This window comes from Mauremys mutica, chromosome 1, assembly GCF_020497125.1.
Source record: "Mauremys mutica isolate MM-2020 ecotype Southern chromosome 1, ASM2049712v1, whole genome shotgun sequence".
In the NCBI taxonomy this organism is placed as follows: Eukaryota; Metazoa; Chordata; order Testudines; family Geoemydidae; genus Mauremys; species Mauremys mutica.
Window position 1 is genome coordinate 41,796,682 of NC_059072.1, and position 65,515 is coordinate 41,862,196.

A 65,515-nucleotide genomic window follows, 5' to 3' on the forward strand; every position below is an offset into this window, starting at 1 on the left:
TTCTCTACTCCCTGAGATTTTTTTACACTTTCCTTCATTTTTGTGCTTTTTGCATGATTTCCTCTAGACCAATCAGCAAGCAGCACCACAGGATGAAATTCGAACTAAATTCAGACTCTCGGGAAATTGTGCATGCTGCATGAAAGCCAAGAAAGGGTTTGACACACCAGGGGACCAGCAGAAGGGTCTGAAATCTAGTAAAAAACAGAGGTGAGTGGCAACTCTGAATTCCAGCTAGCCTGTATCCCCAACCTGTCCCTCTGTGCTGTCCCTCAGAGAAGCTTATTTTGCCCTTGGTTACAGTGCTATTATAGGATCTATTCTTGGGTTAAGATATCCCAGAGTTGCATAGAGCTTATATCTCCTCATTATCAAATCAATAAAGGTGGGATGAAATATTCCCTATATTGAATGGAGTGGAGAAGATTTCATTTTCAGAAACTCACCAATGGTCAAAGCAATCAGTTTAAGCAAGTACCAATCTGAGTGTTATTGGTCAAAAAATATTCTATCAAGGCCTCTCTTTTTTTGAATCAATGGACAGGAATAATTGACGAAATGTGCCTTACCCCTAATAGCTGGCTCCTTGCTTGCCTGCCCTGTCTCCCTTTAAAGGTTGCTACTTGTTCATGTGACTACAGCTTTTCTTAGACAATGCAAACTACGGTATGTCTTTTCCATGGTGCTTTCATACCCTCTGTACAGTATGCAATTAGTTGGATTCTTCCTCCTCTCTTTAACTTTTTTTTTAATTTTATTGAATTTGTTGAATTTTTATGAGGAACTGATAGCACCAGCTAAAGTTAAGAATAATGAGACCGGCACTGTGCCAACCTCCTCATACAGCTCAGCCAGCTCTTGTCAGTCCTGACCTAGTTGACAGTTTAAATGATAAAACTCCACAATAGAAATACTTATTGTACTGGCCAGGGAGTTTTGAATTGACCCTATATAGGTCAGTTCACTCGTTGCATGCTCCCAGAATAGACCCAAACCCTTAGAAAAACATGTTCCTACCCTAGCCAAAGAGTTTTTATGATAGTAGCATTTTTAAGGAAAAATTGGAAGTATAGGGGAGCACATAACAGAAGAATTTATTCATGTTAGTGTACAAAAAGAACATAGAATGAGAATATAAAAGTAAAGAAGAAATTAAGGAGACTTCTCAATGTCTTTCCAAACTGCTGGGCATCTGGATCTTAGGCTGCTTATCTTTACAGCTTCTGTTTTTGTGAGTGTCTTGCACAGACACATTAAGACATATAAGTAAGTCTAAGAGCTTTCTCCTGGTTGCATTGGCAGAGTTATACAACTGATGACAGTCAGGCTCTAATGTCAAAATCTCTTTATTTGAGACTATGAGACTACAGAAGGCAACGTGTGTTGCCCAGGGTCTGTGTAAGGGTATGTGTGAACTTGCCTTTGCCAGCATTACATGCATGATTTCATTGACCTGTTTCTTGTGGGTGAACTAAAAGTGAGGTTTTTTTAAGCTAGGGCAGAGTCTCTTGCGGAAAGTTGAAGTCTTGTCTCTTGAATAATTAAAAGCAAGACCAGAAAAAGCACTTGAGAATATGCTGTATGGAATAAATCTGCTTTGATAGGAGATATATTTATTGGTACTTACTTGATCCTCATCACCACAGTATCACAATCTAATGAGTTTCATCTTGACAACCCCCCTGTGCAGAAGGGACACATGATCTCTGTTTCACGGATGGGGAGCTGAGGCACAAAGGAAATGAACTGACATACTCAAAATCGTACACCAAATCCGTAGCCGAGCCAGGAGCTGAATCCAGGTCTTTCAGTGCCCAGACTAGAGTTCTATCTGCCAGCTCACCCTCTCACCCAAAATAGCCTTCTACTATTTCTATGGGAAATTGTTGGGTGAAATCCCGGTACCATTGAAGTCAATGTGAGTTTTGCCATTAACTTCAAAGGAGCCAAGATTTAATTTATAAATCCTCATTGGACAGATTGTGGCCAATCATAGAATCATAGAATCTCAGGGTTGGAAGGGACCTCAGGAGGTCATCTAGTCCAACCCCCTGATCAAAGCAGGACCAAACCCAACTAAATCATCCCAGCCAGGGCTTTGTCAAGCCTGACCTTAAAAACCTCTAAGGAAGGAGATTCCACTACCTCCCTAGGTAACGCATTCCAGTTCTTCACCACCCTACTAGTGAAAAAGTTTTTCCTAATATCCAGCCTAAATCTCCCCCTCTGCAACTTGAGACCATTACTCCTTGTTCTGTCATCTTCTACCACTGAGAACAGTCTAGATCCATCCTCTTTGGAACCCCCTTTCAGGTAGTTGAAAGCAGCTATCAAATCCCCCCTCATTCTTCTCTTCTGCAGACTAAACAATCCCAGTTCCCTCAGCCTCTCCTCATAAGTCATGTGCTCCAGCCCCCTAATCATTTTTGTTGCCCTCCGCTGGACTCTCTCCAATTTATCCACATCCTTCTTGTAGTGTGGGGCCCAAAACTGGACACAGTACTCCAAATGAGGCCTCACCAGTGCTGAGTAGAGGGGAATGATCACATCCCTCGATCTGCTGGAAATGCCCCTACTTATACAACCCAAAATGCCATTAGCCTTCTTGGCAACAAGGGCACACTGTTGACTCATATTCAGCTTTTCGTCCACCGTAACCCCTAGGTCCTTTTCTGCAGAACTGCTGCCCAGCCATTCGGTCCCTAGTCTGTAGCAGTGCATGGGATTCTTCCATCCTAAGTGCAGGACTCTGCACTTGTCCTTGTTGAACCTCATCATATTTCTTTTGGCCCAATCCTCTAATTTGTCTAGGTCCCTCTGTATCCTATCCCTACCCTCCAGTGTATCAACCACTCCTCCCAGTTTAGTGTCATCTGCAAACTTGCTAAGGGTGCAGTCCACACCATCCTCCAGATCGTTAATGAAGATATTGAATAAAACCGGCCCCAGCACCGACCCTTGGGGCACTCCACTTGATACCGGCTGCCAACTAGACATGGAACCATTGATCACTACCCGTTGAGCCTGACCATCTAGCCAGTTTTCTATCCACCTTACCGTCCATTCATCCAGCCCAGACTTCTTTAACTTGCTGGCAAGAATACTGTGGGAGACTGTATCAAAAGCTTTGCTAAAGTCCAGAAATAGTACATCCACTGCTTTCCCCTCATCCACAGAGCCGGTTATCTCATCATAGAAGGCAATTAGGTTAGTCAGGCATGACTTGCCCTTGGTGAATCCATGCTGACTGTTCCTGATCACTTTCCCCTCCTTTAAGTGGTTCAGGATTGATTCCTTGAGGACCTGTTCCATGATTTTTCCAAGGACTGAGGTGAGACTGACTGGCCTGTAGCCCTTCCCTGGATCTTCCTTCTTCCCTTTTTTAAAGATGGGCACTACATTAGCTTTTTTCCAGTCATCCGGGACCTCTCCCGATCGCCATGATTTTTCAAAGATAATGGCCAATGGCTCTGCAATCTCATCAGCCAACTCCTTTAGCACCCTTGGATGCAGGGCATCCGGCCCCATGGACTTGTGCTCGTCCAGCTTTCCTAAATAGCCCCGAACTACTTCTTTCTCCACAGAGAGCTGGTCATCTCCTCCCCATACCGTGCTGCAGAGTGCAGCTGTCTGGGAGCAGGGAGCCAGCCACAACTATAGTTCTTGGGCTCTGATAGCACAAAGCACCCCCATACCTATTATCTATAACCAAAAGGTCAGAGAGGCATCTGAGTCATGAGTGACACCTGATCTGCATAGCAGATGCCAGAGCTAACTGGTTGAATGTATATACTTCATACTCTTTGGTGGTGTCACCGTAGACGTACTCCCCCTGAGCTCCCACTAGGTTGGTGGGACTTTCCGTGCTTACAGCACAGGGCAGACACTGATAGGCAGGACTGAGCCCTGTGTCCCTAATATAAACTGTTAGACCACATCTATTCTACACATCACAGATTGAGGCATGTAGTGTACCTGTAGCTGCACACCACAGTGAAAAGCAGGCTGCATCCACACTGTGGTCTGCAGCTACACCTGTCAGTAAAAGGCTCTGGCAGAGGGGAGGCAGCTGGGAAAGGCTTCAGCAGCTCCCCACTGCCAGAGATTTTCACTGCTGCATGGAAAGGCTCTGGGAGGAGGGAGGCAGCTGGCAGAGGCAGCCTTTCCTAGCTGCCTCTCCCCTGCCAGGACCTTTCCCCATGGAAGGGAAGTGCTCCAGAAGCAGGTAGCTGGCAGACCCATTCCCTGCTATCTCCCCCCGCAGGACCCTATCCCTGCAGTGGGGAAGGGATCCAGTGACCGGGAGCTGGCAGCCTTTCCCCCACTGCCTCCCCCCATCAGAGCCTTTCCCCACTGGGGGAGTCTCCTTCTGCTGAGGGGAAAGGGTCCTGCAGCAGGACACTACCCTCCAAAAAATAACAATGTAGATGAGGAAGCCGGGGCTGGGCGTGTGGAGAGCACACAGGATATGTACTCGGATACATACCCACACTCTTCAGGAGTGTCTCTGCTCTTCTTGCCTAAGCTGTGCACACTGCTATTTATAGCCATGCTGGGGGAGCTATGTGGGTATGTACTCCATATGCTGTTGAAAGAAGCATGCAGTGTAGACTTTCCCTTAGAGTGAAAGCAGTTCTATTCAGCGTGTAGGAACAGATTTAAAATAATCTTTTAAAAATTCAGCACCTCATTCTATCTTCTTTATTCCCCCACGTACGGCCCTTGCAGAAATTTGGAGATGCCCTAAAAAGTCAGTGTACTGTAAAATGTGTGGCTTATAAAAAGGGTGTATTATTTACATTTGAGGTATTTTTACCTGGAAACACTTTCATTAATACAGTAACCGTCAAATGACTAAAAACCTGTGTTTCCTCCCTAAGTAAAATTACACAAAGGGATGCACATATGTTCAAAAGCCCCAAATCTGCCTATGTTGAGCTGTATTCCCACCCACAAGGGCAATGGCTGTGCAGTAGATGCAGAGAACCAGGGTTCCACTGAATATCCTAGCCCCTAGTCCCTGGCTACATGGTCAGACATTCACTGAGTCTCCCCTTCCCCATGCCACTTGGCCACACACTCTGTGAATGTGCACATACAGATTCAGCAGTGGCAGCAGTGGTCCCTCCAAGCTGTTTTTTTTTAATGTAGACATTAGTCCACATAAAAGAATATTCACACAGAACAGCTGCTTCTCATCTCCTTCTCTTGCTCTTTGGCTACTCCGCTGTTTAGTTTGCAGCTAATGAGCCATGATGAGTTTCTGCACAAAGGACATTTGTGCTAAGTGTTGTGGGGAACATATCACAAAGCTCCAGTTTTCCTATGTATAGCCTCTTGCATTATCAAAGAATCATAGAATATCAGGGTTGGAAGGGTTCTCAGGGGGTCATCCAGTCCAACCACCTGCTCAAAGCAGGACCAATTCCCAACTAAATCACCTCAGCCAGGGCTTTGTCAAACCTGACCTTAAAAACCTCTAAGGAAGGAGATTCCACCACCTCCCTAGGTAACCCATTCCAGTGCTTCACCACCCTCCTAGTAAAAGAGTTTTTCCTAATATCCAACCTAAACTCCTCCACTGCAACTTGAGACCATTACTCCTTGTCCCGTCATCTGCTACCACTGAGAACAGTCTAGATCCATCCTCTTTGCAACCCCTTTTCAGGTAGCTGAAAGCAGCTATCAAATCCCCCCTCATTCTTCTCTTCTGCAGGCTAAACAATCCCAGTTTCCTCAGCCTCTCCTCATCTTAGCCTCTTTTCCATGAGATCTGGGTTGTTTTTCACTCTTCTGGACTAAGCAGTGGAGAAGAGCATATAGAACTAAGTGATCAGCATTAATATTTTTGAATTAGGGCCAGATTAGGGAGTTAGGCACCCAAATATCTTGTAAACTCTGGCCTGACGATGATCATATCCTCATTATGTTTGGGTGAAATTAGACATATTAACCTTGAATTAACTGCAAACCCTGAAGTTTAGGAAGGTTAGGAAAGAAGACCAAAAGAAATTCCATTTACTGGAAAAAGAGTCAAAACCAGCTACCTGCTTTAATGTTGAGGAAGGTTTGGGTGACAAGTTTTCTAGATGACCCAGTGCTAGGGAGCAATATGAGAGGAAGGGCATTCAGTTTGCCAGCTGGAAATGTTCTTCCACCCCATGTAATAGACCACAACTGAGGGCTTTCAGGTCCTTTCTCAGAAATCCTATTGACACTAGCTGCCCTTCAAAGGAAGAACTCCAGAGAGACACCCCACAGCTTCACATTCACCACAGTTTATTATTGCAAAAGTGATATAATAGGAAAAGAGAGTATGAGAGAAATGGAAGAGAAGCAAGTGTATCAAAATTGAAAAGGAGAAGAAAAAACCATCTCACAAAAAAGAAAAGGGATTATAAAACAGATTCTGGATTAACCAATGTACTAAGCAAATATTTCTCTATCCACAAAGTTCATGTTTTCCCTGACCTCAGATGTCTGGTATAAATGGAATAAGTTCACAATTATATTCCAGCCATAAGCAACCTACAAATCCAATCATCAAGTCCTGGGGTGTTGCCCTTGACAGAAATAGATGTGTATTGTGTATTTTAAAAATTGGGCCAAATGAATCCTTGCTGCAGCCTCTTTCTCCCCCACACACCAAAAATAAATAAATAATTATGATTCTGGCCAATTAGCCTCCTACAGGTACTACACAATTCCTGAAAGAAAAAGGCTCTGGGAAAATATCTGAGGAGATGACTTAGTGAACAGGGACTGAATTTCCTTCCCCCATAAAACCTATTTCCTTATAACTTTCTACTTTAAAAGAAAAAAAACCTCTTCTTCTTTCATTGTACTTTTGTCCCCCGTAGTCCAGTTTTCCCAAGCAGAGGAGGGGGAGGCCTGGGATTGTTATTTTGCAGTAAGTCGGCACAACTCATTGGACAGACAGTAAGGTAGTTTTATTATAGTTTATAGACTAAAGGTAGTTAGCTTGCTTACCGTTATCTCCAAACTATTTCCCAGTTCTGCCCACCCAGGTATTAAAAACCAAATTTATTCCTGTTTCCCATAAGGAACGGCATCCTCCACTACCAACGCAGCTGGGACTATTCTTTTACAGATCTATTAGTCAAGCCTCTTTTATATTAGACCCTATAAAGCATGCTCAGAGTAATTGCTTTAATCTTTCATTTTAGGTCATGAAATAAGTGCTCAGAATAAGGGATACGTTTTTGAATTACATTCATGCATTTAGTTTTTTAACCTTTTCCAGGCAACAATGCAGTTTATAGCAGCCAAAGCACCAAATAAAGGTAAAAATGCATTCAAGACATGTTGGAGGTGGAGCAGGTAGGTAGGTTTTCTCTGTCTGTATATGGCACTACTCCTGCTGATGGGGACAGAGGTGGGAAAGAGATGCATTTTGGCTTGGCTTTCAAAACTAGCTTTTGGAGATAAGTGCACTTTGAAGATAAGTGTTGCTATAAAAACACATTAGCTGTAAAGTTAAAATGAATTTGAAATTCACACAATGATTCAACGCCAGAGTGAGCTTTATGGTTGCTGTGAAGAAAGAGTGAAAAATGTAGGACCAAATTCAGCCTTTGTTGAAGCCAGTGTAACTCTACTGAAGTCAAAGGAGCTACACCAGGGATGAAATTAGCCCAGCTTTGAAACTATTTTGACCATAAATCTGCATATTTTAAACTTTTCTCTTTGATCTACGTGATGAATCTCTTGATGTCTGTTTGGCTGCCCCTGTGTTCATATGTGCATCTGCATTTGTGTACAGTCAGTGGGAGTTTGGTGCATATAGGGAGTGTTACTTAGACATCTAAAGATCTACTATACAGTTTGTAGGAGAACTTAGTCCTCTATATGATACATTCAAGCCCATAGCTCTATCTCACTGGGATTCTGTGCACTGGAGTCTCTTCTGCCTTCAGTGAACACAAGTATAAGCAGGGTCTGAATGGGCTCTCCCCTGCCCTCTACTGATGAACTGGGGGAAAAGACGACATGATCCAACTGTATTTCCATAGACATACCTACTTTGCCTAGATGATCAGCAGAGAGACCTTCTTTGCCAAAGTGATCAATTTTGTCTGTGCTGGGTTAAAATTCACCTTAGTCTTGGACTCAGGGGTAATTAAATGTTATTATCCTTACTGTACGACTAAAGAGAGGCAGAACTGTAATTAATAGTCCCTGAGGGTGTCACCATAACTGTAATCTCATTCACTGCACAGGGGGTAATAATGTAAAATCCAAGTGAAAGTTAGAGAGGGTGGAGACAGGTGTTCCTACCCAGTGGTCTGGAATTGTTTGAAGAATCATAGATACCATTTGAACCTCCCCCTCTTTCAATATAGAGCTGATCAGACTAACAGAACATCAGGAACTGTTAGGAAAAGGATAGATAATAAGACAGAAACTATCTTAATACCACTATATAGATCCATGGTAGAGCCACACCTAGAATACTGATTACAGTTTTGGTGACCCCATCTCAGAAAATAAAAAAGAAATTTGAATTGGAAAAAGCACAGAGAAGGGCAACAAAACTGATCAGTGGCATGGAACAGCTTCCATTGGAGGAGAGATTTAAAAGACTGGGAGTGTTCAGCCTGGAAAAGAGATGATTAAGAGGGGATATGATAGAGGTCTATAAAATCATGAATGGTATGAAGAAAGTAAATAAGGAAGGGTTATTTAGCCCTTCACATAACACATGAATCAGGGATCACCAAATGAAATTAAGAGGCAGCAGGTTTGAAACAAACATAAGGAAGTATTTCTTCACAAAACACACAATCAACCTGTGGAACTTGATGCCAGGGGATGTTGTGGAAGACAAATGTATAAACTGGGTTCACAAGAATTGAATACGTTCATGGATAATAGCTTCATCAATGGCAATTAGTCAAGATGGTCAGGGACGTAACCCTATATTGTGGGTGACCCTAAACCTGACTGCCAGAAGCTGTGACTGGACAAGAGGGGATGGATCACTCAGTAAATTGGATGGTCTCTTTTCACTCCCTCTGAAAATCTGGTGTGGGCCAGTCTCAGAAGACAGGATACTGGGCTAGATGGACCATTGGTCTGACCCAGTATGGCCATTCTTGTGTTCTTATGACTCAATTGAGAGTCTTTGTTTCTGCTCAGTGATCACTAGAGCTGAAATCACTAATGAGCAACTCTAGGGGGCTGAAGCTTTGACCTGGTGTGGGGACAGTGTTGTGAAAGACAACACAGAGGATATAGTAGCAGTGAGGTTGCCCATTACCTGTTGATATCACTGCGAGCTGAAATCACTAAGAACTGCACTGAGTGGTGCAATCTCAGAACAAAGCATCACCCCAGAGGCAGCGGTGTGTGAGCAGCAGCACAGGTGGCCATGACAGAGGCAAGCAGAGGCGAGGGATTGCTCAACTCCACTTCAGGGGTGGGAGGTGAACACATATGAATTCCAGGACTTTGCAGACTTTGGACAACCAACTGTGAGTGGGGTGCAGTGGAGGGGACGGGGAGTGGAGTTATCTCTCCCTTTTAATATAGGTTTGCTTTCATTATACACAGACTCAACGCTCATGAGTGGGGAAGTATTTAGGTAATAATAGGAGATATACCAATCTCCTAGAACTGGAAGGGACCTTGAAAGGTCATTTAGTCCAGCCCCCTGCCTTCACTAGCAGGACCAATTTTTTGCCCCAGCTCCCTAAGTGGCCTCCTCAAGGATTGAACTCACAACCCTGGGTTTAGCAGGCCAATGCTCAAACCACTGAGCTATCCCTCCCCAGCCCTCTCTGGGTGTCTATGCTGCATTTTAAAACCTGCAGCAGCAAGTCTGGGAGCCCAGGTCTACCAAGTCAGGATTGTGCAGCTCACACTACAGTGCTAAAAACAGCCATGTAGATGTTCAGGCTCGGGCTCTGAAGCCCACCTAATTACCCCAGCTTCAGAGCCTGAGCACCAGCCCTAGGCTGAACATCACTGCAGCTGTTTATGCACCGTCCTGCAAGCCTGAGTCTGTAGACCTAGGCTCTAAGGGTACGTCTACACTACGGGATTATTCCGAATTTACATAAACCGGTTTAACAAAACAGATTTTATAAAATCGAGTGTGCGCGGCCACACTAAACACATTAAATCGGTGGTGTGTGTCCACGGTCCGAGGCTAGCGTCGATTTCTGGAGCATTGCACTGTGGGTAGCTATTCCGTAGCTATCCCATAGTTCCCGCAGCCTCCCCCGCCCCTTTGAATTTCCGGGTTGAGATCCCAGTGCCTGATGCGGCAAAAATCATTGTCGCGGGTGGTTCTGGGTAAATGTCGTCAGTCACTCCTTCCGCTGGGAAAGCAACGGCAGACAAGCATTTCATGCCTTTTTTCCCTGGATTGCCCTGGAAGATGCCATAGCATGGCAATCATGGAGCCTGTTTCGCCTTTTGTGACTGTCACCGTATGTGTACTAGATGCCGCTCACAGAGGCGATTCAGCAGCGCTACACAGCAGCATGCTTTTGCTTTTGCATGATAGCAGAGATGGTTATCAGCCATATTGTACCATCTACCATACCATAAATTGGTAATAAGATGGTAATAAGATGGGCATGGTTACCTGTCCTTTTGCACTGCACCATTTGGTGCTGTCATAAGTGCCCCTGGCCGAGCAGCCAGGGGCGCAAAAGCAAAAATTGGGAATGACTCCCTGAGTCAATCCCTCCTTTTTGGTATCTAAAGATAGAATCAGTCCTGCCTAGAATATGGGCAAGTGTACTAGAGAACCACTGTATCAGAGAACCAGAGAGCACAGCTGCTCTGTGTCAGATCCTGCAGAAATTATGAGCTGTATTCTATTCACAGGGGGTGCTCCTGCAACAACCCCACCTGTTGATTCCATTCTTCCCTCAGCCTTCCTGGGCTACCGTAGCATTGTCCCCCCACTTGTGTGATGAAGTAATAAAGAATGCAGGAATAAGACACAGTGACTTCTTAGTGAGATATGAGTGGAAGGCAGCCTCCAGCTGCTATGATAGTCCAGACAGGACAGTAAGGAGTGTGTAGGAGAGGAGCCCAGCATCCCTCTGCTAGTTCAGGGGCAATTGAATCTTTTCTTTACACATGAAGGGTGGGGGCTGATGGAGCTCAGCCCCCTGTTGCTATGATGACGATGGTTATCAGCCATACTGTACCATCTACCAGGAAAAATTAGGACCAGGCGCCCTTGATCGACCTAACAGATGCTAGTCAGCATGGTTACCAGTCCTTTTGCACTGCCCCATGTGCCAATAGGCTGATGATGAGGACGGATACCAGTCATTTTGTACCATCAGCCATCCATAGCGTGGGGGAGCAAGGATGTTGGTGTTGAGTGCTGCACCATCGCGTCTATCTGCAGCATTCAGTAAAGATAGGGTGACATGTAAAAGAGTCAAGAGAGGATTGTTTTCCCTTTCACTTCTGGGGGGTGGGTGGGGGGGTGCGTAAATTGCCTAGCTATGCCCTGACCCACCGCGGACACTGTTTTTGACCCTAGAAGCATTTGGAGCTCAGCCAAGAATGCAAATGCTTTTCAGAGACTGCAGGAACTGTGGGATAGCTTGAGTCCTCCAGTCCATGAGCGTCCATTTGATTCTTTGGCTTTCCGTTACGCTTGTCACGCAGCAGTGCGCTGAGTCCCTGCTATGGCATCTGTTGGGAGATATTTAAAAAATGATTTTGAATTTCGTCTTCTGTAACGGAGTGCTGATAGAACAGATTTGCCTGCCCTTACAGCGATCACGTCCGCATCGTCCATGCGGGAGCTCTTTCTTTCTTTTGATTTTTAACTGCATCACCACCCGTGCTGATCGGAGCTCCACGCTGGGCAAACAGGAAATATTCAAAAGTTCGCGGGGCTTTTCCTGTCTACCTGGCCACTGCATCCGAGTTCAGATTGCTGTCCAGAGCAGTCAGTGGTGCACTGTGGGATACCGCCCGGAGGCCAATACCATCGATCTGCGACCACACTAACCCCAATCTGATATGGTAATACCGATAATAGCGCTACTCCTCTCGTTAGGGAGGAGTACAGAAACCGGTTTAAAGAGCCCTTTATACCGATATAAAGGGCCTCTTAGTGTGGACGGGTGTGGCGTTAAATCGGTTTTATGCTCCTAAAACCAGTTTAAACGCGTAGTGTAGACCAGGCTTAAGTATCGTGGCCACAGATTTTAAACACAGTGTAGACATACCCATAGGGGCACCCAGGTGTTTAGTTTTCCCGAATTTCTTTGTGGGGGTTTGAGCCAATTCTGTTTGGTAATGTTAAGAGGAATCCCTAGATAATGAACATGGTGGTTGTTACTGCTGACAGCACATGGCAGAAGGGTTGCATGAGAAACACTCGTTAGTCACAAATACAGGAGTGAAAGTCTCCTAATTCTTCTATACACTTCTTTTATAAATTACATTTACAATTCTTCTATAAATTGTAAGAATACATCATTTTATAATACCACTTTCTATTTCAGGGGTTACAGCAGGCATTCGGGTATTATGGCGATGGGTAATATGTAAGAATATAGCTAGGTAGAGATATTCAGTGTAATTAAGTGCATTGGTTTCTTCATTGTTTGAAGTAACTCTTTTCACTGCTCTGCCTTAATATTAATAAACTTAGTGTTCATCCGTACAACATTATAGGAAAAATCAAGATATGTACATGAATGATTGAATAATCATGTGATCTTATCATCACATTGTCTTTCTGGTTCCTTTCTTGCTTGTTTAAGAACTTCATTTGTTGTTTGACATTAGATATAGCCTCTATGCTCCTCAGCAAAAAGACCAGGAATGAAATCCTGGCAGTACTGAAGTCAATCAGAGCTTTGCCACTGATTTCAATGGGGCAGTGTAGACGAGCCGACTCACCCCTGCGGCACCTCCTGCTGGTGACTCCTGGGAATTAGCTCATTCCAGCTCTGGAGCATCCTCTGCAGGCTGGTGATCTGCCTGTCCTCTGGCCTCTGTGTCCCTCCCTGGGCCCGGTGCCCTTATACATGGGGTGCTGCCCCCTGCAACCACCAGTACCTGTTGGCCCAATACTAGGCTGCAGCCTGGGGCTTTCCAGGCTGGAGCTCCCCAGCCCTGCTTCACTCAGGTACTCTATGTTCAGCTCCCTGCAGCCAGGCCCTTCTCCCTCTACAGGCAGAGGAAGACTCTCATCTGCCCCTGGCTTCTCTGCCTTTATAGGGCCAGCTGAGTCTGTTTGGGGTTTGGCCCCAGCTGCAGCCACTTTCCCCAATCAGCCCAGCCTAAAAGCTGCTTTCTCCAGCCACAGCCCCCTCCTAGGACTGTTTGTAGCCCTTCAGGGCAGGATCAGTGATGAGCTGCCAAAATATTAACAACCGGTTCCCTCCTCCCCCCCCCCGGGGGGTGGGTCGTGCCCCATCCAACCCCTCATGTTCCTTGACACACACACCCCCGGGACCCCTGACCCATCCCCCCCTTCCCTGTCCCCTGACTGCCCCTTGCCGCCCCACTCAACCCCTCCTCTCATTCTCGATGGCCTCCCAGGACCCCTACCCCATACAGGCTCTATCCAACATGCCCTCCCTGCTCCCCTTACCTTGCTGCCTGGAGATGGGGGCCCAGCTGGGCTGGGGCTGGGGCCCGGATGCCGGGGCAGGAGCCGAGCCCCCGCTGCGCCCCGCCGCCCCGCCCAGACCCTGGACCAGCAGGAGCCCCCGCCGTGCCCCGCCGCGCTGCCCGGACCGGCAGGAGGCCCTGCCCCGCCCTGCCGCGTGCCGCCCGGACCCCGGACCGGCAGGAGGCCCTGCCCCGCCCCGCCGCGCCGCCCGGACCCTGGACCGGCAGGAGGCCCCGCCGCGCCGCCCGGACCCGGACCGGCAGGAGGCCCCGCCGCGCACTGCCCGGACCCCGGACCGGCGGCAGGAGCCCCCGCCGCGCGCAGCCTGGACCCCGGACCGGCGGCAGGAGCCCCCGCCGCGCGCCGGCCGGACCCCGGGGTGGCAGGAGCCCCTGCTGCGGATCCCGGGGCAGGAGCCAAGCCAGGCCGCGCCACGGAGCCGCACTTCCCCTCCCCAGCTTACCTGCCTGCCTGCCTGCCTGCCTGCTGCTTGTTCAGGCTTCCCGCGAACATCTGATTCGCGGAAAGCAGGGCAGGGGGAGGAGAAAGGGGGCGGAGGAGGAGAGCTTGGGCCAGAGCTTTTGTTAAATTTTGCAGCCCTTATAGAACTGGTTGTCCTGGAACAACCGGTTCTAAAATGGCTGCTAAATTTAACAACCGGATCGCGCGAACCGGTGCGAACCGGCAAAAGCTCACCACTGGGCAGGATCAGGGGACCACCCTGCTACAGGCAGGGATTTCACCCCGTGTCTTTACTTGTTCTATGGGCTACATGCTCAAAAATACTAAATCATCATATTTTTACACTGATCACCATCAGTATATTTAGTGGCTGCTGAATAAGCATAAAGGAAGGCACAGTTTCAGACCTCAGGAAGTCACACTAACTAGCTAAACTAGGCAGTGTAAATACAGTTTAAATACATGAATCGTAATGATGAGCACCTTGACTTGGGGCAGACAATTTTGAGGGATCACAAATGAAAGATTTAGAGGAAGAAATGGGTTTATGATGAGGAGAGGGGTATAATCTAGCTCAGCAGAGAAGGAGAAGTCTAAGTATAAGGGGTCACACAGGAAAAGCCTTTAAGACAACCACAAGGAAAGATACAGTGGGGATGGTAAAGCAGAGGATTGAAAAGTGGAGATAGCAGGAGGGGAAGTAGTGAATGTGGCTATTCTTATAAGTGCATTACCTCAGTTTCATCTATCCAAATTTAGAAAAGGCATTCATCATCTTTAATTAATTGCTTAAACTCCATGGCTGAGATGACAGGAATCACATTTGGTAAGCATAGCTGTACTATTTTAACCACAAATCAAAAAAGCGTCTTGGAGGTGAGGTCTGTCGATCAAAGGTAGATTGCACTTGCTTTGACACTTTGTTCAAAATTAAATCAATACTCACACGATCAGGATGCTGACACTTGTCTTTGCTTCAACTGTTATACAGAAAACCTATCTAATAAGATCAAGAGGCCAGAATCAGAGGGTCCGGTACTGCAAAAAGTCAATAGAACTACTCATGTAGGTAAGGGCTTCAGGATCAACCAGAGTATTGGGATAAGCCAAGATGAAAAAAAACCAAACAAGCCTGAATATTCTCCCCTCAAATAAATAAAAACGCACTTTTATAAAAGTTCTGTAAACCTTAAAATTATGTGCATGTGCCTGCACATCCTGGTTGGGGTGGATTCCTGCAGTATATCTGACCCAAACAGGAATGTATTGAGAAGAAACACAGGGTCACGATTAAATAACTGGAATGGAATTCAAGTTAGCTGAGTTCTTTTCCTGTCTCTGCCACTAACTTCCTGTGTAACTTGTGGTAAATCCCATCATCTCTGTGCCTCAGTTCTCTATTTGTAAAAGATAATCCCACCCTACCACTCAAGGGAGTTTCAAAGATAAATTTATAAATGTATAAGTTGTGCACAGATATACTTCACATGGGTTGGGGGCTCTCCTTCTTCAAGACAATTGTCCATCTTGCTTTAACCTGGTTATTGGTTTTACCAGAAAGACCAGTCTCCATCACTGAAAATCACATGGCTCAGCATTAACATGCAGTTCTGTAACTTAATGTTCAAAAATCTCACTTGGTAGCTTATTTCTTATAAAAAAATGTACCTCTCTTAAATCACATTCCTCAGGGGCTCGCAGTAATTTGAATTGTTTAAACAATTTTGTCCGTCATTTGGCAGTTCCTTTCATGCCCCCGCTGGAATGTATTGTAGATCTCCAATGTGTCTGTGGCCTCCACAAATAGGAGTGTGAAGGATTTCAACCTTGCCAATTTCTCTGCAATACCACCTGCTTCCATAAGTATACAGAAACTCTGCAACTACCTCCTCCAATTTTCTTGCAGGTTGCCTTCCAGACTTTGGGGTTCGTTTGGGACTGATAAAAGTCCCATGTTTTACTTCTTTGTCCTAGTCCAACTACAAAAGATTACAGAAGGTTAAGAAAAGTGTCAAATGCCAGGGGCAGAATCCTCAGATTTCAGAATATGTTGAAGAATCTACATTTTTGGATTTCATGATTTCTGACATACTTTTTATTGACTATTACTGATACCCTTAAATTATGAAAACAATATATATTCCAGATTTAATACCTAACCTCGAAGAATTAATGGAATTGTCAGCCAAGTGCTGCAAGAAGTGAAAGAGAAGCATAAAATACTTGAGGAAAAAAATAAATACCTTTTTCATAGAAGACTTATCAAGCATCATTTGTCTTAATCCGAAACAGCCTTAACCGTGAACATTTTCACATAATATAAACTGCTGTCACACAATAAATTATATGGACGTCTACATATAGATCTAAGTTTAACAATTGTATATTTCTTTTTTGTAGAGTAATTTGTTACATTTCTGCCTTGCTTTGGAAAAATTGCACATTCTGATAATAAGAAAACACAGGTCAAAGCTGCATCGATGGCATAAGCAACACAAACTGAAGAAAAGGCACAGAAAGTACAATGTAGGCTTCTCATTACTCACACATGCATTCATCTGCAATAGTGATATGAGTTCACTTCCAAGGCAGCAGATGGCATTGACGCACATCAAATCTATTGAAAAGAATGGAGTTACTGCCTGAGACACCAAGTAATGTGCTATATCACACAAATAGATTATGTATGTGGCCATGTTTTTAGTCTACATTAATTATTTCTGTTAAAGCTATTTCTAAATATTATAGTTGCATAAAAGTTAGACAAGCTTATGGCCAAAAATATGCTGCCATCAGAACTAATGAAACTAAACTATGTTTTATCATTATAGCAGAAACTTAATGCAGTTTTACTAATATTGATATTAAAAAACTTCCATAGGAAAGATGCTTTTGAGTTTAAAATCATTACAGAGCTGCTTTTTTTTTCATGAACGGTTAGCAGTTGTAGTTGTGTCTCTTTAAATATCCAGCAGTTTCAAAGTTCCATGCAGACTTTTCACATAACAGCCAGGCTTTTAAATCCTGAGAGGCAGGAACTACACCATCCATGACTGTTGTAGCTTGAAATGCTTGTTTTCACAGGAAAATTCATGTTTGTAGTGACATGTTTTCCTCAGCAATCTTTAAAGCTTAAAAAACTCACCACTGGGTAAGGATAAGGATAAGTAACAAGTTGCTATTAGGAGAGTGACTGTGCAAATGAAATGATATGTTAGTGTTGCAGTGTCTATGCTAATTCTTGTGTTAAATTTCTGATCCTAACCAAGAGTTAGTCTGGACTAAGAAAATAGCTCAGTTTGGAAAACCTGTCAGTTCTTTACCTAGTTTGGAAAGGACCAATGTGAACTAAAAATTCCAGAAGCATAAGCAGACTCAGAATGAACTTGTTAAAAGAACTGCTCTGCTTTGTCTCCTGACAAACCTCATCTCTGGGTGCTTACTAAATATGACAGAGTCCCATGTTTATGTATTGTGTTGAGGGGTACAAATGCTTTTTCAATTGTTCTGGACACTTTAAAAGCTTGATTTTCATTGTTACCTAAGTAACAGGAGGGGACTGAAGAATTCTTCCTTCTTCTAGATGGACTAGATCCAGATCAACTAGGGTGCCAATCCGAAAGCACTTAAGCACATCTCTAATTTTAAGCCCATGAGTAGTTCCACCAAAGCCAACGGAGTTATGCCAATATAAACTCAGAGGAGAATCTGACCAATAATGTTAAGGTGAAATCTGAATACTATATAGAATAATATAATGCAACAGTGTAACCGTTTCAAAGGTGTATTTTTTCTTATCTGTTAAACAGCAAAACACAGACAAAACTATTTGTCAAGGTTATGTCAACATCCAGGATATTAGATCCTACACCACATATAACACTCCTGTCATAGTTTTCATAGTTATTCTGATGGCATTACTCCTGGATAGCTTTTTATTACATTCCATTTCTCCGATTAGTAGTGGATCCAACCACAGGCTTTATTATTTCAGTTACATTGTATTATAGTGTGTGTGTGGGCGGGGGGTGGGGGTAACATTCAGGATAGAGAAAAGATTTGTTAAATGCTATTAAGAAAATATTGTGAGATGGGTTTGGTCATAGAGACTCCCTTCAAGACTGTCACTCAATGAGCTGGGATATCACTGAGAACAACCCTCCTGTCAGAACAGGGCACCTCCACTCCTGTCTTGCTGAGTTAGACACTCCAGTCAGCTCCAGCAAAGATCCAGAGGTTGGGCCATGCTCCTCTGCAGTTCACTGAAACTGAGATTCACTCAGCCCAGCAGCTTATCAGTTAACAGGGACTTTCCCAGAGCCCAGTGTTCAGCCTTTCTGGGAGCCTGAACACCAAATAAATCCGTTTTACACTGTATAAAGCTTATACAGGGTACATTCATAAACTGTCTGCCTTCTATAACACTGATAGAGAGATATGCACAGCTGTTTGCTCCCCCAGGTATTAATCATTTACTCTGGGTTTATTAATGAACAAAAGTGATTTTATTAAGTATAAAAAGTAGGATTTATGTGCTTTCAAGTAATGACAAAGTAAGTCATCAAGCAAAATAAAGCAAAAATATGCAAATCTAAGCCTAATACATTAAGAAACTGATTACAGGTCATATCTCACCCTCAGAGAAGTTCCAATAAGCTTCTTTCACAGACTAGACTCCTTCCTAGTCTGGGCCCTGGTACAGTCCTTGTTAGTTCCAGCAGACATCTCAGGTGGTAAGCAGGGGTTTTCTCATGACTAGCAGCCCCCTTTGTCCTGCTCCACCTCTTTTTATAGCTTTGGCACAAGGCAGGAATCTTTGTCTGTGCTTGTTCCCACCCCCACCTCATCAATGGAAAAGTACAAGGATTAAGATGGATTCCAGTATCATGTGGCATGGTCACATGTCACTGTAAGACCCCCCCCAGCCTCCATTCTTCCTGGGTTGGCCCACACATACACAGGAAGGTTTGCAGGTAAATAAACCATTTACAACCAATTGTCCTAGTTAATGGGAGCCATCAAGATTCTAAACCACCATTAATGGCCCACACTTTGCATAATTACAATAGAACCTCAGAGTTATACTTCATATTTTAGCTTCAGATACAAGAATGATACATGCATATGAATAGGAGGAATATGACACCAAGCTGGAAGGTGTTGCAAGGATTTTGAATTCTAGAGTTAGAATTCAAAAAGACATTGATAAATTGGAGAATTGGTCTGAAATCAACAAGATGACATTTGATTATGACAAGTGTGAAGTACTTCATTTGTCAAGGAAAAATCAAATACACTATGGGGAATACCTGGTTGGGCAGTAGTATTGCAGAAAAGGATTTGGGAGTTATAGTGGATCACATATTGAATATGATCCAATAACACGATGTAGCTGCAAAAAAGACTAATATCATTTTGGGATGTATGTCATTGTGCATAAGATATGAGGGGTAATTGTTTAACTCTACCTGGCACTAGCAAGGTCTCAGATGGAGTACTGTGCCTCGTTTTGGGTGCCACACTTTAAGAAAGATGTGGGCAAATTGGAGAGAGGGCAACACAAATGTTAAAAGGTTTAGAAAACCTGACATAGGAGAAAGGTTTTTAAAATGGACATGTTTAGTCATGCGAAGAGAAGACTGGGTGGAAGGGGAACCTGATAACATTCTTCAAATATGTTAAGGGCTGTTATAAAGAGGATGATGATCAATTGTAGGGTAGGACAAGAAATAATCAACCTAATCTGAAGCAAGGAAGGTTTAGGTTAGATATTAGGAAAAACTTTCTAACTATAATGGTAATTAAGTACTGGAATAGGTTACCATGGGAGTTTGTGAAATCTCTGTCATTGAATGTTTTTTAAGAACAGGTTAGAAAAACACCTGTCAGGGATGGTCTAGTAAGTTCTTCCTCAGTGTGATGGAATGAACTAGATGAATTCTCAAGGTCCTTTCCAGCCCTACATTTCTAGGATTTCTATTACTATTGCTTCTACTAGCAAGGGTTGAATGGACATGTTGACTGATGTACCCTTTCAGAGGTGATACTTCCACATCATGGTTTGAGCACATTGGTGGGTGAGCACAGAAAAGCTGGCACTGCTGCTGCTCATCCAGTACCTGGATAATGGATAAGAAGACACTTTCACTTTCCATTAGTAGCAGACTGGCACTTTTCACCAGAACTAAATTCACTTACAATTTTATTTTCAATAGCTGGAACATAAAGAGATATGAAAAGTAGATTTAACAAGTATATTTTTATCTTGAAGTTACTCAAATCTTCCTAAAATGCTTTAGGAATGAGATAAAAGTTTTGGATTCCAATATCTCTGTAATGACATTTTTAATAAGTTGCAACTTTTGTGTATCTCAAATAAAATGTTCATATTAAATGTTACAGTTTAGCCCTAAAATGGGCCAGGCATGCAACACAGATGAAAATTAATCTGCAATCCTCCACATTATTTAGTTTCTAGCGTCAGCTAAAAATATATATGGAACTATGTATTACATTTTCCTCATCTCAGATACCACATTCAACTTACATTGCTTTTTGTTGGCAATCAATGCACTTAAAGCAGGTGGAAAATAAGTTCCACATCTGAGCACCATTCATATAATACAGTTGTGACTAGACACAGCAATGTTTATTTTAATCCAACAAGAGTTCAGAAACTCCATTGCTGAATAGACATTTCGCTCACATCTTATAATCAGTTTGTATTTTGGGAAAAGCAGCCAAGCGAACAAGCATGGTTTAAAGGAAAATGCCCCTTTTAAAAAACAGAAGCAATATACTGTAGATTGATAAATATATTTGTAAAAACAAAAGTTCATGATCTAGGGCTGCATTCTGGTTGTTTTGCAGCATTCTACTGGCACAAAGTGCTCCCAGTAATGAATGTCTATTTCTCTTATTTGTCCTGCATGTGCTTCCATTGCTGGACAGACCCCATTTACTCTGTATTCTCCCTTGTCACACCAAGAAGCCTTGTTTATTTGTAACAGGGAAAGCTGGCCTTTTTAGGCAAGGCTATGGACCCAGCACAAGGGAATTTTGGCAGTGGTAATTCATAGGTCTGAGGAGAGTTAGTGGCAAAGCACAGGGTACTGGAAAAAAATAGCCCGTCTCACAGAACAGGAGGAAAATGGGAAAGGAGGAAGACTTGCTCTGAGTCAATATGCTATGAGGTTGTCTAGGAAAGGGGCAGTGGCTCTGTCTCTTTCCAGTCCAAGGCCCTGGGAAAACCAAGAAGAGCCTTTTGAAGAAGCTGGTGAAAAGGTCCAACAAAGGGCCTAAAAAACAGCCAGAGGGCTAGATAAGGTAAGGGGTGTTGCTTGGCTGAGAGAAGAATTGAAAGATTGTGGTAGAGCATAGGAACTAGCCTCACTGGGAAGAGAGTCAGGAAGAGTTTTGGTCAGGCCTTATGCCCACTTCACTGTTGATGTTTCACAGAAGAGGGAGAGTATGGGCTCTGAGGGGTCTGCAGAGATGTTCTGTTATACCCCAGAGATAGCTGAAGTTCAATAAAAACCCACTCAGTGATTGTGATGCAGGGTGAGAGACTGAATGAAGGTTTGGACATTGATTTGGAATTTCAGTTTGGCTAGACAAATAAACTACCCATCAAATGAAGGGAAACTGAGGCAGTGATCATATCCAAAGGGAGAGGGTGATATCTGGTGTTTCTCTTTTCGTTGTGGTAAGTTTTCCTTTTCTGCATCCTGCACAATGCTTCCTGACGTGTCTGTTTGTATACCCTTCCCCCATCTCTCACACACACACACATTTGGCAAGGGGAACCACATAAGGGGCAGGAAAGTCCATAAACCTTATGTCCATAAGTCTTTTCTGAGACATCCAGTAGATTTTTCTCTTGGGAGCAATGAGTTCTGAGGTCCCCTCCCTCACCTCTGGAATAAGCAGTGGGGTTTAGTCCCCAACACGTGTGGATCCCTTGAGATCCATGAAGCTGTCTGGGGATACACCAAGGGCCAAGTCTCTCCTCACAAAGGCCCTGTGCCTCCATACCCCTTACAAGGCCCCACAGCAATCCTTGTCAGCAGAGCTACAGTGGAACCATAATGACAGGGCATTGTGAGCAGATTTCCCCTGAACATCTTCTGAACAGGGTTATTCCGCAATACTGAAAAGAGGAATGCCAAAATTTCATACTTTGCTCAGTTGAGAGTGTGACGTTACACCCCATATTCTTCATAGAAATATGGTTATGATATGAATATGTCATAACTAAGATATACTTTATGCAAGATGGCTCATGTAAGGTATTGTTGGATAGGTTATAAGTTACTGAATGTAAGTATCCAATTTGTATGCATGTATCATTTCTGTATCTAAAGTTAGAAATATGAATTATATAACAATTACAACTGTGTGTGTATTTGGGAGACACCCAACAGACAACATGCCATCAGCCTTGATGGGCTGTTAGGAAGAAACAACAAGACTGTGAAGTTACTAATCTCTCTCCTGCCTGAGAGTCGTCCTGGAACATAGCTGTGATACTACTTGGTCAGGTGGTCCTGTCACCTGGTACTAAACACTATCTTGGACTTCTAGTAATTTTCCACTAGCAGGAGGGGGAGGTCAAGTTTGGGAAACAAAAGATTCCTGCCTTCTGTCACTAGTATTTAAGGCTGGGGAGGAAGGCAAATAGGACTCTTCTCCATTGCCTACTCATGAAGAAAGACTGCTGAAAGTACCTGAAAGGACAAAGGAACTAACCTGAGAGGAAAAGCAGGGGTGAGTCCAGACTGAGACAGGGGTCTAGTCTGGAAGAAGTTCCTTAAACTTCACAGGCCCCAAAACTCCAAGATAGTCACACATCCCTGTGACAGAGCGGCCCTGGCCCATTAAGGCATCAGGCCAGCTAGCCCCGTTCCATTAGCCTCATCCTGCCACGCCTGGGCAGGGTAGAGGACTTAAAAGGAAGACAAGCCCGGCAATAGGAGGGTGAGTGGGGAAGGATGTGGACTGACTGTTTTTCCCTGAGGCTTTGAGCTCTTTGTAGATGGCTGGCTGAAGACGAGACCCAGTAGAAAGAAGGGAGTTTTTCCACCGGAAGACCAGAGGGAAAACAGGTCTAGTGGTTAGGCCTCTTTTGGCAAGGAATATGAGTGAGCCTAAAGTAAGTAGTAAGTGAATGTAAGGCCTGTGGACATTGGTATCTTGGGTGGGGTGGAACTAAATGTGACTTAGCTGAAGGGTTAAGGCACTGCAGCGACCTGAAAGGCATTGGTGGATGGCTGGAGTTGTGGAAGACCAAGGGAAGCTGAAGCAAAGATGCTACAATGCCCCACTATGCTGTGAAGGAGGTGCTCTGAACAATGAGTTTTGTAACAGTCTCTAATTAGAACTTTTATGCAAATGTGTTTTAGGATATTTAACTAGCCATATCCTATAATGCAAGAGTAGTTTCCACTAATATGTAAACATATTTTGCAGCTGTTTCCATTATATACTGATTTTACAATAATCAAAGAACAGCAAATTTTGTATCTGTCATTATTACACAGCTTGCAAGGATCTCAGTGTAGTAAAAGCTAAAGCTGTTGCTAGTGCCCACTGACAATTAAAAAGAAATATGTTGACAAGACTCGTGTCAGGTATGTTAAGAACTTCTCCTGGCTCATAACTCCCCTTAAAGAATTCAGTCTTTGTTGCGCATGATAGGATTTTTCAGCCCCAGAGCTGACTCTAACTACCCTCCAAGAAACAACACTGGAAAAGTGCTATTTCAACATTGCCTTTTTAGTGGACTTCCTGACTTGAAAAAAATAAATGTATTGTTTTGTTTTCTATCTTAATGAAAGAAAAGCTGTGTTTTGATAAGTGCACAAATTCAAGTAACATTTAAGCAAGGAGTGAAATGTAATAACTTGTGGCATATGCTGGAGTTTCCACATGGGCTGAAATCAAACTTAAATGAAGTCACTAGCATACACATTTGAAGAGGTTGAAATGAATATGTTCTTTCTTTATTAAACCTCACTAATATTTCTCCAATATTTATATACACTATACTAAAATTGTGCACTCTATCATGGTTATAGGAACCAGAGCTATATTGGATGGGAAGCAGAGTAGGTGCTCTGGGCTGGTAGAGATAGTAGGAGATATTAAACTTATAGGAGCAGGTATGGGCCAAAATGTCAGCCCTAAACTAGTTATGTCCCTAAGTCGATATTTAGGGACATAAATAAGTGACCTGACTTTTTTTAAGAGGTTATGGATGTCGATAGCTCTTTTTGTGTTTATGCTATACTGCGGGTGCAAAGCACACCTGAAAAATCAGGCCTTTATTTAAACAGAGATTTAGAGGCCTAACTTTAAGTATCCAGGTTTAGGAAGGTTTGCTTTAATGCCTCTGAGGAGAAAGGGGGCCAGCAATAGTTACTACATTAATGTGGAATGGCCTCTCTTCAGCACTGTCCCACAGCTGTAAGTGGGTACATTGGTGGGATGGAGCGATAGCCACACTTTTATTGTTATTTATATTGTGACAGCACCTAGAAGCTTCAGTCATGGACCAGGACCCCTTTGTGCTAGATGCAGTCCAAGCACGGAACAAAAAAGACAATCCCTGCCCCAAAGAGCTTGCAACCTAAGTATAAGACTAAATATAAATGGGGGAACACTAGGAAAAAATGAGACCACACTGGCAAGCATGACAGGCAATGGTATCAGCACATCAGTGCTCCCTCTACCAACTATGCTTGCCCCTCTTAGGCCATCTTCCCCCTTTTGTGCTTTGGGAGTGAAATTCCTCCCTGCTCAGCAGGCCAGCCCATAGTCTAGTGCAGGGATTCTCACAACAAAATTTTTGGTGGCCTCAAAGTGCAGCCACCAACTCTTCCTGGTGGCCGCGCTGACAATTTTTTCCTAAAATAATTAACTTTAGGAAAAATAAATAAATGTGCACATACATCATGTCCAAATCATTGTAATTTATTGAATCTTTTTGCAGACTCAATAATAAAAATAATATAGTTGTCTCTATTCTTTACTGTCCCTAGACAGAACAGAAACACAAATAAGGTGCTCTGCAGGTTCTTGTGTTTGTTTGTCTTTGTTCTTTCTTTTGCTTTTTTGTTTGCTTTTTTTAAAAAGACTTGGTAGCTAGTAAGTCTGCTGCTGTGAAAAGTGATATTCACAAACACAAATATCACTTTTCACAGCACCAGACTTACTAAGTCTGGCAAGTCGGGGGACAAATTAAGCCTTGGATGGGGAGGTCGGTAGGGGGTAAGTGGGGAGGCGGGGGGGAAAACATGATGGGCTGGTGGAGGCAGCGGGGACCAGGGGCAAGGGGAGGTGAGCCCCGCAGCTGGGGGTTGGAGCCCCCCCATGGCCAGAACCTGCTGCCCGCCACCCCAGGGCTGGAGCCTAACCCTACCATCCCCAGGAAAGGGGGGAACTCACTAGCTGCCTGCTCTTCCAGCATTTGTCCCTCCAGAGGGGGGCAGGGTCCAACCCCTGCTGGTGGCCCTGTGGGAGGGACCACTGCTTTGCCCCCCCCCATCACTTCCCAGGAGGCTGTGGCTGCAAGAAAAGCCCGTGGTGGCTGCATTTGAGAAATGCTGGTCTAGTGAATAAAACATGGGAATGGAGCTCTGGAGCTTGAGTGTTTTAGTCTCAGCAATGTCCTTGGTTTGCTGGGTGACCTTGGGCAAGTAACTTCACCTCTTTGTATGCTAGTTTCCCCATGTGTAATATAAATAAATGAGAATAATGACTGCTTCTGGAAAGGTCTTTGAGCTCTACTGATGAAAAGTGCTACATAAGAGCTAGGTAATATTATTACTTTAGTCCTTGAAATAGCCCTTAACAACCTTTCACAAGTCCTTGAAAGTGCAACCATCCAGATTACAGCTACTGCTTATGCAGCTTCTGTGAAGGGAAGGGTTCCTTGCACCCTCTCCTCTAGTAAACTGTTGTTGGCCCAGGTACATGATGGAGAATTTTTCCATTTAATAGATGAGCATGATACCAAATAGCTGCTAATTCCATTTTACTCTTGATTTTCTTATGTTCTATTGTTAAAGACCAGTGTTAAATACTGGTTACAGATGTATTTTCCTACTCGCTTAACTGTAAAATGAATGAAGACACCGGATGTGGCCATTATGATCCTGCAAGGTACAGAATTCCCCTAACACCCACTGACTGAGTAGAGCTGAAGACGCTCCACAGCCTTCTCCAAGCAGTTAGATTCATAATGCAGCTGCTGAGGTGGAGAGGGGAAGCAGGAGGCTACCATCATAACTAGATAATTTTTTTAATAGGATGACTTCAGATTCTGTAAGTATTTGATGTATTAGTTAAATACCAAGTGCTAACATAGGAACTCTAGTTAGCTAGCCAAAATAATGACACTAAATTAGAACCTTCCTTTCTGAGATGCAGAAAAGGACCCAGCATAATGACAAATGTGTAGTCAGAGGGTATGTTCACTGGTAGACTTCTGAGGCAAAAGGTCACAAAACTTTTATTATTCTGTAGCGGATCTTAATTACTACAAAATAGCTACTAACTTAGCAGCACTGATACATGATACTGTAATTTGGCATGACAGAGGTTTATAAGACAGCAGAAAAATTGAAGTTGTGCCTTTTACCCATAATGGTTAGCTCAGATTATGAAATAACATTCCCAAAAGGATCCTAGTTACAGCTCTATGAACTGAGGAATCTCTATATGATAAACCAATTAGGAACCAATTCTGTGAGGCGCTTAGCACCTTCAACTCTCCTTGAAATCAGATTCTCAGGAGTAGAACTGGTAAGGTGTTTTTTTAACAAAATATACTTAATCAAAAATGTTGATTCATCAAACTGAAAGTGTTCACGGGATGTAGTGTGAAGACATAAACACAAAGAGACGTACTTTAAGCAGTAACTAGTGAACCTTCTGACTAAGAGATTCCCACATTTATGACACTCCCTTCTGCTACACATCCTGGTTCTCTCTGTAACTCTATAACCACTCCGTATCTCCAAATATAAGCTTAAAACTTGAATTGTAAACCAATGTTTATACACACAACAATTCAGAATAAACTTCAAATTCCTTAAAAGTATGCTATGCCCTCCCATCAGTTGCATTTAAATAGTCCTTAGCAGTATTCTAAAGATCAAGTCTTTTGAGGAGGTCTGGTCAGTCTTCCAGATGATGTTCTCGCTTCTGTTGAGTTTACATGCAGAGTTTCCTGTGGACGGGGCTCACTTTTTGTCAAAGTACCTGGAGGTCCCAGATCATCTTTGCTGTTTTGGGAAATATTGAAGATGAATCTGATTTCTCCAGAGAATTCCTTTTAGAGTTTCCACTAGGTAGGATCAGGGAGTTTCTGCTGAGTTCCAAAAATCTGGGAACTTTTGATCCACGCTTTGTTCCCTGGTCTTAGCTCAGGTAGTGTTTTTGTTCTGTACCTAACAGTGAAGTTTTCTTGCTGCCGCATTTTTATTTCAGCATCCTGTGTTTGAAATTCTTTCAGGATGAGCCACTTAGGTTTAAGCCGGTTTGGTGCCACAGGTAAAGGCATCCTTAATTGTCGTCCCATGAGAAGTTCTGCAGGAGATAGTCCAAATGCAAGCAGTATTCACTGACATGGTAGGAGTTCTTTATGTATGTGTCTAGTGACTTTTGCAGGAGTCTTTTTAAAGTCTGCACTGCTTTCTCCATCTCGCCATTTCTCTGGGGGTAATGTGGACTACTAGTACAATGTTCAAAATCAAAGTCCTGTACAAATGCAAAGAATGTTTCAGCAATAACTTGAGACCCATTATCTGATGTGAGAACTTCAGGAGCTCCATGTCTTGGACATTTTGACTTTTGTTTCTGTGCCAGTGAAGTCTGTCTAAGTATAGCCAAGTAAATATATATAGAGAAGTAATCAACTGCAATCATGTATGTGTGTCCTTTCCAGAAAAACAAATCAATTGCTACCTGCTGCCAAGGTCTGTCAGGTGGCTTTGTAAAGAGTAATGGTTCTGACAATGGTGGGGGTTTGGGGTTTTTGTTTTTTTTCCTTATTACATAGCTTGCAGCCCTCTACCAAGGCCTGAATTTGCCTCTTCAGATTGGGGCACCATACAGATTGTTGTGCTCATGCCCTGCACTTGTATATACCTTGGCGTGCCTCATGGATTTTGGAGAGCACCTTTTTCTGAAATACCATAGGGATAAGAATCTGCTGTCCTTTCAGAAGCAGGCCCTGTGAAGGTCATTTCAGTCCTACCAATATGGTATTAGGTCTGTTGTAAGTTGACTCCTTTAACCCCTCCCTCTTTGGCAGAGTTGAGTCATTTTTTTTTTTTTGCAAGTTTCATCCTTTAGTTGTTCATTTCTAATTTGCTGAAATCAGCTGGCAGGTGCTGGAATTGCTGCCAAAACAAAATCAATGCGGAATTTGACATCTCTTTCTAAAGTCTCTTCTCCTTTCATTGGTGCCTGCTTAATTGGGGCTCGAGACAGAGTGTCTGCTACTATCACTGAGCACACACCAGGGAAAGCAATGTAAGACAATTGCATCAGCCATAGTAGAAATCTTTATATCCTAAGTGGAACGTCATCCATTGGTTTTGAACCCTATAATGCCACTAAGGGCTTGTGGTCTGTTTCTTTGTTAACATCCAAGCTGAACAGATAGGCACTGAGCCATTCAGAGGCCCAAGTGACTGCTAGATCTTCCTTTTCCATTTGAGCATACCTGTGTTTAGTACTAGAGGGGTGAAAACATTATCTAAGTTGTATCTGAGACTTCTTGGTTTGAATCTGACATGTCTCTGGTGTCCTTCTTGCTACTTTTGTGTGAGCACTGCTCCTAAACCAGATGAAGATGCATCCACTGAATAGTTTCCCCGAGTATTATGCCAAAACAGGAAGCAGGGCCGGATTAACTCTCTTGTGGGCTCGGGGCTATTAGATTTTGCAAAGCCCCTGTATACAAGTCTTTTTCCTAATTTAAAACAAAATGATCATAATTATGGCATCAAGGCTATTAATGCTATACTACACTTGCCTTTTAATTAACATGAAGCCATTCTGTGGGTACATTTCAGTCTTAAAACATGTAGAATATAGTTAAGTTAATTCAAAATAGCCTACTTCTTACCTTAGAACAGCTGTTATATTAGTTTCTTTCTGGGAGGGAGTTTGGGTGCAGGAGGGGGCTCCAGTCTGGGGCAGAGTGTTGGGTTGCAGGAGAGGGTGAGGGGTGCGAGGTCTGGGAGGAAGTTTGGATGCAGGAGGGGATTCTGACCTGGGGCAGGGGGTTGGGGTGCAGGAGGGGGTGTGAGGTGCAGGGTCCAGCGGGGAGGTGCTTACCACAAGCAGCTGCCAGCCTGTAACACAGCAGGGCTCAGGCAGGCTGCCTGCTTTCATGCCACGACCCCACGTCACGCCCGGAAGCAGACAGCTGCTGTCACGTCTCTGCACGCAACTGTGGGGAGGTGGACAGCATGTATCCGTGCGCTGCCTGCACCCGCAAGTGCTGCCCCCACAGCTGTCATTGCCAGTTCCCAGCCAATAGGAGCTGGGGGGACCATGCTGGGGACAGGGGCAGCGCATGGAGCCACCTCCAGGGGCCACAGAGACATGCCAGAGATGCAGAGATGTTGGGACGTCCCTTAGCCTGGGGCCCTGGGCTGCAGCCCCTAAAGCCCCTGCGTTAATCCGGCCCTGACAGGTAGAAATGTCAGTAGTTTTTATTTTATTAAATGAATTTTGCTGTGTGCTCCCTCAGATCCACATACTGTGATCTCTCTAGGATTTTCTTAGATGAGCTACATTTGAAAAGAATTTCCTAAAATGATTTGTCATGTCCAGGAACCTTCTTACAGCAGGATCTCAGGATTTGAGTAAGGCAAGTAATGCCTTCAGTTTGTCTGAATCCAGCTGAATTCCCTGCTTGCTAATTATGCATTCTACAAATTTTATCTGCTCCTTTCCAAATTCACATTTCTCATTCAGAGTGAGACTGGCTTGTTGGAAGCACCTCAAAATTGCATGTAGTTTATCATATTTATCTCTGCCACATACCAACATATCATCTGCATGGCAAAGGACACCAGGCAAACCTGACAGGAACAGAGAAATTCTCTTTTGGAAATGTTCTGGTAATGAAGATAGCCAAATCGAAGACTTTTGAAACAATACCATCCAAATGAGGAGATGACTAGTTAATGGTATATATTTTCTAGCAAGGGGATTTACTAGAAGCATGCTATAGCATGTCTCTTTTTGAGAAGACTTTGGCCTCTGATAACTGAGCTAATGTTTTGTCAACTGCTGGAAGCATGTGCATAAGGCCCACACATCTGGATTTTGCCACTGGGCTTTGGTACTACTGTAGTAAGAGGAGGCCCTGAGACATAAACCCTTGGTATCGGAGGCCCGATATGAGGCCTGAGGCCTGAACTGAAGTAATGGTCGAGACATTGCTAACATAAAGCAAAGTTAGGCTGTGAGCCAGAGGCAGGCCCTGCTCACAGAAGTTGGCAAGAGGAAGGCTGCTAAAAGAATGTGTGCCAGGATGGCACCAGAACAGCCTGGTACGAACACATCCCACAGAGATAACAAGGAACAGGCAGACCCAGCCTAAAGACAGGGTCAGAAGGACAATATGATGGCTAGACAATATGAAAGGATAGTAGGATGCATAGACAATATGATCATAGAATCATAGAATCTCAGGGTAGGAAGGGACCTCAGGAGGTCATCTAGTCCAACCCCCTGCTCAAAGCAGGACCAAACCCAACTAAATCATCCCACCCAGGGCTTTGTCAAGCCTGACCTTAAAAACCTCTAAGGAAGGAGATTCCACTACCTCCCTAGGTAACCCATTCCAGTTCTTCACCACCCTACTAGTGAAAAAGTTTTTCCTAATATCCAACCTAAACCTCCCCCTCTGCAACTTGAGACCATTACTCCTTGTTTTGTCATCTTCTACCACTGAGAACAGTCTAGATCCATCCTCTTTGCAACCCCTTTTCAGGTAGCTGAAAGCAGCTATCAAATCCCCCCTCATTCTTCTCTTCTGCAGACTAAAGAATCCCAGTTCCCTCAGCCTCTCCTCATAAGTCATGTGCTCCAGCCCCCTAATCATTTTTGTTGCCCTCCGCTGGACTCTCTCCAATTTATCCACATCCTTCTTGTAGTGTGGGGCCCAAAACTGGACACAGTACTCCAAATGAGGCCTCACCAGTGCTGAGTAGAGGGGAATGATCACATCCCTCGATCTGCTGGAAATGCCCCTACTTATACAACCCAAAATGCCATTAGCCTTCTTGGCAACAAGGGCACACTGTTGATTCATATTCAGCTTTTCGTCCACCGTAACCCCTAGGTCCTTTTCTGCAGAACTGCTGCCCAGCCATTCGGTCCCTAGTCTGTAGCAGTGCATGGGATTCTTCCGTCCTAAGTGCAGGACTCTGCACTTGTCCTTGTTGATGGATAGACTTGTTTGTTCTAACCAACCTGTGCCGGGAGAAAGGCAGCACCCTAATGCGTAGAGGAGCGGTACCTCAATGCGTTCAGTGATGCTTAATCTGTTTGTACCTGTGTATAAGAATGCATCCTTGAGTGGACGTCTTTGTCTGGCCTAGGGGGCAGTGGCAAATCCCGCCACTGACTGAGCCGGTCCATTGTCAGGGGGCACATATTCGTAGTATGTCCTGTAGTGTCTGTGGGGAACTATTACTGTGTTTCGTTTGACAATAAACCTGGCCGGGTTCCTTCTTATCTTTTTATAGTCTGTGGTCATTGGGGGTTCTCTCAGGTTTGCTGTGTCAGCGATCTGCAGAGCTGGGACAGCACACAGAGGGAACACGCACACGCAGCCGACTGTTATCAACATTGAACAGAGCAGAGGACCACACCGGTAGCATCTGACGACAACTACAACCATGGCTGCACACCAATCAGTGGGTTCTTCTGTCTGGGAAATAACCCCAATATCTTCCATTCACTTTAATTCTCCTTTGACTTTCCCTAGCAAGGGTAGAAGGCTGTGAAATGGGGTTGTCAAAGCAAAGGCAGTTGCTGATAACACCAGTCTTATTTTGCACTCCCCTGAATTTTCCTAGCCCTGTGAAGACAGGTATATTTCCTGTACATTTTTTTTTACCATTAATTCATTCTAGTTGCGCTATTGTTTTTTGGGAGTGGTGGGGGTGAGGTGTTGCTTACAGTTTGTGTATTACATATATTATTTGTTGAAGAACTTTCTGTCCTTTCTCCAGTTTCCCAAAGGAACTGGCCACAAACATCCAATGTAGTGTTACCATGTAGAATTTTATTTGACCTTTGCAGAACTCCATCCAGGGATTGATTTATAATCCTTTTGGGGGAATTACAGTGACTGATCCCCCAGTATCAATTTTAAACTTAAGAAGATTTTGACTGTTCAAATTCATGTTTGTGTCCCTAGGTGTTGTCTGTTCTATGGAGCATACAGTTTCTAGAAGTATGGACTCAATTGTCATCCAATAATAACACTCTCTCTTGGATTGTTTCCATGGCTCTTAGTGACCTGGATGCAATTGCAAAATGTTCCATTTTGTGACATCTCCTACATTCTGCCTCTTTTGCAGAACACTATTACCAGCTGTGTCGTGATGTCTTGCCACATCTTTCACATCTTTTCCAAGTTGCTCTCCTATTAAAGTTCTTTGGTCTCCCACTCTCTAGTTGTGCACTGTTCTTATGTTGTAAATTTAGTCTGACTGCTACTTATCATATTTGGCTCTTTCCTCTTTACTGTGTCACTATTGCCCAATGCAGTCTCCCCTATGCTGGTAGTTTCTTGCATTCTCACTTTTGCTGGTGTGAGATCTGGGTCTAGCTGAAACTATGCTGATAAATTGGTGTCTCCTATGCCAATAACAATCCTATCTCTTATTAGTTCTTTTAACGTTTCTTATTTGCAAGACTACGAACTGCAGTTCATAGATGTCTCAGCTGTTTCCCTTGTAACCTCCTATTAAATTTGGCTTTTTTCATATATAATATTCTGTCTGCCTATGAAATGGGCATAAAAAGACTTTCACTTTGTTATACTCTTTCTTTTCCTCATCAGTGAAGGGTAAGGCACAAAGGGATGTCACCAGCAGCATCACCCACTGCAAACAACATAGCATTTACCTGGTATTCTTGTGCTTATTCAGTTAAACCAGAAGCCCTCTGGAATTGCTCAAATCTTCAGATCCAGAAAGGCCTGCTACCTGAGTTACCAAAATCAGACTTCTAACAGAGCCAATTGCTCTATGGACTCCATTTCTGTGCTGCATCAGGGCTCTGAATCCTTCCTGCTGCAGCTTTCACAGGTCTCCTCCCTGATTTTGCACTTTCCCCACTCACTCACCACTCTAGCAATCCAGAGGTCTCTTTTCTTTCCATCACTCCTTCTGTAGAGAGAGAGATTTACTCACGAATGACACTATGTAGTGTGAGGACAAACACAGCCATGCTTTAAGCAGTAACTAAAGAACTCTCTCTGCACAGGAAGTTCCCATGTTTATTAAGCTCCCCACTGTAACACAACTTGGTCCTCTCTGGCAACTCTGGGACTAGGAATTGTGTAACCATTCCGCACAGGAAAGAGTTGGTTTTGATGAATTTATTGTTTTGGAGGGAAAAAATGTTAAAATGAAAAAGCTCCACTTTTTTGGTTTGCAATGGCTTTCCATTTTGAAATTTAAGATTAGCATTGTAAACATTTTTTTAAAAGGACAGATCAGAATAAAAATAAGATGTGTTGAAAATATCTAAACAAAACCTCTGATTGACCTGAACTGAAAATTTTCAGATTCAAAATTTGTGAAAAAAATTGAGATGTCGCCTTTTTGCCCCATTCAGGGAAATGTTTTGAAATCTTGAATATTTTCTTGGAGTAAAAAAACCATTTCTCACCCAGCTTTACTCGACACTAATGGGGAAAGGAGAGTGCTTATAACTTACCGGAGGTGCTCAGCACAATGCAGGCCTGGGATCATAATTATCTGTAATAGTTTGCACACTGAAGATGACTAAGCTGCAGAAAACTGAAGTGGGAATCTTAGGGCAGCAGAGAAAGGAAATTCTATAGCAGGAGAAGCAATAAAAGAAGAGATGGGGAAATAAATATATGATATTCTGTATTGTGTTGTAGAGGTTTGGATTATTCTTCCAATCTGACATGCGTCTGACGAAGTGGGTATTCACCCACGAAAGCTTATGCTCCGATACTTCTGTTAGTCTGTAAGGTGCCACAGGACTCTTTGTCACGTCTTCCAATCTGTTCTGAGTATATCAACAGTCATGTGATGTATGTTACAGTTTCAGGGTAACTGCACTGGTATTTCCCACTCCATGGTCCCTCAAAGACACCAATTTAAGATTTTATCTGTCACCTCTGCTGGGTGGAGACCCAAAACTCTCTCCCCACAGACCAGAGGTTTTAAGGCTGAACAGGCCCCTAACATACATTGTGATATCCCCAGCAAGCAACTCTGGCTAGAGGCTGGATCACAGGCTTTGCTTTCTCTCAGAGGACAATAATCAGTCTGTGCCAACAGCAGTTACAAGTTACCACACATCTATTCCAAAGCAAAATACATTCATTCTTAGGGCAAAAAACATTACAAAGACCACCCATAAAAGTAATAAAAGTTTACTAATAAATGTACCAGAAATGACCCATCTTCCACATGGGGAATCTGATAGACCAACATCCCTTCCAATGCTTCAGCAAGGGCTGGGGCCTTTCCTTGGACGGAAGGTCTTGTCCCTCTACTGAATCCAAAAGGAGCCCTGGGTCTGTTTTAACTCAGCGTGTTTTTTTCCCAAAAGTCTCACTTTGTCTCCCAGCCTCCTGAAAACAGGTAAAACCATTCCCCAGGAACTCAAGCTTCAAAGCTTGGGCAATTTATATAGCCAGCACTGGAATTTTGCAGAAATTGTCCCTTAGTGACTCCAGATTCTAAAGGAAAATGCACACCCCAACAGCCTCCCCTCAGTGAGCCAGGAACTCACAAATTACATCACCTGTATTGATAGAAAAGGCTATACATATTCTGCAGCTGGTACTGTCTGGCCTCTCTCAATGAAATGGCTTGTTGAGGTTTTCCTGCTTTAAACATAAATTATAACAAGGTCCCCAAAGATACTGCCTGTGGCTGCAATATCTGTTATGGTGTATTCTGCACCTAGGGCAGTAGCAGAACATATGCAGACAAGATTTGCAAAAATGGCTTCCTAAAGTTAAGCACCGAAGGCCACATTTAGGCAACTAAATAATACATGTCATCAGAGTCCTTTTCTTTTGTGTTAAATTTTTAATATTGTGTTTTGAAAACAATATTGACACAGTTTGTTGCCCTCCTACAACCCACGATTAATAATGCAGGATCCAATTTTATCAAAAAAAAGGTTTTGGACACTGACTGTCTATTCTATCTTTTAGTCTTATTCCCAACTTCTCTTCCTTGCATTCAGTTACTTTATCTGGCCCCTAACCATTCTTTGGAAAAAAACAAATTGCAATGTCAATCCTTATTTTAAGGTTAAGGTCTGCTTTCTCAGGACCACAATAATGATGAAGACTATCACAAGTATTTTCAGATAATGCTTTTCACTCATGTAATTCAAAATACTATGGCCCAGAGCCTCAAAGGTACTTAGGTATTGCTCTGTTCAGCATTGCAAAAACTTACCCTTTTGGCGACTTGCTGCCTAGTGGAATCCTCAGCCCTGAGCTAGGTGGCCAGGCTCTGAGTACAATGCATGGGGAGAGTTAGGCACATCAGAAACGGTTATAAGAAGCCAGCTGAGCAGGGAGATAGTTAAGCCAGTCAGTAGTGAAATGCTGGGGAGAAGGGAAGGGAGATTAACTTAGGTGCCTCAACAGCTGCACGTGGCTGATGGGCTAGAGATAGGCCCCTCCTTCCACTCTGGATCCTCAACTGGATCCCCTAGAGCTAGGGACCTAAGCTAGGAAGGCATTTAGGAAGCCCCTACTCTAGCAGCTGAAATGCGGTGTCCTGCTCACACTCAGTACATCTCCTGTTCATCCTACTTTTCTCTATGCCAGGGATCGGCAACCTTTGGCACGCAGCCCATCTGGGAAATCCGCTGGCAGGCCGGGACAGTTTGTTTACCTGCAGCATCCACAGGTTCAGCCGATCACAGCTCCCACTGGCCGTGGTTCGCCGTTGCAAGCCAATGGGAGCTACAGGAAGCGGCGCGGGCCAAGGGATGTGCCGGACGCTGCTTCCCACAGCCCCCATTGGCCTGGAACGGCAAACCGCAGCCAGTGGGAGCTGTGATTGGCCAAACCTGTGGACACTGAGGGTAAACAAACCATCCCAGCCTGCCTGCAGATTTCCCTGATGGGCTGTGTGCCAAAGGTTGCCGATCCCTGCTCTATGCTCTCAGCTATCGTTTGTGGGGGTACAAAACTGTCTTTCCACTTGTTGGGGGGGGGGGTCCAGCCAGCCCTCCTGCTGTGGGGTCTGACAGGTATCAGGTCTTAGTCATTCTCAGAGCATACCTGAGGATCATGTTCCACTAGCAAGATAGGTTTTCCCTCACCTAGTTTGAGAATCCCACTCCTTGGTCTTCAGTGCTTTGGCTTGAGTTAATGTTAGTTAGTTAGTTAGTAATCAGAAATTTAGGCACCTAGTAGACATTAGGCAGGGATTAGGCAGAAGCTGAGCAGCATTTTGAAAATGTCAGTGGCACTTAAATGGTGGACTTACCTGCCTAGATAGCTGAGAGACAAGGTGGATGAGGTGAAAGCTTGTCTCTCTCACCAACGGAAGTTGGTTCAATAAAAGATATTACCTCACCCACCTTGTCTCTCTAATATCCTGGACCCACATGGCTACAATTACATTGTATGTCTAAATACCTTTGAAGACTGGGCTGTGCCCATAGACTAAACTACTTAGATTTTTTTTAAAAAGCATTGAATATCAGTGGAAAGTCCTAGCTGAAGATATGCCAGCTTGGGTACCTACAGTTAGAAATTTAAATCCACATTTGGGGACCTAAATAGAAGTGGCCTGACTTTCAAAGGTGATGAGTAGCTGCAGCTCACATATAATTAATAGAAAGGTGGGGCTGAGCAGCTCTGAAAACTAGGCCACTTCAGGTTAGGTGCCCAAATAGGGATTTGGTGCTATATTTTTTAAAGATATATAGGCACTCAAAGTTGCAGATAGGCAGCTAGTGGGATTTTTAAGGGTGTCTAACTGTCTCTTAAAATTTGGGCCCTTGGTTCCCTAGCTTTAGGTGTCAGGATTTGTGTTGGAAGCAATCTTTTAACTAACTGGATATATTTTGATTACAAAATCCCAAATGTTCCACCATTCAGGCCTTGACCTTGAATGACCTTTGTTTACTGCTACCTGACTCCCAGGATTATGCCAGTTTAACTCTACTAGAGTAAAATTGGAGTATTATAGTGGTGAATCATTACATGCAATTAAAGCTTGACTTTCATTCTATAGAATACTTCAAAATTTACTATAAGTAAAAATCAAATTCACTTATGTTTCTACTTTGTTTCCCCCTCCCCCGCCCCGCAAGTTCCCTTATTCTTATTTAATTTCTTTCTCTCTGTGATGCTGGTTAATGCAGCATTAATTATCTGGAATCACCTCTGAATTGGTCCTACTGTCCTTTTAATGTTTCATTCAGTAGGAGAGGAAGACCTATATTGCTGGAATTTAATATCACTGTTTTTATAGATATCCTGTTCTTCTCACAAAGTGCTCCTTTGTTAGTCATTTTGTGTAGTACTTAACATATTGTACCAGTAGTCAGCACAATATTATCAAGAAACTATCGTCTCTCCCTGACTGGCCATAGAACTAAAATTAAATATACAGGCCCCACTGAATGAATTTAAAAGTCTCCTCTGGGTGGACCTTAATCCATGCTTCACTCATAGAATCATAGAAGATTAGGGTTGGAAGAGACCACAAGAAGTCATCTAGTCCAACCCTCTGTGCAAAGCAGGATCAACCCCAACTAAATCATCCCAGCCAGGCCTTTGTCAAGTCGGGCCTTAAAAACCTCTAGGGATGGAGATTCCAACACCTCCCTAGGTAACCCATTCTAGTGCTTCACCACCCTACTAGTGAAATAGTTTTTCCTAATATCCAACCTAGACCTCCCACACTGCAACTTGAGACCACTGCTCATTATTCTGTCATCTGCCACCACTGAGAACAGCAGAGCTCCATCCTCTTTGGAACCTCCTTTCAGATAGTTGAAGGCTGCTATCAAATCCCCCCTCACTCTTTTCTTCTGCAGACTAAATAAGCCCAGTTCCCTCAGCCTCTCCTCGTAAGTCATGTGTCCCAGCCCGCTAATAATTTTTGTTGTCCTCCGCTGGACTTTCTCCAATTTGTCCACATTCTTTCTGTAGTGGGAGGCCCAAAACTGGATGCAGTACTCCGTATGTGGCGTCACCAGTGCTGAATAGAGGGGAATAATCACTCAATCTGTTGGCAACGCTTCTACTAATGCAGCCCAATATGCCGTTAGCCTTCTTGGCAACAAGGGCACACAGCTGACTCATAAGAATGTGTTGAGCCGAATCTGTTTTTAGTCCATACTTTCTCTTTTCATCTCTGACATTCCAGGCTCAGTTCATTCCCTCTTGTACATGAAGCCTGGAGAAAGCTTTTTCACCAGAGTAAAAATCTCTGACAAACAACCCCTTGACCCTGTAAAATCCGTTTAGTGAAACTCAGCTTCACATAGAAGAGTTATAATAAGGGGCTTTCTGAATGGTATCTTCCTAGTAATGATTTTGTAACAATTTTATGATGGTACTAGTGACTGTGAGAAACACTGTGTTGTCTTTTCTAGCACATTGAAACAGGGCCGCCCAGAGGGGGGGGGCAAAGGGGGCAATTTGCCCCGGGCCCCGGGCTCCGCAGGGGCCCCCAAGAGAACAGCTGAGGCTCCCGCCTCCGCCCCTCTCCTGGAGCCCTGGCACATCAAGCGCTGTCCTCAGACAGCGCCGCATCGTGTCTCCGCCGGGGCCCCTGAGCCCCGCCCCGCTCAGAGCCACGTGGTCAGGGGGCGGGGCTGGGAGCTCCGGGCTGAGCTCATCTCCCTCCGCTCGGCGTGGAGCTTGCAGCCCCGCCCCCTCCCCACACGGCTCTGAGCGGGACGGAGCTCAGGCCCTGCCGGACACACGCTGCAGCTGTCGAGCGAGGCGCTGAGACTCCGGGCGAGGAGGGAGCCGGGGGTAAGAGGCTGGGGCCGGGGAGGGTTGCTAAGGGGCAGGGAGTCCTGGGGACAGTCAGGGCACAGGGAGGGGGCAGAGGTTGGGGGAGTGGTCAGGGGGCAGGGAATGGGGGGGTTGGATTGTGGGTGTTCTGGGGGGGGGGAATAGGGGCAGGGCCGCCCAGAGGGGGCAGGGCAAGAGGGCACAGGAGCTTCTTCGCTCCCGGTCTTCGCCAGCGGGGGATCCTTCTGCTCCGGGGCGGAAGGACCCCCCATTGGTGAATTACCGCCGAAGCGGGACCCGCCGCCGACGTGCAGCCCGGTCTTCGGCGGTAATTCGGCGGCGGGGGGCCCTTCCGTTCCGGGACTTGCTGCCGAAGTGCCCCGAAGACCCGCGGCGGGGACACCCTCCCCCCCCGTCGCCGAATTACCGCCGAAGACCGGGCTGCACTTCGGCGGCGGGTCCCGCTTCGGCGGTAATTCGGCGGCGGGGGGCTCCCGCCGCGGGTCTTCGGGGCACTTCGGCGGCGGGTCCCAGAACGGAAGGGCCCCCCGCCGCCGAAGACCCCGGGCCCCTGGAATCCTCTGGGCGGCCCTGCATTGAAAACTCCCCCCACCTTTATAGATTTATAAGAGGGTGATTGACGATTCTGCTAGGCTGAAACATGATATAGCGATGCAAGTCTGGAAACAATTTTTTCAAAACAGATTTATATCTATAGGAATGATTTAATCTGTTTTAGAGGCTGATTTGTGGTATTATAAATAGAACTAGAGATGGGCTCTAACAAGATCTAAACTTTGCAGTTAGCTCTTTGTACTTATAGAAACAATGGACCACATCCAAACCCAATATCCAAGCTATGGAAATCTGGATCTGAACTATCTCGTCTCAAAAGAAATGTTATATTTTAAGATAATTCACAGGCTTTCAGTCAATATGTGATTGTGAATCTTAAATCTTGTTTTGCTTTTTGATTTTTTTTAAAGTGTTGGATTATTAACATTGTTGTCTGGCTGGAATGCACATGCAGAAGGCTAGGAAAAATCATGTTGCCCAACACCCATATCTGGAAAAGTGACAGCTACTGATTGATGGCCTGCTGGATTTATTGCTGACTTGCAGTTAAAATGCCTGAGTGCATTGACTGACTGGTGTTCCCACCCTGAAGCTGGCAATGAATGCTTGCCTCTCCACATGAGCTTTCTTATAAATACCACTATGTCTATGCTGCAGCTGGGAGCAAGTCTCCCAACACTGATAGACAGATTCGTGCTATAGGATGACCAGATAGCAAGTGTAAAAAATCAGGACAGGGGATGGGGGGTAATAGGTGCCTATATAAGAAAAATCCCCCAAATTTTGGACTGTCCCTATAAAATCGGGACATCTGGTCACCCTATCGCACTAGCGCATTAAATATAGCAATGTGGACATTTTAGCTCATGCTCTCAAGTCTACCTGATCCTGCAGACTTCAGAACCTGATTTCCAGCCTGAGCCAGAATGTCCACATCGCTATTTTTAGTATGCTAGCTTAAGTCCTGCTAGCATAAGTCTATCTACCCCAGCTGCAGTATAGATCTACCTTAAAGGGCAGAAGAAATGGTTGATTTTCCCACTTGCCTAGCTATTTTACTAAATCCTTCCACAGGCTCTGTTCAGCCAGTCATATCCCATACAGAGAAAGTGAGCATGTGCAGTCCCCAAAGTACAGAATGGAAAGCAGCTGTTGTTTGTTCCTTGTAATGCCATTGGAGGCCAGGAAACAGTTTTTGTTTTCAGTTCCAGGTTAGATATGCCAGTCACTCAATGCACCCAATGCTTTAAAATGCAAATCAAGCTTGTCCTTAAGGAATGAAATCACTACACAAAATATACATCTATTATTCTTCCACTTTGAGATCACTTTGACACTGGGGCTTTCCAGACTGTTAGGAGAAATTTCCTACTTTCTTTGTTGGCACCATAACCCTCTCTTTGCGATCCTCTCCCTAATGTCAGTTTTGCTTTCAATCTCTCTCTCTCCCTTAATGTGCACTCACGCTTGGGAGGTCCTGTCACAACACACTCCAGGGTTGTGTCTGAGTAAAGGTATTGTACCCAAGCAACAAGGAGTCCGGTGGCACCTTAAAGACTAACAGATTTATTTGGGCATAAGCTTTTGTGGGTAAAAAGCCTCACTTCTTCATATGCATCAGAAGTGAGGTTTTTTACCCATGAAAGCTCATGCCCAAATAAATCTGCTAGTCTTTAAGGTGCCACCAGTCTCCTTGTTGTTTTTGTGGATACAGACTAACACGGCGACCCCCTGATACTTGTACCCAAGCAAATATAGAAATGATAATGGCTTGCTCCTAGAGCTGGTTGAAAGTTTTCCATCAAATATTTCTCAGCAGAAAATGGCCTTTGTTTTCTAAATATTTTCCTTTCATTCAAAATTTTCCAGTTTTTTCAGAAACACTAAAGAAACCCCAATTTTTTGTTTTTGTTGGTTGCTGTTTTTTGAAAGCCAAAAAATGAATTTTGTTTTTAAATCAATACAAAAATTCAGCTTGCAGGTAGTTTTGTTTTGTTTCTTCGTTTTGGTGAGTGATTGTTTTTTGTAAAAAAAATGGCATGAAATCATTTGAAGAATGAAATTATTTTGAAATTTCCCACAGAAAAACTATGACCAACAAAAACCCTGACATTTTATGACTAGCTCTATTTAGGTGGGGCTGGGCCGTGCCGGGCCAGGGGCAGGGCGCCTCTCCACGGTGGTGGCAGTTCCAGCAGGGCTGGGTGGACCGGGTCAGAGGAGGGGTGCCTATCCATGGCCTCAGCAGCTCCAGTGGTGCGGGGCTGGGCCAGGGGAGGGGTGCCTCCCCCCACCCTTGATAGCCTGCTCCATGGCCTCATGGCTTAGAGGATACTTAGCTTCATGGTATGGTTGACAACACTTACATTCATGGTAGGTTGTTCCAATGGTTAATTACCATCACTGTTCTACTTTGGCGTTTTCTGACTTCAGCTTCCAACTTCAAAAACAGACTCCAATGAGAAACTGCAGAATTGGAATTAATTTGCAAACTAGACACCATTAAATTAGGCTTGAATAAAGACTGGGAGTGGATGGGCCATTATACAAACTAAAAACTGTTTCCCCGACTGTTACTCACACCTTCTTGTCAACTGTTGGAAATGGACCATCCTGATTATCACTACAAAAGCTTTTTTTCTCTTGCTGATAATAGCTCACCTAATAGCTCACCTTAATTAATTTTTCTCATTATAGTTGGTATGGCAACACCCACTTTTTCATGTCCTCTGTGTATATATATCTACCTACTGTATTTTCCACTGATGAAGTGGGTTTTAGCCCACAAAAGCTTATGCTCAAATAAATTTGTTTGTCTCTAAGGTGCCACAAGTACTCCTTGTTCTTTTAACCTCCAAAGACTGGATCGCGTTAAAACCATTGTCTCCAGAATTAAAGAGCCCTAAAGTACCAGATATGTTCTCCTTATGGAGGTACTTGTAAGTCACAAACATATAGCCATTTAACTTTTCATCTTTGACATTTTCTGTATGAAATCAAATGGTATTACAATATTTATAGTCATTTTGGTCCTTGAGATAAAGTGGACAAAATAGATAATGAGATACCATTACTGGACATATATACATAAGTTTCCAAGCCAAAATATTTTTCTTCCATGTACTGGCAGGTTATATAAATGTTTTTGTTATATTTTGTACATTGCACCATATACTGTTTCCATTTTTATGGGTTTTCAGTATCTGAATAAGGCTCATTTAGGGACCCAAAGCTTTTATTCCCCTTTCCCCATAATTTTCTTTTTATGTAAAAGGCTTGCTTTGTTACCCTGTCATGCACTGGGAAATGCTTTTGAATGCTGGCTTATTACAATGTATTTAAATTGAATCCCTGTTAATTGCTCATATCTTCCCATATTGAGTATTTTGTTGGTGTTGAATGTTAGAATTTCTTGTTTTATCCCTTGGCCAGTAATGTTGCTATTGTTCCATCTATCTTGATTTCTGTCACATAAGACTGTGTCAATTTGACTAAAATAAATCTGCAAAATGAAAGCTGCACTTTTTTTTTCATAGAGGTCCTGTGAGTATTGGGTTTTTGTTTAATTGTTATTTAAGTGTTCCTGAGCTAGATAATATCTTTTTCTAATGTGAAGCAAGGGGGCATGTATCTACAATATTTACTCCTCAGGGAATTCTGCACCAAAAAATACAAAATTCTGCACCAAAAAATCCAAAACTCTGTGCCAAAAAATGCAAAATTCTCCATATTTTATTTTTCAAAATAATGCAATATAATCACACCAGTTTGACTGATTTGGGTAATTTATTTAAACTACCATACAGGAAAAAAAATCACAATAACTGTTCAGCATTTCCTAAACACGTGGAAGTTAAGTTACAAATATTTGGTAAGCAATACCATGCATTCTAGTTATAATCCTGGATTTTCATTTAAGTTACATTACTTTTATTTTGGTGTTTGATGTTCTGCAAAGTAGAATGTCACTTTAAATTGCTCAGACTTTTACACATGAAAGTCAGGGGCGGCTCCAGGCCCCAGCACACCAACCGCGTGCTTGGGGCGGCAAGCTGCGGGGGGGCGCTCTGCCGGTCGCCACGAGGGCAGCAGGCAGGCTGCCTTCGGCGGCTTGTCTGAGGAGGGTCCGGTGGTCCTGCGGCTTCAGAGGACCTCCCGCAGGCAAGGCAAGCCGCCACAGGCAGCCTGCCTGCCATGCTTGGGGCAGCAAAATGCCTAGAGTTGCCCCTGATGAAAGTCATACAGTTTTGCTAATCATTGTCGGGCATTTTTTTAAAATGGATAAATAAAATAGATCCTGAGCTAAAAGAATGCGGATCTATCCTCATTGTGCCTCCCTGGTATTTGGAAAAAAGCGAGAAAGCACATAGACCTTCCTAGCTGAGGATTCCATTACTGTCAGTTACAATAAGGCTACTTTACACCACTCTGGCAAGGTAAGGGAGCCTTAATCGACAAAGAATGGGAACAATTAACTAACAGTGGGAACATCAGCAGCCTGCCTGCTTAGTTGTTACATTTCCGCTCTGCCTCAGGGACAGAGCCTGCTTCGCACAACCCTACACCTCTAAGCAAGCGAGAGGAACAGAGTGAATCTCTCTCACTCTTCCCATGCAGGCACACGCCCAGCCCCACCCCCTAACGTCTCTCCACAGACGCACGGATGCACGCCCAGTCTCCCTCCTCCCCCTTTCCCTCCCCCTGGGTGATCAGTTCTCTGCTGCCAGCTGCTCCCAGCAGACGTGCCTGGACTGCCTGGGAAGGGGCATGTGTTCCCCACAGATGTCTTGGCTCCCCCATTTTTCTGTGGGAGAACCAAGAAATCTGCAGAAGGTATGAATTCTGTGTCCCTGCAGGAGTGCAGAATTCCCCCAGGAGTAAATATTTCCCCGAAAGCACAGAAATGGGGAGCTTTGAAAATGTACATTGCAGTTCCTGGTCATTATTGGCCAGATTTCCAGAAGTGCTGCGCACCCAGCAGTGCCATAGACATTTGATCTGAAATGTCTTTCCCGTTCAGACTGCACGGTCCCTAGGGCAGGGACTGGTTTCCTGACTGTTTGGTTTAGTACTTTCTTCACCTTGCCTGGCCTTGTCCTGTTGGCTACGGTCAACAGTGCAGCCCCATAAAGCATATGCGATCAGCACAACTTTTAAAAATTGGCTGGCCAGGCCTGACGTTCTTGATATTGAAACTGGGGTTTCCTTTCTCTTAGAATGACTGCCTGCCATAGCTGACAAGCCCCATCTGCCTGGTAGAGGCACAGAGGTGAAATGACTTGCTAGGAATAGAGCCCAGGTCACCCAAGTTCCAGTCTTGCATGCGCTTGACTGTATCATGTGCCTCCCCAATCACTTGGCTCAACTAGTGAATAATAATTCATTCGATTTTAGAGCATTGTCATTAGGTTGTAAATTAGTCTGATCACATCCTCAGTGGGTAATGTTGAAAATAAAATTAATGAACCAAATTCTAACGTCGGTCATATACATACTTTGCTCATTGACTTTAATGAGAATTGTCCACATCACTAATGTTGCAGTCCTGCGGCTTCTTAAGGCCTTGCTTTGGCATGCTCCCATTCATTTCAGTGGGACTTTTCATGTGCTTGAAGTTAAGCATGTGCTTAAATACTTCCAGGATCCAAGCCTTGTCTCATTATTATTATCATGGTGGCAGCCTCACTTCATGTTCAGAACTGTTCTCATGGCATTTGCATTGTATTTAGTGTTTGCATTAAAGAAACAAATTTGTAAATGATTTGGGTACAAAAATATCCAGACACAAATGTTGCCTTTTTTTATAAGGTCCATGACTTTTGCCTTTTTCACTATGTCACACTCATAATTCCATAAAAAAGGCATGATAAAATCATAACTCTAATATAATCATCAAACTACCTGTTATATCTATATCTGAACAGGTAAATGATGGGAAAGTTTCACATTTCCCTGATCACTGCATACAATAGTAGCTTGGGTAGCCTGGGAGGCAATTTTGGGTAGCCATCCAAGTATCCAGGGGGCCCAGGTGGGCTTGTATTCAGGCAGCTACCCCAAGCCAATACCTGTGCTACCCCAGTTACACTGCTATTTTTAGTATGTCGGTTCAAGCAGAGCTAGCGTGGGTATGTCTGCATATGCCTGGAATCATACACCCAGCTTCAAGTGTAGACACATAGCCTTTGAATCACTCTAGTCAGTATTATCAGACATTCCTAATCCTAGGTTTTAATCTCCTTTTATTTGTGTTTTTTTAATGTACAGATGAATTTGGGTACGTGTGACACAGAGGCTCACAGGTGTCAGATGGCAAAGGGTTCATTATTATGCATCAGCAACTCCTTACAGGCCTGACAAACTCATGAGCCCCAGCACATTGCTATCATAGTATTTATCTATAAAGATAAATGAGATCTTAAATGAAAGCCAGGATCACAACAAACCTCACAATCATTGTGAAATGAATGTACTGGTGATATTTTAAAAGTTATATCTATGTACTGATGGTCCTTATATTTTGTATCAACATGTTACTCCCCAGCAGAGCTGACAAATGGATTTTTTCCAGACAAGAGATAAGTTGAGTATCTCTCTGACATATGTAAATTAAGCATGGTAAATCAAACAAAATGGTAGCTAATCCACATACAGAGTAAGCAAGGGGATGGGAAGACACCAGAGATTAAACCAGAGGCGGCTGTCCTATCTCTGGGATGCAAAGACAATGAACTTTGGGGTATAAGAGAAAGGCAAAATAATCCTTTTTTATCCTGCACCTTGAAGAAGTAATTGGACAGTGTGATTATATTCCTGAAAACGGGATCCCAATCTGACCTTTTTGGAAATGCTGCTAGGAGCTTGAGGTGAGAAACTGCTTTAGACAAAGCAGCAAAGAGTTCTGTGGCACCTTATAGACTAACAGAAGTTTTGGAGCATGAGCTTTCGTGGGTGAATACCCACTTCGTCGGATGTATTCACCCATGAAAGCTCATGCTCCAAAACTTCTGTTAGTCTGTAAGGTGCCACAGGACTCTTTGCTGCTTTTACAGATCCAGACTAACACGGCTACCCCTCTGATACTTGCTTTAGACAAGTTTTCTAGCCTGCTAAAGTTAAGTTTAGACTCAGAAATATTTTATACCTCTTGTTTTATATGTAACCATTTGTTTCCACTGACCTTTCTAAGTATCTCATAAATTTTAATATTTGATAATAAATTTATAATTGATTCACTAACACCACAGCACTGAAATATATTTTTATAAAGGACCTGATATTGAGTTGTACCAAACTGTTCCCTTGGGAACAGTGAACCTGGTCATCACTGTGAGTGTCAAGTGACAGCTGATGGGCACTACAGGGGCATGTTTCAGAGGATCCCAGATGCTGGGGTGCAACAAGGCAACATAAGGACTGGCAGAGCCCTGAGGATGTTGTCTGAGTGTCTAACAGACTGGGGGCATCAGGGAGCTAACATCCAGTTTAGCACCAGCAAGTCTCACTGAGGCAGGGGGATAACACAGTGAATCACAGTCCTGGGTACCCTAAGAAAGTGTCACATTACATCACTGGTTTTTGTTTGTTTGTTTGTTTTACATATGATCAGTAAAAAACAGTATAATCAAAATTAAAAATTTTTAAAGTCTCCTCGATCATGATGGACAATGTTCCATTGTTCAAATTTGGATATTATTCATAGACGGGAAGTCCAACTATTTAAATGGCATTTGACTCCGCAGGTATATCCACCCAGATCTGGGATAAACCCTCCACACTCTCCTACAGTTACATTGCTGAAGTGATAGGGAATCTACAACCTTCCTCACATCCTTTGGGAGACATTTCCACAATCTAATAAACCTCAATGCTAGGAAATTTCCCCAGACTTTTAAACATTTTCATTACTTCAGTTTAAATCCATTGCCTTTAAATAATCTTTAAACGATTTCTGTTTCCTTTGTTCCAAAATCCAAATCCTGAACCCACTTTCAGAGGCATATTTAGTGCTAAACACAGGGGGGAAATGGTATTTTCACTCACTGATGACTTCAAGCTGTGAAATAGCTAAATATGGAAACTCTGCACTAGGACTGTCTGGAAAACAATCATTCCTTTTTAGTAAATAAGTAAATAAATTGATGTTTCAATATTTGTTTCTGATCTTCATTAGAACAAAAATGAGACCTTTTGAAATTTTTCATGGGAAAAAAAACACAAGAGTGTCTCTCTCTCTCTCTCTCTCTCTCTCTCTCTCTCTCTCTCTCCTGTTGGGGCTGTTAATAAATATAGTAATTAAATATTCATTGGGCCAGTGAGAAAGAGGCTACTTCAATTGCCTGGTGGTCAAGACTCTCACTTGGGATATGGGAGACCTAGGTTCAAGTTCCCACTCTGACTCATGCACTTGGTTATTCTGGAGTGAGTTTCTCTCAATTCCCCTATGGAGCTGAGAAATCAATACTTTTTTGTGAAAATTTTTGTTTGACAAATTGGCACTTTCCAACAACAACAACAACAACAACAAAATGTTGTTAAAATTCCTGATCAGCTCTACTCTGCAATTCTCTGAATACTGTGAAGAGAGCTACGATGGGTCACTGGACAGAATAGTTTGTATTAATAATTTTTTGTGGAATGTGGCTACATGGGTCCAAAGGTCTAATGCATTTTAGTGACATACTTTCTCAATGGGGGAACTGGTGGCTCCCATTTCCAGAGTGAACTGTTACTGTTTAAACATTATGCCTGTCCCCTAAAAGAATAGAAGGAACATTTGTTAAACACAAGGACTTGCTTCTTCTAGAAGAATAAAGTCAACACAATGCACCATGAAGGGTGGGTGAGCAATGGATTCATACATAGCACAAATCTATAAGGGCTATGTTGGAGCAGAGTAGTGAGCTGTATTTTTCTCATGGATCTCAAACCCTCACTTTGTTTCCTGTCCTCTCCAGCAGCTCACATTTGCACTTTCACTTGTTCTATAAACTGAATGAGAAATTCACTGACAGAGGGGTCTCATAGACCTGTTGATTACTCTGGCTGCTTTGTTTCTCTTCATGGGTTTTGTGCAGGGAGGAAATTTATGTGCCAATGAATTTAATTACAAAATAACGAGTTACATTAATGGGATTCTAGAATTCAGTTATTGTTCTTCAGTACCATTCCCTATCTAGAATTCTACTAAAAAGAGCATTACTGTATAATCAATTAACAGTAACATAAATTAGTAGTGGTAGTTTGGTTTATGGAAAGCCCAGCTACAATTCTGTGCCCCAGCATAAACTTGGTGAACTGGACAACCTTTATTGCTTGAGGAGAGGATGTTTGAGTTCTTCACTCTTATTCATTTACTAAGTGTGATATTGAATTGATTCTTTAGAGTCTTTTTATGTACCTGTATGTGGAGGAAGAAACTATTTTTAAAACTATCAGTTGGAGGCTGAAAGATGCCTTGCATTTCAATAGAATGCCCCACTTACTAGTTTTCAAGGTAAATATAATATGTAATAAACAATATTTGTATCACTTGCTTTCGGATATAGACAGAATGGAAGTTCAAAAGTTTTAATTAAACTACAAAGCTTCTCAAGTATCTCTTACATCCTATTTTGTATAATAGTTTAATGACATTGGTGTCACTTTCAGCTTCTAGATTCCACTGTATGTTTATTCTCTATAATTGCGCTATCACTAAATGCTGAAGATAGGCTCCTACTTTGAAGAGGGTGACTGGAAAACTCATTTAATAGTGAGTAGTTGAATGTTGAATATTAAGGACACCTGAAAAGGACATTCTATTACTACAAAACTGCTCTTGATAAGATTTCTACAATGTACATTGATTTGAGGATTCTAGTGCTAGAGTAATGTATCACTGCTGTGTCAAACAAAAACACATAAATGTGTGATGTATTCATTACATGCTTTCACCACTCTAGCTCCATCTAAAGCTTTAATAAGATGGAAAAAAATGTGCAGTTCTTTCAGCAGGGTTCCTATATGCAAAAAAGACTAGAGGATCAGCTTTCTTAATGGATTTCCTTAAGTAATTTTATCTTGGCTACTGCTGGGATGTATTATTAATGTGTTGTGACATTTCCTTGTTACTAAATTATCTTGTTTGCTAAAGACTTTCAACTGTAAATTATGTTGATCTTTATATAATGTCCCATTTAAGTTCATGTCCAGATTATTTTGTATATTCATTCATTAGCTGCTATATTACCTTTATCAACAGGAGGAGGAATCATTTCGCTGGTGTGTTTCTTGGAACCTTCTTTTTATTTGTAGCAGTAATGAGCACTGGAACTTTGAGGTTTAATATAGGTGCACACCAGTGTGATTATATCTTTCTGTGTTTCCTTTCACATGGAGTAAAGTTTGATGGAAGATAAATACATAGCTTTCTGCACCCATTATCTCCTTAGGTTTCCCAGTGAAATTACACAAAAATAAGGTCAGGAACAATACTGAGAAACAGATATCTTGTAGCCAGAGACCAATCAAAAGAAGAAAGTGCCCCACCAGCAAGGTCCAGGATCAGGAGCCTGGTGAGAAGCCCTGCACTGGGAACAAGGAGCATGCTGGGAGTCTGTCCAAGGTGCTGTCCCCAGACCCTGCTTTGGAGCTTCTATTTTTTATATCAATTGTTGGCTATTGAAGTCTCATCCTTTCCCCTTCTGGCTGCTGTAAGAAAGGAGAGGGTGGGGGTTCGGTATTGTGCTCTCCACTTTCATAGCCACTCTTGTTGGTGTGCTGCTCCACTGCTCTGCTGTGATGACCCCAGGGGAGGCCAGATCCACCAGACATTTGCCACCAGCCATCAGCATGGCAAAAACTAGGCAGAGCTGACCTGAGAACTGGTTCCAATATTTTTACCTGAACAGATTAATTATACAACTCAATTATAACTCTCTATAGCCTGAAGTTCTCAGACACTTAGTGATAGCACCTTGAGTACCATCTTTTGGATGGCAGATTGCTACAGAGGTACTTGAACACCCTACCTATAAGAAAACATACGAGCTAGCAAGAAACACAATACTTACGTCCATTGCAGAAATCATTACAAGTAGATTAGAACTAAGACACTACATTGCTGGGAACCCAGCAATAACCAAGTGCTCTTTGTGGAAAAAATATTCCCTACACCGCTAGATTTAGAGGGGCCCCTTTTTATAGTGATAAAGCTGCCCAAATCCCATTAGGAACACATCAGTGGAGTAGGATGGTGAAGGTCCATGTTCACTGTATATCCATGTCATATGTGCAGAAAAAAATCCTGTTGGCATTGGGAGGAACAGCTGCTGAAGAGAGCAGAATATACAATAATCTTGAAGGCACATCAACCTGCTCCACTGACTGTAAAGTGAAGATAAGTTTTTATGCCCACACATTAATTGCCTGATTAAGCCACAAAGAGAAGAGCAGACCTCTGTTCAGAAAGATTTGGCCATTTCATTCTCCTTCCTTTCCAGTTTCCTTATAATCTCTAAGGATAACTATATTTAGGGGTTACACAGCTTCAGTTACATGCTTACTAGAAAAATATACAGAGCCAGAGCAAAGTTGCTGAATCAGAGGAGGAGGACTGCAATGGGTTAGAGTTGCCAAATGAGTCTGACTGACTTGTACTTCTTTCTGAACCTGCACTTGTTTCTGTTCTCTTAGGGTATATTAAACATTGTTATGCACTGCAGATTAAATATGTTGGTTTTAACTCTGTTAAATTCTGTTTGATATCATTGTGCCTACTAAAACATTGCATTACTGATGTTGTGATTTGCAGTAATAAAGTTACACTCTGGTTATACATCTTTTAAACTATTGCAGCATATGCTCCCAGAAGCCAAGGGGATATTAAATAATGAGAGAATTAACTTACAAATATTAGATCACTGGAAGTGCCTGCAAGTTAGTCTGACAGTGTCACTCCCTCTTGTGCTGTTTGAAATCTTTATGCAAAATATGTATATGTGCCTATGTACTTTTAATTGTAAATGAAGAAGAGCTTTTTGCTGCTTCATGAAGTTGGCTTCTATAATGGAACCTATTGGTAATTTAAAATACTTAATGCTAACATATGAAGCAAGATTCTAAGCTAGTAGCAGTAGCATAGCTCCAGTGGTTTCAACAGAACTATATCGATTGACATCATCTTAGGCTCTGGCACAAAAACATAAAACACAGTTTATTATAGGGATGGGCCTAGATACTCTGGAACTTTGAGTCTATTTGGAAATGGGCTTTGTAGTGTGGGCCTGTCTCTGGCTTATTGTCTTTTCTTAGGTGGCCAAGACATACACACTTACCGAAAAGCATTTGAAACACATCAGTTGTTTCACAGAACATACATACGTCACAATTCCTGTTTTCAAATGTGTTTGGATAATTGTTAGAGGGTCATCATCATGCTTCTAATAATAATTCTATGTGTTTTGAAAGATTTCAACTCCCTTCATCCATTCACTCACAAATGGAGAAGACATTATCAGACTGAACAGCCACTCTCCCTGTTTAGTTCTAAAGTGATGCCTTGCTTAGTGCTATTCAATCCTCATTCTGTGGAGTTCAGAATACATTCTCTACTGTAGTAATCAAAGACAAATCTGACTTCAATTCGCATCTGCATTTCAGTTGTAGGTGCTTATACCAGTAGTGAATATGAATCATATTATTTACTTTCAAGAAAACTGTCAGATGGTTATAATATATTTACCATCTATATTGTCATTGCAATTATATTATATTATAATATACAAAACCATCTATATTGTCATTGTAATTTGTCCCAAATGTTATCTGTAAGGATAAATTGCATGTAGTCTGTTGTACTGGCCATAGATAAGTAGACAGATAGATACACAATACCATTTCAAATGTAAAAACACAAGGACAGAATCAGAATAAAATGGCTGTGTGTGCTATCAAAAATATTTTGGTGTAACAAGATGATTTTTCTTTATAAAGTATGAAATCAAGTGAAGCTCACCTGGCTTAGGGTTTCTTCTCTGTCAGCTCAAAACTCATTGCAGGTCCCCTGGATGATTCACTGAGGTGAACAAATTTTTTGGTGGGAGGGGGCTGTTGCAAACAAAATGGAGCCAAACTCTGAGGGACCGTTATCCAGTTTGTGTTTGAATGAAAAGCATGAAAAACTCCCTGATTTCATCCAGATAAATCTCAGTCAATTTTGCCGTTTGGTTTGTTTGGGTTTTGGGTTTTTTTGCTTTGAGTTTTTGGGTCCATTCAGACCTAAAGTCGAAAGTCGAAAGCTCAACTCCAGACACTGGAGCCATTGAACAGGCCAGATGGTCGATTGATGGGGTATTTTGACTGTAATTCAGGAGAACTGAAATTCTGTTCCAGGCTCTCCCAGTGGTCTGATAAGCTGAGCCCAGGGCACCTCAAAGGTCTCACCAGGTCCCTCTGAAAATCCTCAACCTATTCTACCTTGAATTGAAAATGTAGAGGAAACTGTGACATGAACATTGCAGAATGTCTTGCATACATTTTCATCTCCAATGTGATTTCTGTTTGACAAGGCCCAATATAAGAGCTGATAATTAACTACGTTTGTTGGTAGCTGCACCCTCCTTCCTTATGTTGAAAAAAAGGTGGACACAGTATAAGCATTTGAGAGGCATTTTTTTATTATTTTTTATTACGTTCTGGTAGAGCTGTCACTATGAACTAATTTTGTATTAAAAAAAGAAAGAGATGCTTCAACAAAGGGGCTGATGGACATTTTACTATTTATATCCCAAAGGAATATCTTATTAAACTAGAAGAGCTATGTCCCTTATGACCTTTTTAATAAAGTTTGAAACTATGGAAACCTGGCCACCCAAAACATAGAACCATGTCATCCATGACCCAGATGTGGGGGCTGCAAACAGTCTTGATTGACCCTAAACTTTTATGGCTTGTCCAATAAGGGCAAATCAAGTCCTCAGCTGCTGAGATCTCCCTAGGCAGCAATTCAGTGCAATTCTACTGTGCAGAGAGGGGAGAGCTGGATTTACAAAGGCCACACAAAGAAGGTGCATGGAATGAATGCTGCAGGGGCTCCCTAGCAGAAATGCTCAAGTCTCAGGTGGAGGTACTGAGGAGGTGGGTCAGGGAAGTCGGGCCAGGAAATCTATCACATAACTGATCTGCCAATCTTCTTACAGAGACATATAGCACAAGTGTATTTGGACATGGGAGGGCTACTTCAGCCATGAGACAAACTGTGATTGGCTCCTGCCCATAGACATAGAAGGGAGAGTTTCCTGTCCTGTGCTTGTGCACCACCATAGGGTTGGAAATGCTCTTGCCCTAAGAGTCCATGTGTTACTAAGAGTTGGGGAAGGTTCTGTCTTGGGGTGGTACCACTGACATGCTTATCCAAACTAGGATAACAGGGATAGATTTAAAACATGTTAACTAATAAGTTTTAACATGTTTTAAAATACAATCCTGTCTACTCCAGAATTTTAACACACGTTTGGTGGTCAAGGTGAGCCTTGAGTTCAACTTGGTCAGCTAATATGTGTCCAAATACAACTTGCTCTTTCTCTTCGGCAGAGATTTTGAAAAATGTTTATATGTCAGCTAACACATTTTAAAGTGCTTTGCTGTGAGCACGCCTTGAGTCTTTAATTGTCTTCCTACACATAAGTGCCTGTTATAACACTCCATTAGATCTGAAAGCACCCTTATTTCCCCCAAAGTCTGACACCTACAAAAAAGCAGTATTCGTTCACTATCTTAGTTGGTCAAAGTTTAAGCGAGTTCATTTTTCAGCTGGAAACGAATCCATTTTATATGGAACTTCCTGCCAAACTTGTATGAAATGTATTTTATTAAGTTTTAAATATGCAAGACATGCAACCATCAGAAGTTTGTCTTTATTTCAGTCTTGGGTAACCTGGAAATGCTGACTTTGTAATATACCCAATATTTCCAGTACAGGGATGGGGAAGGAGAAAGGGTAGGTAGGAGAAATAAAAAATTGTGATTTTTTTAATTAAAAAGATTCATTTGTTGTTAGGAAAATTGCACAATGTAAAGTAAGTAAATCCCTTACAAAATGAAATCCATTTTCTTTGATTTCCTTGCAAAATAATCATTAACTTCTTTAGGTTAAATGAGCTAAATGGGCTAACCCATTCTTTAATCCTTAGAAACTGTTCTAAAGATACTAGAGTGGTGAAAAGTATTCACCAGCAAAAGTTTATGACAAACTAAGTAGTGAAAACTGAAGAAAATGTGTAATCTGAATAAAAGAATACATGCAGTACACTAAAGGTTTAGTGACAGAGGCTAAATCCAGGCTGTGGACCAAATTCATTCAGGCTCTGTGCTGAATTCGACTGCTGCATACTTGTGAGGGTCCCCTGCAGCAGAAAGGCTTGCAGAAATGGACAGCACCTACAAGTTCCTTTCCGCCCAAAGGCAGCAGTGCTGACTTGGGAAGGGCACAGTGTTAGGGAGGGTGGGGGGTTTGGAAGGGTGGCAGGCCTCACTTTCAGATTTTTCCCTGACTCTCCAAAACCTCTAATCTTCCCTGCATAAGACTATCCGGTTCTAATAACCTGACCTGCAAATTACCTGGAAAAATAGGGGTCAATTGTTTCTATCTCTAATCAGTTTCCCATCCAGCACTACATCGGAGTTGCCAATAGACAACCCCGGCAATAAGTTGTAAAATTGTTTCTCACAAAATATGCCTATTATTTTCTTGTTCTAATTATTGGCTATTCTGTGCCTATTGCACAATCACAAAGCAAGGAATCTATAAAGGAATAACAGTATGATATGGCAAATTATTGTACTATTCTGTTCAGGAAAATAAAAGTATTTTACATTTCTCTCTCTCTCTCTCTCTCTCTCTCTCTCTCTCGCTGTATATATATTGGTCAAATTCACAAAGAAACTTAGCCATGGCGTTGTCTGTTAGGTGCCTAGAAAATCATTGGAATTCATAGGCGCCAACTTTTCCCGGTGCCGGTGGATGCTCGCCCCTGGCTCCACCCCCATTCCAACCCCTTCCCCAAAGTCCCCGCTCCAGCTCCGCCCCCTCCCTGCCCCTATTGGATCCCAGACCAAGAAGTGTGTGAACATAAGAACATAAAAATGGCCATACTGGGTGTGACGTTCCCCTCTGGGGTTATCCAGACCAGAGATCTGCTAGATCACTCCAGTCCTTGACTCTAGGCGCCAGCCTTACCCTGCACTGCTGTGAGAACCCCCACTCCTGGGCTGTTAACACACAGCCTCTGGCATGTAAGCTGCTCCTTGGATTGTGCAACCAAATGACAGTAGCCAATACCGCCGGTCCCAGACACAACCCTAGGAACCTCCGTCTTGCAGTGTCCAGTTATGCCCGCTGAACACTGCAAGCTTCTATGAGTTTGTCAATTTAACAAAGAAATTGATATGTACCAAGCTTGTTATACCAAGGGAAGCCTCTGACACGTTTCAAACCAAATGCACTGCTTCAGGTAGAATAAACAAACAGATTTATTAACTATAAAGATAGATGTTAAGTGATTATAAGTCAAAGCATAACAAGTCAGAGTGGTTACCAAAATAAAATAAAATACAAGCAAGCAGTCTAAACTCTCAACCCTATTAGACTGGACAGCAACTAGATGAAGCAGTTTTCTTAGGATATTGCAGTCCTTAACATACAGGTTTGCTCCTTAAACCTGGGCCAATCTCCTCTGTTGGAATCTTGCCTTCTTCTCAGTGTCTTGGTTGCTTGCAGCATTGGTGGGGGCAAGAGAAGGGCCTAGCATGTGTCCACTCTGTCTGTTTTATACCCTCAGTCCATGTGCTTGTAGAACACAAGTCCAGTCATGTCTGTGGGGCATTGTTGAGTCTCTCCAAGCAAGGTTGAGCAATTCCCCTGGTGTGGCCTCATGCAGTTGAGTCATTGCTGGACAATGGCTGTTGATGGGTTGATTGACACCCCGCCCGGGCATTGGTTGCTTTCCTTGCTATTGCCTTTGGGGAGCTAATATCTGGCTGATTCCCCCAATTTACAGCATGTTTTAGTGACAATCATATTACACAATTCTCATAACTTCATATGCATTAATGATATACATATATGGATAGAGAAATGACTTTCAGCAGATCATAACCTTTCCCCGATACCTTACAAGGCATGCTTTATATGTAAGATCAGGATTATATGAAAATGAGGAATATGGGGATTACAGCACATTTCCCCAAGGTATAGAATCTCACACGGGTCAGACCAAAGGTCCATCTACCCCAGTATCCTGTCTTCCAACAGTGGCCAGTGCCAGATGCTTCAGAGAGAATGAACAGAACAGGAAATAATCAAGTGAGCCCTGTCACCCATTCCCAGCTTCTGGCAAACAGAAACTAGGGACACCGTCCCTGCCCATCCTGGCTAATAGTTATTGACGGACCTATCCTCCATGACCTGTCTTCTAAGACCCACCCTACTCTCAGAGAACAGCTACTGGAAGGCACCTCCCTCTGCTTGGGATTCTCAGCTGCAAATCATCTGTTCTGCCTTTTTGAACCAAGCACCTCATTAAAGCTTGAGGATCTGGGGGTGTTTCAGTTGGGAGTAGATAGAAATTGGTGGTAGTCAGATATTTCTTTCATGCAATTTTGTTTATTTACAAAGAATATACAAAGTCCTGTTTCTCTGGACTCAGGAGGAATCAAATAGCAGGAAACAGCTTCTTTTGCTCACTCTGTTCAGCCTGTTCTGCTGCCCCTAAAAACAATCCTCAAGTTTCTTCCAGGGTCAGCCACACATTTTTAGGTGTGCATTCAGGCTGCCTTTTTCACTCTGTCCTTGTCTGGCCTCAGTTTCTGTGAGATCTCTTTTCCACTAGGTTGCAGAGTCATTGCCATGCTTGCTTGCTCACTCTCTCTGGCCCAATGATTCTTTCATTATTTAGTCACAATAGAACAGTTTCAGCAGGAGAAATTGCGGGAGCTCCATATCAGACTATCCCATAGCCCAGACTATCCCATATCCTCACCTGAGAAATGACAGGAGATTAAATCTCTGTTTAAATCCCTTCTCCCCCTCAGGTGGAGGGAAGACTTGAATGAGGAGTTTCCCGCATCCCAGGAGAGTACTTGGTTAGTTATGAAGGAAGTCCTTCTTCCACTCTCTCCTCAAGCACACTTACCAGATTTGGATCCGCAGGCAAGTTCAACAGAGGAAGGCATCTTCCCCTAGTTCATGAATCACTCTGGGGCTTAGCAGTTTAGATGCCTGGTATGGGGCTGCCATGTGTATGCTCAGAGGCAAAAACATAGGTTCCTGGGGAACTTTTACTGTAAACATTTAGATGCCAAGTGACTTTAGGCACCTACAGTGTTCAGCAGCAGTTGAGTGAGTGTTTTGTGATTCCCAGTTCAGCCTGAATCTGGGATTTAGGTGCCTAAAGTGACATTCACCTAAGTCCTTTTGTGAATCTAGCGCGTGCGTGTGTGTGTGTGTATATAATATATAAGGACTCATAATGGCAATTTATGGCAAATGTTTAATGACCAGCTGCCAACCTGATGCTAACCTTCCTTCTTTTTCAACCAGGCTAGATAAGGTAGTAGGCATTTTTATATGATTATTTGCCATTATATATAGACTTTTTATCTCAAAGGATTCCAAAGTACTTTATAAACTATATACATACAACACCACCACTAGAGTGGACAGTAGCAACCAAATGGTGCACAGCTAACACTGCACTGCAGTGGTGAGGCAGAAAAATTTTGGCTAAGCATATCAGGGCAAACACCTATACTTACAAAAAGCACCCTGGTATGTTTAGCCTCTGAAATATTTAAAGTTGGAGGGATATTTCAAAGGCTTGATTCTGAATAGTGCTACCATTTCTTACAAACATTGGTGCAAGTCAGTAGTAACCACAGATAAGTTAATGAAATTACATAGGTGGAAAGTCAATTGTAAGTGAGATCACAGTGAGCAGTGATTTTACATTGCCCAATCTTTGAGTGCACAAATCGAGACACCTTAAAGGGGCCTAATTTTCAGAAAGTAATGAACACCCACCCTTTGAAATCCAGGCTCCTTTATGGTGCCTCAAAGTTGAGCACCCAAAAATGGAGGCATTCGGAATTACCGGCCAAAATATTCAAAAGTGTCTGAATTGCTTAACAACAACTACGAAGAAGGCATGAACTCTTTCTGAGGGAAGGCTACCAGGGTATGGAGGAAATGGCTCTTAGGAGCGTAGGGATGCAAATGCAGTTGGGAGGAGGGGAGGATTCCTTCAGGACAGGAAATGATAAGAGGAGAAGAGTGAGCCGACTAGGAGGAGCTGAGAGCTGGTCAACTATGTGTAATCAACGATTGCAACTTCAGCTGTTTTATTATTTAGTGCATTCCTGACACATGATAGAATATTGCATGGTGGTAAAGACATTAAAGTCCACACAGATCAGAAAATATCTACTATAGCATATTAAAGTATCATCTGAAACATCATTCTGCAATAATCTTCCTGGAACTGAACATGTCTAGCTTGGAAGAGTGAAGAGCTGAGTCAAAACTGTTAGTATTTGTACCTTGGGTTTCAGGGAGGGTACATACTCCAAAACTGAAGCATAGACCACCACAGCCTCACATTTTTCAAGAATTTAGATCTTGGTAAATCTTCTTAGACATGGTAGAATAACAAAAATAAAAAATAATCACCTGTAGTTAAAAATATCAACTCATTGTTAAAGAATTGGCAATATATTAAGTGGAATGAGATAAACTGAAAATATTTATTGGTGCTAACTGCCTTCTAAGACTTTTTTTGGAATCACTAGAGAGGAGAAAATAGCTTTATGGTTAAAAAGTTGTAGTCAGAATTAGGGACAGAAAAGACAAAAAAGGGTTAGCCATAGAATATTGGGTGCTACTGTGGGTCGGGACTTCATAACACAAAGATCCCAATCCCTGCTACTATCACCAGCATCTGCAACAGCAGATATCAGTGGCAGAATTACATCTTATTCTTCCTGTATAAGGTAAAATGCTTTATAACTTCCATTGTAGTGAAGAGTTTTAAAATGATTACTCTTTGGATGCCTGCAATTGATGGAAATGAAGAATATTTATATTTGTACACATAAAAGATGGAAAATATGAACCTGTGAAACAAATTCTGCAATCCATTTCTCTCTTAATGTCAACCAGAAAATGTGTAACATCTACCTTACAAACAAGTATTCCATATTTCTCAGTTCTGATAGGAAATTAGCAATTCTGCTTAAACAGCAACTTTTCTCCTCCCACTCATCTTGGTGCATACAATAGCACCAACAAAACCAATTTCCACAGGCAAATTGAATGGATTGATATGTCTTGACAAAGGACTGTTCGTTCTTTTTAAAAGAAAAGCTGATATACAGCCAATTGCTATTGTTTGTACTTATCAAAACAAGAATTGACAAAAATTGATAGAAATAAGCTTTGCATGGCAATAACTGCAACTTAAAGAGGCTGCTAGGTATGGACATTTTGTATTTTGGGGGTGAAGAAGAATGCAATGTAAGACGTGAATGCATTTATTCAAAACCAGGGACAGGGTTGGCATCACAAACACCAGAAAATTGCAAATTGCAATTGGTTTGGGGTCTTTTATAATGTTTCCAGTGTTTCTGTACAATCTAAGCCTCTATGCTCTGATGCAGCAAAGTACTATTCACATGTGCTTCAGTTTCACTGACTCACTATTGGTGTGCTTAAGTTTTTGCTGATTTGGGATCTTAATAAGGAGTTTCAGCCACTGCCAGGTTAGCTTTCACAATGCAGCTGATCCAGCTATTGTTTTGTTAACCTAGCTTTGCAAAATACTATAAAGGGCCAGATCTCATTTGCTTGGGTTTAATTACAGAATCATTTCATTGCCTTTAATGGGTTTACACTATAGATGAATTTGGCTGCCAGTCCTTTTGATTGACAAGAGCAATGGAAGATCAAGTCCACATTAAAGCTTGTGCCTTATATTTTGCTGTCTCATTTAGGGATTCCCCTGATCTTATTTTGCTGAGCTGAATTTTGTGTGTTTGTACCTGCTTTTGACACTGTAAGAGAAACCAGGTTGATTTGGTTAGGTAAGTGTCAGCAAATATCAATGTGACCGTCACATTGTGCTAGAAAACTGTTGAGTTATTCTCAACAAAATAAAATAAATGTGCTGCAGCTTTACATTGGTATGATTTTAAAGCTCACATATTGTTCAGAAATCCCTGCTGTGCACTATGCCAACCTTTGGGGCCCATGGACACAATCCTATTTGGGGACACTTGAAATGGCAGGGGTAATTTCAGTACTTTATTTAAAAACAAAACCAAGAAAGCATCCTGCCTTTTTTATTCCAGATATAACACCCACAATATAAACAGGATTAGGTGGAGTTGGTACTAGCATTTTCTTGTCCCTTTGTCCCTTCAACAGCCAGTTAGAAACCAGCCTTTGGGAACTGCAAATCCTGTGAACACAGTTCTCATCATTTTTAAGGAGGATCCCCAACCAATCCAACTCTGCAGTGGAGTTGCATGTACTTCCACTGATAGTGCTAGGGTTATTGCAAGTCTCCTCTTATCTACAGATAAGCTGTGTGCAGCAAAGCCAGCTCTTCCTCTAATCTGCCAGAGGTCTCCTGCCCCCCCCACCCCCAAAAAGGCAGTTCAATGGCAGAACCTTCTCAAAGGGGCAGCTCAGAGGAAGGGAGTACCTAGTTCTTTTATCTTTCATGGTGGGGAGAGAGAGGAAGGATGAATCCCAGTGTTGGGACAGGAAGAAAGGAGGCAGAATAGGGGCGCATGGTGGGGGAGGTCAGAGGGAAGAAGTTGAAGATGGTGGACCTCAAGGCAGAAGATTTAAGTTATGGCCCTCAAGCAGGAAGGGAAGAGAGAGAAATGGACCATGGAGAGATATCATAGAGGGAAAAAGTGTGGAGCAAAGAATAAGCAAAGGAAGAAAAAGGGACGAGGCATCATAACATGGGAGAAAGGCTTACTGACAAAGGGAATGATAACAGGAGTGAAGCAAGAAGAGACCTTTTCCATGAAAGAAAAGAATACACATAAGAAGAAGGGAGAAAATAATAAAACCAAAAAAAGGGGAGATGGTAATGTGACAAGAAAAAAATAGTATGAAGACAACTATGCTGAATTGCAGATGCAAGGCGAGAGGAACAAAGGGATAAAGAAATAGAAGGGGAAAAGCAAGAATACATGCACACAATTTAAAGTAATTTATTTTATGTATTCATCTTTGTTGTTATATTTCTCTGGCAGACAATTTAAATCTCCATAAGCAAATGGGATAGTTAGATAATTTGAGCACTAAACTGTTATATTAATATTTCTGACCTCTCTAAATTCTATATTAAATTAATTGAAGACAAGTACACCAGAATGCACTAAAACCCTTCGGCAGATGGGGCCTAGCAACTCACACAGCTATGCATTATTTGAAGAATTGACCACTGGAAAAGTTTCCAGAAGTGTTAGTGTGACAGATGGCTTTCCATGGAGCCAGGATTTGTAATTTGGTATTACATTTATGAAATTTCATGGGATCGCTATGGGTGAAATTCATCCTTAGGCAGGGGGCCAGCATCAGATCTCTGCTTTATCTGAGCACTCAACAAAGGGGTAAATTTCACCCTGTTTAGATAACCTATAATTCACATCTGAGCACAGTATCTCACAAAGAGTGGGAAAATCCCTAGTAAGCTGTGAAGGGGCCACACAGGCCCCCAGGGGAATTCTCCCAGCATAGGTGCAACAGCAGATATATATACTGGTTATATGCTGCTGCCTCCTGCAGTGCCCACATCAGAGTGTGTTGAGAGTGGAGCTGGTGACAGAAGAGGACAGGGAAGGGAAGGGTGCACCAGAAATTTTGGGCTGAGGCAAATTTTGAGGCAATCTAGAACTCAGTGGTGCCAAGATCACAAAAAGGGATTTGTGGCCCCAGCCATAAGAAGCTCTACTTTCAGTCAATAAGGGTCCATTCTGGTATAAAATGGAATCTGCTGCCTGTATGGATGCCTAGGTATGCTGACCTTCTGTTACAATTGGAAACTATTCCTGGACACACAAGGAGCTGAACATCACTTCTGCACCAGATCATGGTAGTGGTGGTGTAAAAATTCTCTCTTTTTTGAGTCAAATAAGTTTGGGGGCTTGTAAAAAATGAGTTTAGTAGCTGAACCAAAACTCCTAAACCACTCAGGACTGGGAAGAGTATAAGCATTTGGGGAAAAAAATCATCGGTGTCTTTTTTCATACACATCCACCACACACAAATTTAAAACACATTCCTGGTTGGGCACTAGTTAATTATAAAAAGAGACAATAAATATTCCAAAAAGTTGATGCCTCACCAGAGCACTACAGGTAGAGCTGACTGTAGCCACCCTCATCAGGGGTACTAAAAATTCAAAATGCATATTAAATTATCGTCTTACTGTGGATATTGCTGCCTCCTCCAAAAAGTATAAATCCTTCTAAAAATAAAGCAAAAATTATTTTCCAGCCCTTCTGGTAATGAAGATACACTTGACAATGTAAACTAATTCACCATTGTTTTGTGCTGTATGCATCCTAACGAACAGCAGCAAGTGAGGAATGAAATTCCATCATTTTCTTTAATGGGGGATTAACTTTAACAATTGATTATCACCAGGTACAGTGACTTTCTATGCTTAAGGAAACTCACAAAAAAACAGAGAGTCCAGTTCGCCAGCTAGAATGAAGCATAAGCCAAAACAAGGCGTGCTTTCCAGAGCATTGATGCATCCTTTGTTTATGTGTACATGTGAGAGCAAGAGAGAGACAGATATATGCTATTACCATATTAAAAAGCACAATTTGGGGAACCGCTGGAGACCTCCTGGACTCCAACAATAGGGATAGCTCAGTGTTTTGAGCATTGGCCTGCTAAACCCAGGGTTGTGTGTTCAATCCTTGAAGGGCTCATTTAGAGGTCAGGGGCAAAAATCTGTCTGGGGATTGGTCCTGCTTTGAGCAGGGGGTTGGATTAGATGACCTCCTGAGGTCCCTTCCAACCCTGATATTCTATGAAAAGCCTTCTATTTGTAATACAATTATTTTTAAACCCACTAGGTTTAATATGCATTACTAAAGAAGTTTCCAGTGAGCATGTTGCTTCAAACTCTTTACAAACAAGAGGAATGAAAATTTAACAAGGACTTTTGTACATTATTCACATGTTTCTATATAATGCATTTTCATTATTTAACTTATTGAAATTCCATTTGAAATTATATCTTTGTCACTGTACACACAGGGCACTAATTACTGCCATAGTGGACTTGTTATCAAGTTTGCCATGGCTTTCTCGTCATTGATTTAAGATGGCTTTATTTTCTTCGAACACTTATTTCAGTGTAACTTACCTTGTCTTTCCTGGGTTGGCAATTGTCAACTGCTAACAAAGCACAATTTAAAGGTTTTATGAAAGAAACTATATCCCTCCTTTGGAGAATAATTCAGACTTTCTATATGAAAATATTTAAACTGTGTTCCAAATACAGGTATTTACATAGTCATTTTCTGTCATATATAATTCAACTATTTTAGTTGAACCCTATTACTTCTCAAAGATCACCACTAAATGTCTACATTTTAAGGATAAATGTATGGAAACAAGGGGAAAACAAATCTGAATTTGATTTATTGCTGTTATTGTTGAATATAGATTCTTCAGCAATTTTCTTCCCATTTTTTTTCCGATTAGCCTTCCACTGTGATGATAAACTACAAAGAGAGAAGTGAAATGACTTACTCCAAAAAGGAATGGTAGAGTAAAAAGTTCTCTCAACTGAAAGACTTTAGCCACACAATCAACTATATTTAAGATAAATTTACAAAGACATAAAACGGTCATTCTTTATATTAAAGGTTTATTTTCAAATAATTGATAAAAGGTTAATAAATGATTGTGTAATGTTCTAAGCATGTTACAGATATGTATAGTATGTGTTATAGATGCTTATCAGGACATCAGAAGAAGTTGTTATACATAGGTAAAGCAACCTATTAACAGTTGGACTTTATAACACTTGATTACAATTGATTAACTATTTATTAAACTATCTATTAATAATTTAACACTTTAATAATAATTTATAAATGTAACCTTTAATACAAAGTGTGACCCATAAGATATTCTGCTCTTCCAGAAAATTTGTCTGTTTGGTGACCTTTTTAAAGAGCCTTTGCTAATAAGGTTGAGAATTAAGACATCATCCAAAGCAGTAGAGCACAGAGGGCCTTCAGCTAAGCCTTTTGGAAAAATGTTCGTGATATCATGTTATTTCCAAAAGAACCAAGGTTTTCTGTTGCAGAATAAATAACTTTTTTATACAACCTGCCTCAATGATTAATGAATTGTTCTGAATTATTTCTGTCCTGCACAATTTCATATAATTAAGAAGCTTAATGTGGAAATTACTTAGGCTTTAGAGAAATGTAATGTTTTTCCATGACTTAATAAATGAGAACTTTTAAGATTCGTTGCAAGCATTTTAATTTGTATAGTTCCTGGGTTATCTTCTGGTCCCACTGCAGTC

At 42.5% G+C, this 65,515-nt stretch overlaps 1 long non-coding RNA gene across 1 annotated transcript; it reads left to right on the forward strand.

Annotated features, from left to right (window-relative positions):
* Nucleotides 1–17,112: 17,112 nt before the first annotated feature.
* On the forward strand, nucleotides 17,113–51,778 carry LOC123361945. The gene is made up of 3 exons (XR_006576287.1): nucleotides 17,113–17,237; nucleotides 49,560–49,662; nucleotides 50,342–51,778. It is a non-coding gene; the product is annotated as an uncharacterized LOC123361945 (long non-coding RNA).
* The last annotated feature ends 13,737 nt before the right edge of the window (nucleotides 51,779–65,515 follow it).